Source organism: Lepisma saccharinum, chromosome 8 (assembly GCF_977018435.1).
Source record: "Lepisma saccharinum chromosome 8, izLepSacc3.1, whole genome shotgun sequence".
Classification (NCBI taxonomy): domain Eukaryota; kingdom Metazoa; phylum Arthropoda; class Insecta; order Zygentoma; family Lepismatidae; genus Lepisma; species Lepisma saccharinum.
The window spans coordinates 31265358-31337446 of NC_139236.1; the positions used below are offsets into that span (position 1 = coordinate 31265358).

Genomic DNA, 72089 nt, shown 5'->3' on the forward strand with positions numbered 1-72089 from the left:
ACCGTGGGGGAGTGGTTAGCACATCGCGCTACGACGCCAGGGGGCCCGGGTTCGAATTCCGGCTTGGCCGCGGATGTTTGTGAGTGTCCATTCATCAATTTCATCATATCATCACTCAGTCCCATCTTCGCAAATTGGCCAAAAGTGGCACAAAAAGCGAAGCAAAATAAAGCAAATCAATCAACTTTCTGGATATACGACAAATAACACTATTTCTGTATAAGGAATTTTAGGCGTGCTCAGATCCTCCGATTATGGGGAGCAAAGGCCTTGATAAAAGTTTAGCTGACGAAATAAAGCCCTCATTCCATCTCACTGTTTTTATTACATTGATGGGAACAAAACAGGGTCGTGTGTGTCCCGACCCAATTAAAATCACTTTATTAGATGAATTTCAACTTCAGTGGCACCATTGTTCACTGCTGGCGCTTTATTTTCCATCTCTGTCGTTCAAAGACTAATTTACGTATAAACGTGGTTTAGTACCGCAAATTCAAAAGAACTACACATAATTTATTCATGTGCAATATATGGGCAATTTATTCTGCAGACACATACAGATAATACAACTAAAGAATAAAATATGTGGAAGTGTTAATAAGAAATTTGCTAGTGTGAGAGTCCAATTACATAGGAAGTAATACACTACCCTTTCCTTACGTAGTTACTTGGAACTTTCGTAGGTTTGAAAATAGTATTAACTTTTATTTCTATTAAAGCATAATGTTGTTTAAGAACGGTTATTAGATTCCTCTGCACTAAATTTCTAAGTGAAACTATTAAGGGGCAACTTCTCCCTTCCCCCCCATTTACTCACAGTATGCAAAGAGTGTGAATACTTTTTTGCTGAAATGGGAAAATGAACCACAGCAAGAAACTAATAAAAGACGTCTGTTTTTATGAACAGCTGCAGAATTATCAACAAACTTGTTGAAATTCACAGTTTTGCTAGCTTGTACTCATTCGACGAAATACATACAGCCAGGGACGGCCAGGGGGGATGAAACCTCAACAACAGATCTAAGCTCCCTTTAGCCCCAGATTTTTATAGTACGGTAGACGCCTTGCGATCGAAAATTAAAGAAGTAGAAGCTATCTTACGTAATATTTTCCATTATAAAACTTCCCTTAGGGCAAGGCCATTGCAATGTTCAAGTATATTTCCATTTTCTGCTTTTATAAGATCGCAAGATTAATACAACGTGTTGTACGTAAAATCGTGGTTGGAGGTGACAGCTGCAGATCTGCATGGATCAAAAACGGACATTGATTATTTAATACGTACTAAGTAATTGTTAAATCACAAGTCTCCAAACTTGCCAAAAAAATTTACAGATACTCTGCTGCCTATCTGGTAGGTGGATGTGTTCAGTGGCTTTGGGATTGCTGTTTGGTTGTTGGAGGGTCAAACGATGATGATAATACGATGCCTACGAAGCTAAATGTTAACAATTATTATCCTATGTGAATCATGTCACTATTTTTGGAACGAGTGTTAAAAATTAATTTTTATAAGTTGGAGGACTTACCAATTGTATTCTGAAGGTAACACTGAGAGAACAAACATATTTTCACTGCAAATTCACCTACACTAGGAGACAAAAGCATTGACTATCAATATCATTGACATAAATCAACGGATACAGTTGCAGCTCTCGCACTGGGCACTTGTGATTAGTAGTGAAAATAACTACCAATAGTTTTATATGTGTTTCACATCTGATTCATCTCCATGGAATAGAAATTGGCCTCCGTGATGGAGTGGTTAGCACATCCGGGAGTTCGAATCCCGGCATGGATGCTCTTTGTGAGTGTCCGTTCATCAGTTTCATCATAGAATTCATCCTCAGGCGGAGCACAAAGCATGACGCCTTAGGTTGTAAGACACGTTTTTATTACGTTAAGAAAAGAAAGAACATCAAAATCATCTCATCTAGGATAATCCAAAAACTGCAGAAAACACAAAAGAATGTCTTCCGCCTGTTCTGCACATGTGTCGCAACAGGCTGAATAGCTATGCACTACTACAAAACATCGTCATTATTTCCCTAGTTTACAGCACCATACAGGAGAGATATCCTGCTACTCGATGTTATAAACGATTCCATATATGTTGGTCATAGGCGTGCGCACGTACGGGGGGGGGGGAATTGCCCCCTAATCATGGACGTTCGCAGATTTTTCCACAAAGAGACAAGAAAGGTATTTTTTTTCATGGGGCATATTACCCCGATACTAGTGCTGTTCCCTCAAAAAACACCACTTGAATTTGAAATTATCGCATTCCTGTGTCCCCATTACATAATAATTAATGTAAATTACTATGACTGAAATCTAATTATACTTGTGAAATATATCCTTTTAGGTTGACCTTCGTTTTCGAGGTGTGGTCATCCTTGCCCCCTTGCAGACGTTCCATGCCCCTATATTATTATACTTTCACCTAGAAATTTAGTGGAGAGCAATATTGTCGCTGTTATTAAACAATATTATACTCTAAAAGGAAATGGCGCAACCACAAGGGGACAGGGGGGCATATCCTTATGCCTTTTTCAACCTTGGACGCAAATCAATTATGGGGGGAGGCATACATTGAAGTAAAAGAAAGCAAGACTAGCAGAATCTACTAGTAGTAGGACAAAAGGATACCAAGACGGAATTAGTTTTCACATCATTCTTGCATTATTTCTTCCAGACGGTCAGGATTATTTGCAAGGGGTTACAGAGGGGCAATTGTCCCCTCGACTTTAAATTTTATGCGTACAAATAAAAATACATTTCGTAAAATTTTCTTTCTCGCTTCGCTCGCGGTACCTGCTTTTCTTGCAGTCTTGTCAACTTCCGAGCCGTAGCTAGGAAGTAGCGGGAGTTGGCCCTGGGCGCCGAACAATCTGATTGAGAAAAATTGTAAAAGAGAATGCCATGCCGTCCCATTAAATTTCTTGCGCCCTATTAAATCAATACTGTTTTCAACTTTCAAAAATTTGGATCGAAAAATTTTCTTGCTCGCAGTTTCTTTTCTCCAATACATTGTAAATTACCAGAGAGAAAGTAAGAACAAATAAGTAATGCAGACGATTGCTGCTATAACAGTTTGGTTTGGAGGAAAACGAGCGCTCACATTTCAGAGACAATCTATATAATTTTTGCTGTTGGTTTGTTAAGGAGCGGATGAATAGATTACGTAATGTATTTAAATAATATGTTAATACCTAGGTATATATATATTTGTATATATATATAATATACACACGCGCGCGTGCGCGCGCGCGAACACACACACATATATATATATCACATCAATGCAAAAAACTAAAACAGTGAGATAAAATGAGGTTTTTCTTTCCCGATCTGACTGAATTTTCAAGGCTTTTGCCCCCCCCCCCTATCAGAGGGTCTGCGCACGCCTATGATGTTGGTACCTTCTTCTAATAATAAAAACAAATTAAAATAACTGTAATATTAAATTAATAATTAAAATATTAATTAATATTGTTATTACATGAATGGGAAAACGACGGCATAAGAATATTCATTATCTAGCACAAGAATAGTTCAGATCGCTTCAATTTGTATAAAAACAACTGCCCTGGCAAGGTGATTGTGACACAGATAAGGAATTGAATATTTGTTGAATAACGAAAAAGGATGTTAGATCCATTTGACGAAAAGAAAAGCTCTTAATTTAATATTTAAGCATATTACTTAAGTAGTGGTGTGCATAAATCTTATTTGATACAGTCATCCAAAGTTGTTTGACCCCAATGTAATCCTTCCCTTAGAATATGTTTGACGGATATACACCTCTCTCGATTATACGACAGATGCTAAACAAAACAAGCATATTTACATTATTTAATTTTAGTACTAAGTCTCTCTAATAGCCCTTGGCTCTATTACATGTAAGTTGTATTGCGATGTTCATCAATGTGTGTTTTTCTTCTTTCAGACACTCGGAAAAAGTTTTGTCTTGTCACAGGAAACATGTCGGGGTAATAAACGGTGGGGGCTGGAAAGAAAGGTCCGTTATGGTCAGACTCTGACCTGCATGAATGGGGGAGAGTAGCGGACAGGGAACCTTGTGGTCTGCTTCGACAGAGCAACCCACCTTCCAGCAAAGTCTCCCATGCAATGGATTTGCCTTCGAAGGGGGAAATGGAATCAATATTGGCAAGACTAGGAAGAATAAATGACATCTGTCCGCTGCTTTTTTCGAGCGACGCTGATACGGGCTCTTGAGGTTCCGTTGATGGAAAATTGACTAACCAATCGTGTTCCACACAGCACGCCACACCATTAACTTACCAGCACTAACCATTCAGCTTTGATCTGTAGAAAATTAGTTATCACACAAAAAGCATCGAATATTCTGTTTACGAATTTTCTTATGAACATAAACATTCATAATGCGCAGCTATTCGTGGATGTATCTGATTAAAATCGTGTGCAATGGCATGAGAACTTCTCTCCCTAGACATCACATTGATCTCGATGCATTACCGATGAGCTAAACAAATTTTAAGGCATTTTTCTAACACCTCGAAAAGGAGCAAATTGTTTCAAGAATTCAGTCATAACTTTTTACTGGTTAAAGATACAGCGAAAAAACCTTCACCATTGCATTTCTCGTGAAATTCTAGCCTGATTTGATATATCATATCACCCCCTTCCTATTTAAAATTCTGAAGTTGAATTCAAGATGGCCGCCGACCGTGCGGGTGGCGTCAATGTGGTTCCCCCTTGGCCTGGCAACGATTGATCATCACCATTTCCATGTTGCACGCTGCAGTGGCCTTGTACCGAGGGTGTTAAGTGACTTTTTGAGCCACCCTGTATATCTGAGATTATTCCAATTTGATTAGGATTTAGTTTACCAATTTAAAGCAACGGCCACAGGCAGCCCTCACCTTTTGAAAGATTTCTTTACGCCAAGATATAATGTTCTATAAAATAGATTTCACAACTTAAAAAAAATATTTACCAGCCTACATGTATTAACATTTATCAGTAAATTATAATTAAACAGATCGACAATTAAAGATTCTATCTAATCAGTATGTTTTAGATAACATATAATCTATGTGATCAGAAGTATGATGACAGCCTTCACTCTCGCAGGCATACTTTCAATCAGGTGGCGGAAGGTATCCTGGGGAATGGCAGCCCATTCCTCGGCAAGCGCCGAAATGAGAAGAGGTATCGATGAGGTTATAGCACGAAGTTGGCGTTCCAAAACATCCCAGAGATGTTCTATGGTTTTCAAATCAGGACTCTGTGCAGGTCAGTCCATTAGTGGGACGTTGTTGTCATCAGACCACTCCTCCACAAGCCCTGCAGTATGGACAGGTGTTCGGTCTTCTTGAAAGACACAATGGTCATTCCCGAACTGGTCTTCGCCGGTAGACAGCATGAAAGCAGTAAAAATTTCAACGTAAGCTTGTGCCGTGACATTGCCACATAAAGCAACAAGGGCGGCGATCAGGAGAAACATGATCACTGCCATCCTCGAATTTCACAGTTGGCACTATACAGGCTGATAGATGTCATTCACCAGGCATTCGCCACACCCACACCCTACCATCGGATCACCACATTGTGTAATTTGATTCATCACTCCACACAACAATTTTCTACTGTTCTATGGTCGCTCCTAGCACCTCGCGAGGTGACGTTTGGCATTTGCCTGTGTGATGTTTGACTTATGAGCAGCTGCTCGGCCATGGAAACCAAGTTGTCGCACCTCATGCTGAACAGTCATGGTGCTTGGAGTAGATCCTGATGCAGTTCGGAATTTCTGTGTGATGGTGTCGATGAATGATTGCATCCCATACTGCTGTCTCGCGCTGTCTGCAGACTACTGAGATCACTGACCATGTGTTTCAAGCGGTACATGGCAAAATTGTGTCACCCTCTATGATAAACACACAGTTCGTGGTGTGTCCCGATACTTTTGATCACATAGAATATATCTTTTAAAATATGCCTAGCAAGGATAATATATATTAGATAATCCTTGTGAATAGTATCTCATCGCATTGTGAATTAATAATTTAATGTAACATTGTTTATTATAAATGATTTTCTTTGCACATTGACAGCAAGTTCCAAAATTAGTTGTGGTACTAGTCGAAGCCCCACATGATCACAATTCAACCAGCCATATTCTTTCTCCAAGCGTGTACTCAGGACAGTGGTGAAGATGAAGAACAAGGAATTACACCATTCCATCCATCTATCAAGAATGTGTTTGAGAGTTTCTTGATGAAACCTAAGTCCTATTAGAGGGAGAGGGGAGGTTACACAATTACATCAACGAAAAACATAATTTTTGTTCTCTTAATTGGAGGGTCAGTGTTGTAAAGCTAAATTTGGAATAACCCCATTTCCTGAATCATTTTCTTTCTTTTACTGTGATTCTCTGTCTCTGAAGACGAGTATGGGTGGTGAACAAATTATTGAGAAGAAACAGACATGCTTTCCGGGATTCAAATCCATGCATTTCAAATGAGCACATAGTTGGTTCTCCAACACAAGTGCAAACGGTCTTGTGCCCCTCTCCAACTGTCAAGAAAAGAGGGCCCCACAGATGGTACAGAGGTTTGGGCTTTCCACCAACATCTACCTGCACCACCTTGGTAGTTCTCCTATTTGCAGATGATAGCGCCCCCAAGTGAGGATGAAGCACTCCTAGCACAAGAACAAACGAGATGGAAGAAGTTCTCTACAGTGGTTATAAAATGGAAATAACATTTTGGGGTATAAAGGGGTGATCTTCTGAAATGTCAACTTCTCGTCCATGCTTGGAGCATTCTTGGAAGCTAACGAGGCTGAGGTGCCTGATCCAGCTGTCAGTATAATCACATGTACTTTGTAACCTATGCTTGTAATTTCCTCTTCAAAGGAGTTTATTTAAACGTAACTCAAAACAGCATTTTTGGAGTTAGGTTCCTCTTGATTGATTGATTTGCTTTATTTTACTTTGGCTAATTTGCGAAGATGGGGATGAGTGATAATATTATGAATGGACACTCACAAACATACATGTCAGGCCGGAATTCGAACCTGGCAATGCGCAATGTACTAACCACTCTGGCACGGGGGCCAGCAGTGGAACAGTTTAAGACACCATGTAATAGAAGGTAATAAGTTTTCGATACGGAATTTTCTGCATGCTCGATCTTTCAGTAAATGTAGTGTGCATTTCCTGGCAATAAAATAACTAAGTAATGTAATTCTCCTTCGAGGAGATAGCTCCTTTTAGCACTCAGTAATTTAGGAGCTACGTAAGTAGGCAACACTGGCTGCAGGTGTCAACATGGAGAAGAATAGTCCAAAGCAACACACTGCCGAAGGGCTGTTTCCTTCCAGCAGGTTTTTCAGACCATCGGGTCTTGTTGAACGCCCAGTTACCTTTTAAGCACAGAGCACCTTGAAGAGGAGGAACCCAGGTAAAGATGTAAGTCGACTTGTTGGTACAGGCAAGGCAGCAGGTAAACTTGTTCTAAGCGGAGGGTAATCAAAGAGAAAGAGCAAAGACTGTGGCTCTCTGGAGGAGACTACAGTGCCTTTCATGGCCGAGATGGCCATGGAGCGGTGGCTAGTGCGCTGTAAGGGAAATGTAGGACATGCTGTCCCAAAATGTAGGACACAAAACATTCTCAATAAATAAGACATAGAACACGTTAGAAAGTAGTTGAATAATTACACCTTTCAGTTTCAAAAAAATGAATTCTTAATGAATTTTTAAATGTAAAATTTCAAAACTTGCAATCAAACTAATCAATGCACCTCTTACTACATGATTTAAGTGGTACTTCTCAGAGAAGACAATTTTTATCAAAATTTCAGGTGTAGTCAAACTATATTTATGTTAGAGTGGACAGTCATCAAACTCTCTGAAATTATAGGGATCAGTATACCAAACATTTTACAGACTTTTATGAAAAAATAATTTCTCTCGTGAGTCTGTTGTGCTGATGGTAATGATAGTACTCTCTCAACATTTGAATTATCACCTGTAATGGCAAACAAATATTCAGCAATTACCATAATTTAAAATGGTTCCAGAAGTTTCATCTTGTGTAGTTTTTAGTTCAATAACAGGGTGTCTACCAAAATAACACATCCAGAATTCTTGACTTTTTCTGGACTTTTCTAGATCTTTTTTCAGTTTTTCTTAACATTTATTTATTCGACCCATACTTAGGTAAAATTAGAAATTAGTAGATATGCTTTCTCATATTAATGCATCCTGAACTGTGTTTGGCAGACAAGCGAGGCTTTGGCGTTGGGACTCGTAGACAGTATAATCTTATGTGGAGATTGTGTCGGTTGTCCCTATATGTTTGTGACTGTCCCTTCATCCATCTTATCTTACCACCATTAATCCTCATCCCTGCGATTAGCCAAAGGGACACAAAAAAGTGAAGTAAAATAAACTAGATGAACCAATCAGTCATTATGATAACAAAAATTCTTGACCACAAGAATAATTTATTGCCTTTTAATTGACTCCTTGTTGATTTCTTTACTTTTTCTTGACTTCCATGACTTTCTTGACTGGCAGACATCCTGAATAACTTCACTCTATATACCCCTGCTTTACAATCAAATTATATTGAATAAAATCCTAAGGCAAGAAATTCTGCTCAGGCATTGAACAGTGACGTTATCAGAAAGTGGTCCCAAAACTTTGTTCATTAATTGCTTCCGATTTCCCGTTTGTTTAATAGCAGTGACAAACTTTTTTCTTTTTGGGCAATGACTGAATCAAAATAAATTTTCCTATTGAGTTTGGAAGCGCAGTCCATAGACTGGTAACTTGCATGCTTTTTTTCTGTTACGTATTTTCCTAATTAATATTATGTGATGCTCAAAATGTAGGACATTCATAATATTTTTCAAATTCCTCCCGAACGCTGGACATAAGGTTAAAATGTAGGACATGTCCACGAAAATCCAGACATCTGGTAACCCTAGCTGTGAAGTAAGAGCGTGTCTGTCGGCAAACTGGATGCAGCATCCGCATAACTGGAACCGTTAGCTATGTAATGAAATAAGCTCATACAATCACATGGACAGTTACAATTAAAATGGAACACTTACCTTGTTACAAGAGGTGTTGGAAATGTTGTCCTCCAGCATTTTTAAGAAAATTTTCACTAACATGCATCAGTTTCTCTTCCCAAATTGCTTCAATTTCCCTGCTGATGTTTTCTTTCAATTCTTCTAATGTATGGCTTCAGGTTTTTCTTGTGCAAGGCACCAGAGGGATTTGTGAGGAGTATGTTCCAATCGTGCTCCAATGTTGTCTAGTTCCCTTCTCAGTAAGCACATGCTCATTTACCCTTTGCTTCTTATCAAGAACAGACCCTGTTTCCCTATATTTGTTTACAAGTATCAGAATACTCTCCTTGTATGGAACAGGGAGCATCTGGAAATTCTGCTGCAAAATGCCCTCTATCAGTGATTTATCCACACATACACACCCATCACCGTCCCAAATTTTGATGATCCCCCCAAGCAGAAAAGTGGACCCCCTGAGGGGGTTGTAAATATGGATTAGAATGACAATATTTCAACATTAACAGAAAGGAACCATTTGTGGCTCTACAAGAACCGTAGTCCAATGAACCTTTTGCTCAACTAAAATCAAAGTCTCAACCAAGGAGGGTGGAACGTGCAACATGGCCATTTCCTGGAAACACTAGCTCCCTTGACAAGGCTTTGGTATGCTCTAGGGAAGGGACATCTGGAAAATGTCAAACTGACCTCTCGCCCTCCTTCCAGAGAGCACATGATACCGCACACAGTGTTGACAGTTCAGGGTTTGAATCAAAGATAAAGGTTCAATTGTGCTGCTATTGTTAGCAACACTATTTTCTTTAACTTGGGTGAGATGGATGATTATTGGGAGTGGTAGAGAAGAGAACGGTCAATGCCTTAGGCCTTAGGTCAGTCCCAGTGTAGCATTTCAGTTTGAGTGTTGTCTGAAACTTCACTGCAAAACTGGCTAAAGAAGATAGAGAAAATGAAACAAGACAGAAAGAAACTGAAAGTGGTGAGTTGAAAAGCAGTCCCACTATATATAGGTATAATTTCTTCCAACAGATATTCATAAGTACTAATATAAAATTTGCAATCGATGTAAAATGGCAAGTATTTCATGAAGAACCACGTCTGTAGTTCATGCCTGTGACCATTTTCGTGGCTCTAAGAGTTCTTGCCTTTGTAAAATAAATTATATATTAGAAAGTGTGTTGTAAAAGGGAGGGGAGGGGGTCCACGTGGGGTGGTTGCCTGGGTGCTACGGACAAATGGGGTGCCGAACAAGCAAAACAGATAAAAATAGAAAAGCTTTAACGTCATAGTGCCCTGTGAAATTACTGGTACCCTATTAAATTAAAGTTATTGTCAGTTTGCATAGATATGGATTTAGTAAAAATTGTCTTCCTCTCTTTATTTAGTCGGCTCCCTAACATAATGACATATGTAATGTTTTCCAACTTTTCAGAGGAAGCAAAGGAAGTATAAGGAATTAAACATAAAAAGAAATGTAATTTACATTAAGTCCCAAATTTATATCTGACCATAGGTGCACCAGTGGGGCACGATGGCGCTTGACACTGCCTGCTGGAAAACGTGGAGAGAACTTTTGTTTGGTTCACTGTGGGCTCTTTGTGTTGGAAAGTGAAATAAATGCTATTCAATTTTTAAATAATTGCAAAAAAAGGATTACCTCAATTTAGAAGTGAAAATTCCTTGCTTCGCTTTGCAGCTAACATGCCATGTGTTTATTTGCGCATGTTATTTAGCTTTCTTTTAAGGCAAAGAGGCACATGACTCCCGTCTCTTGTTCAGAATTTGAAAGATAAAACTCGCAACAGCGCCAAGCATATTTTCCAAAGATTTGTAAGCGTATAAGACTTTAATATGAAATTCCTTGACCGATTTTGTTCAAAAGCAATACCAGGTATATAACAAACGTGCATCCCAACTTCCCACTATATTTTAAGGTCTTCATGGCCATGCTCTAAATATATAGTTTCAATACTTTATTTCAGTTTGTGAATCATTGTTTAAACAGAGATTTGACAACACCAGCAGAATTTGGAACTCACTCGTAACATAGAATCAAAATATTTTCTTACTTGATTCGCTCACAGTGTGATCATTTAGTTAAGTCATATTATATCTGTACTCATTACTACTACTTCAGACAGGCAAGCACACACACACCCATGCAAGGCATTCTCACTGATATTTCATTGATGAATTGGTCACCCCCAAAGATGAACTCCGAGTTACACCTACGACAAGAACCATACAAATACAGTTAAAAAAAAGTATTGCGCAAGTGTTTCTCACTTCTTTATAACTAACTTTATAATCATTCAGCAGCTTAAGAATTGTATGATATGATTCCTGGTAATAATGTGTTTCAATTTTGTTTTTTTCAACGTCAGCTCTTGTATTATGTCTAACGATTCATTAAATCAAGTACTGAACGTTATCGGAAAGCAAACTCGAAACGTTAGACTGAAATGTTAACATTATCACAAAAATCTATTTTCATATTTTCCTGCATTTGACATCTTTTTTCTTCAGAAATGTCTTACATGAAAAGAAGGGGAGGGGTTAATCTCTCGAAACATCTATGAACAAATTGAATTATGACAAACATTTTAAAAATGGTCCAAAATATGCACTTAACATCCCCAAACTTACAGCCCCCCCCCCCCCCCTCCTTCCTTCCCAAGGGAAATCCTGGATTAACCTCTTACCTCTATCTTCCCTACAAGAGTTCGTAAGAGTACATAAAAAACAGTTGTGTTAAATAGTGTGGATAATGTGACACTACTAGACTGCAGAAAAGTACTAGTAATATGTAAACTAAACAAAACAATCTAAAACACTTCATAAACACGTGCAAACTGGACACCAGCTCTCTAGATACTGAAGCACTGCCTCTTCCAGTACCAAGGTCAGTGTACAGCTGTGGATCTAAATGCAGGCAGATGCGCTCTTACTACTAGTGTGCTAGCTGCCGCTCCACAGCCACCTTGGCTGCGAAAAGCACTGTAGAATAATACATGCAGAGCTGCACTTGGGTATGGAAGAGTATAGAGAGAACATATATGGCATTGGCTGAAGCCAAAATTGCTTACAGCAGCTGCCATGCCTTTTGCCATTCACCTGGTACATCAGCTTGTTAACATTCAACAAGAGGTAATTTAATCTGGAAAAAATGCCATTGCTTGCTATGTTACCTTGTGTTTAAATCATCAGAAGCATAACACACATAAACTGGGTATACATATCTAGCCAGATATAAAAACATATTTTATGCCACCTCACTGGTCGTGCTCTTTGATTGATATGCCAGCATTCTCGCAACTAGATGTTCAGTTTCTATACAAGTGACCCTTCAGAAATTTAATCTAATAGTAATTCATGAAGCTGGCCCCCGTGGCAGAGTGGTTAGCACATTGCACTACGATGCCAGGGGTTCCAGATTCGAATCTCGGATTTGGTGTTTGTGATGTCTATTCATCGATTTCATTATATCATCGCTAATCCCCATCTTCGCAAATTAGCCAAAAAAAGTGGCACAAAAAGCAAAGTAAAATAAAGCAAAATCAATCAATCAAATCAATTGTAATTCAGAAAGATCAATATTAGCAAAATATGTCAGAAAAAGGATGTAGAATTAAATAAAATACAACATATTTTGCATGGGGCTTCCCCGATGGCATAGTGGTAGCGTCCTTGCCTTGTAATCAAGGGGTCCCAGATTCGATACCTGGAGGAGGCACATAATGGTTCGGATCACACTTTAAACTGTAGGTCCAATCTTGATTACTGTGCATAAAGTAGACATAAAACACCAACTTAACTTATTTTGAGTGAAATTTGAACGACCTGCCTAGATGGGAATCAATTGGAAGGTGACACTGCAGACTGCATTAAATAAAGTAAACCTTAAAATAAATACAAGAAAATTTGTAAAATCGAGATGCTTAAAAAATGGAAAATACATGTTGGAATGATAACTACTGATGCATGAAAAAATAATTTTAAAAAAACACTTTATGCACAGAGGCAAACCATTTTCTATCGGATTTGAATGTCAAAAATCTGTCAAAGGGAAATTATTATTTGGAACCTGAGGTATGTAATTTTCTTCAGGAATTAGTAAATGTGTTTCCTTTATTTATTGTAATTTTCAGTGACTGTCATTTTTTTAAGATTTCACCTTATGTCTTGCATCAACTTTTGTGCAAATAATATTCATCTCACTTACTTCAATTATAATGTACAATGATCTAAAATAAAGTCTAACATGCAGCATCCTCGTTAAAAGAATTTACTGTAATAACACACCCCACTCAAATAATTACCTTTTGGCCAAATATGAATGATTTTTGTTATTCGAATATATGTATCTCAAATTTAACCTTTCGAACATATCGATGAGTCAAAGCATAACAGAAATGTATCTATAATACATGTAAAAATGACTGATTGAGTTGTTTTTTAGTCCACTTTATGCACAGATAGGCTAATCAGGACTGGACGTACAGTTTAAAGTGGGATCCGAACCACAATATGCCTCCACCAGGTATCGAACCCGAAAATGTCAAAATGATGTAAGCATATTTACTTGGGAAATGCAATCTTTTTCGTCATCCATAATTCCTTCTATTTTTCGGATTTTCTGCCATATCTGTTCTGTTGTTGCAACGAAAAAGCTACACTTGGAGGCATGACAGGGTAGCTACGATTTTTTGATTATGAAATTCCCTGACTTTTCCAGGTTTTCCAGACCAGAAATGAAATTTTTCCAGACATATTTGTCGTCATGATTTTTGCTTTTTAACCTCATGTTTTTCAATTAAATATGCAGGCACGTTAATTATTATGAATATGAATATACACAGTTATTAGCTGAAAATTTACCAAGTGATTAATATAATGCTATTCAATGAAAAAATAAATAACTATTGTACTTCCCCATTTACTAAGTCATTACAATTAAGGTGGTGTAAAAAATCAATAAAAAATGTGGCATATATCAAAGCTTTACAATGTAACTTGTATACAAGCTCAATTATATCAATACAAATAAGAACCAACACAAAATTAGGTCATGTACCTTTAGAAAATATGAAATAAGTTTAATGATTATATTTTTTAATTTATTGAAAATAGTACATATTTCGGAAATTCAGAACGTGAATGGAGCCGGTGACCAACCATACACCTAAAAGAAATATATATGCAGGCCATACTTTGGAATCAAATATCTCCATTATTTGAGTTTTCCACATGGTGGAACCAATTTTATATTACGGGAAAATATCGAAATCTGTCTACTAAAAGGTAACAGTTGCAAATGTTTTATGTTGTTTTTTTTTTTTCAAAGTTTCCTAGCAGGAAGACTAATTATCATAGAATTTTGGCATTCATTGTGACACGAAATTTGAGCCTTCCTTAAAATAATGAGCACTATTTGGATTCGAAAAAAGTTATTTATGTTGAAAAAAACAACTTCAAAATGACCTTACGCAATCATACACGCTTCCCACGGAAAAGGTATTCTCCGGTTGACAAGCAACAGTAAGTATCGTAAACTAGTGGGATTGAATGTAGAAATAAATTGGAACCTTAGTACAGGGGCTTTATTTTAATTGTAAGACAACCAAACCTGACCTTCCTAACCTAACCACAAAAGCGTATTTGACAAAATCTTAAGTAATCGCTAAAACTCTGCAGTATGCATTAACAGACATAAATCGAAATCGAACCATGTAAAAGTTGCATTTGTAGCATGATGAAATCGTAATAAAACAAAAGGAACTTGAGCCCATTTTCACCACTTTTCAGCAAAATTTCATTCTACACGCAAAAAATACGTAAAATTACTATCGGCATCAAACCAACATTCCTAACCTAACAATGATGTGTGACCAGCGTACGTTTAATTCCTCTATTTCGCACCAGTTTCTTTTAAAAATAAATTCGATCTACATGCACAAAACACGTGCATATTCGAATAATGACGTCACTGATACTGCATAAAATCACTAATTTATCGGGTGTAACACATCTCTGCAATGTAAAAACTATGACAACGAGCAAATGAACCAGTTGATCAGGTTGCTTCTGAACGGGTCGCAAATGAAGGACTCAAATTCACAGAACAGGTTCATGGGGGGAACGAAGTACTGAGTCCCTTTGTTTTTACTCGGCGTCCGCACCCGTCCAGTGTGACGTCAACCACTGAACGGGTCGCAAACGAAGGACTCAAATTCACAGAACGGGTTCATGGGGGGAACGAAGTACTGAGTCCCTTTGTTTTTACTCGGCATCCGCACCCGTCCAGTGTGATGTCAACCACAGCCAGTTACGTGAAATTCTGCTCTTCAAGCTTTATTGCAGATCCAAAACCAATGAACTGTACGAACACCAACCTGCTCCGCTTCACGTATCAAAAGAGAACGGGTTCCGAACGGGTGTGTTCTTGAAGAAAGAAAATTTCCTCACCACACACAAAGCACACATTTTTCCTTAAGAAATTCTGAGGATGGCTGGTGCGTAGGTTTCGTCGTGAGTAGCTTGTTCTCTAAGGAAAAATCTCATGCCTCTCCAAATTCCGGTCTTGAACATGTTCAGAAGAACGAGTCGCAAAATGAACGGATCCAAGATCCGAGAGTGAATAAATATAGAATCGAAATGCGAAGGAACCATAATTTTGTACGTAACAGACTAGAAGTTATAATGACGAGAGGAACAAGTTTCTGAACTGAATCTTTTGGGGGGACTGGAATCACAACAACTGAATTCGGAACTGCAAATGAACCATTTGTTCATTTTGTAACTGGTTCTCCTGCAACTCCAAAATGCTCGTAAATTCCAGAAAATATGCAAAATTCCCTGACTATTCCCTGACTTTTCCCTGACCAACCAAATTCCCTGACTTTTCCCTGTTTTCCAGTCGCGTAGCAACCCTGCATGACCTCTTTAATTACTGTCTACCCACAATGTCAACATATTGTTCAGAATTTATACTCTTTAAACATTTCACAATCGAATCGCTAATGCCATCATTTTATCTGCAATAACTACAGTACAAATCAAGATTGCAGTATTGCCTCATCTCATTCCTCTCATAGCTTCATTCAGCTCACTAGAAAACAAGCTCAGGCCCTGTATACCTAACTAAGGGCTGCACTTCTAAGCTAAGGTCTCATGTTAGGGATCAGAAACCAACAACAGGGGATGGAATTACTTCATCTTCGAATTACTTAATGTTGATTGGCTAAATGCAGATGCCCATTCTGAAGGGATATTTTAACAGAGATGCTGTTACAGAAACCAACATCTTCCCACAAGTAATCAAACAATGCAAGTTTGAACTCAACATGGCAAAATGCCAGCTTTCTTTCTTTCTCTTTTCTTTTGGGGGGGGGGGGCAAATACGAGCTAAGAAAGCCAAGAATCCAACTAAGATAAGCTGTGAAATGTTATCTCAAGACATTTAATTTATTAATTAACTCATGATTAAAAATAATTAATTCTTGTGCTGGAGTGGTCTTCCTAAAAAAGGCTCAACTGATAAGAACATGAACTCTAATATATGGGGCCGGTTATATCAGATTGGTGCAGATATTAAAATTTATCTAACAGTGCAAAAATTTGTAATGGCATGTTTATGATTCTGATTTAATGATACACGTGATACAGAAAATACATAAACATTAAAAAACACACTTGTTATTAAAAAAAAAAGTTAATGGAAATTTCTGTAACCGAACTAAAAAAAATAATTAAAAAATTCAGGCACCAGGTGTCATGGTAACCGGGCACCTTGCATTTTTTTTTAGCCCAGCCCCTGATGTATATTGCATGCAGAACATTTAAATCCTTGTTTGAGGGGTTCATTAGTCACATTTTACTTAATTTTTAAAATGAAATTATTCATGCTACTGAAACATTGTCAGTATAATTAATTTTAGTATAAAAACTAGCCATGTAATAATAAAGAATGTTGGCAACACAAGGATGTTCTATTTTATGAGAATAACAACAATGCAAGGAACAATAAATCATATATTTAATGCTCTCTAAAGCATCTTACATATTTTTAGGTATTCGCTGTTGCCATTGTATCTAACATTTCATTAATAGCAGTGAATTAACAGTTTTCTTTGAAAGAAGTCAACAAAGTTATTTACTACTATTGACATTCTGTTACTGCACTTCTACTTATAATGTGACACATCAAGACATCACTTCACCACTTATTGCTTTCTTCTCTGGCAGTTTTAGTAACACTTTGGTAGCTGCTTTGTAACTATTAAGGCTATACAGATCTTCACCTGAAAAGAATAAGAAAAGAAAGAAATATCAGAATTCAAAGAACAACCAGTAAAATTATACACAATTTACTTGACAACATGTTTATGTATAAGGGTCAGTCAGTAAAAAACAGGCATTCATCCTGTATGTGAATGGCAGCTCTGTAGAAGGTGGATGGTAACAACCAATCACTCACTGTATCCATCCCTCACCTCAGCATCCAAGTTGAACCAGCAACATGCAGTGCCAGTTTTAGCTCACCAAAGATGGCATAATTGCACGGGAACATGTCTGAGTTATGAGGTGGGTGTTGGAGTGCTTCCCACAGAAATCTGTGTAACAGGTCCTGGTCAACATTGGCTGTATGCGGACGTGCATTGTCATGCAACACCACCATCATGGACGAAAGCAAACCTCGTCACTTGGATTTAATAGCCTGGTGCAGGCACATCAAAGTTTCTGTATGGCACACCCCAGTAACTGTTGCACCTTTCTCACAAAATTCGATAAGCAGGAGCCTCTTGTGGTTGAAGAACAAAGTGGGGAGCACGTGGCCGCGGGAACTCTGCATAGCCTTCGTTTCTTCGGGGGGTATTTCCACTGCTGACTTTGCCACTTTGTTTCCAGTTCATACAGATGGCACACAAGGATTCATCCCCCGTGACAATTCAACAGAGAATATCTCTGCCTTCCTGGTTGTATCGGAAGAGCATCTCTAGTGCCATTCCCATGGGAAACAGCTTTTGTTCTGTGGCGAGATTGTGGAGCACCCACTGTGTTCACACCTTCCGATACTGGAGTCTGTGTTTCATGATGTTAAACACCATGTCGTGACTTGCCCCTGTGGTCTGTGTAACATGTTCCACTGTACACTGTCGATCCTGTTGAATGATGTCATTCAGACGTTGGATGAGAGCATCACTTGCAACAGTGACAGATGGTCCAAGTCATGGATCATCCTACAATGACGTTCTTCCTTCGCGAAACCTGTGACTCCTCTTCTTCACCCGTGAGAGACTAATAATGTTCCCCATACACTGCTCTTATTCGAGGGTGTATGTCTTGCATACTATCGCCTTCCGCCACCAGGAAACTCACGACTGCTCTCTGCTCTTTCTTACGGGCCTCCATGATATGCTGGACGTCTGCACTTCACCCTTGCATTGCTTCACACAAGCCTGTGACGCGACTGTGTCATCTACCAGGCAACAATGGAACCCCCTTCCAGTGGAAGGAGTTTTGTGGAGCCATGGCATCTACATGTCAAAGATATACGAGGTGGACTGTTTTCCAATGACTGACCCTTTACATTACTTTTAGCACCTACAGATTCCTGCCACTTGCAGCAGTCGGTGAGGCACAAAAACATCCACACATGAATATCCATCCACATAACTTACTATGCTTCAACCAGGGATCAAATGTAGGACTTTTGCATTCTCTGCTAATTTTCTATGACTAAGCTATCGAATACAAATCCCACATTTTTTTTATCTTGGTGCAAATTTTTATGTCATTCCATGTGTTTGATTGGTGAAAATTATGACAATGGTATAGTGGCTACATGCTTTTGCCTGTTGTGCACATCACATTATTTCCATCAAAAATGGCATGGTACAGCATATGCACCAAGACTTGGTTTTGACTTTTGGAATACACTATGAGTCCGATATTCTTTGGACATAAATGTTTCTATTGCTATGTGAGTCTTGAAGTGTGTCATTAGTAAATGGTAATTGTCAGTCTCGATATGTGTGCGTGTGTGGGGGAGCAGGTTACATAAGTAGTTTTTCCCTTGATTTTTATCATCATCAATACTGTCTTTCTATTCCCTATACCAAACATGAGTTTGGAAGCGACAGATGATATTTAGCAAGTTTTTTACTCAAAGCAAACAAGGAGTAACGGAATGAGAGGGGAGAGGGGGTTGATCATTACCAAATTAGCCATCAACAATGTCACTTCTTTTCACAACCAGCTGCGTACATTTTTTTTCCCGCTCCCATTCAAAATCATTTTTTCCATCAGTCCCAATTTGGAAGAGGTGCATAATTTTTGTGCAAGATATACAACAGCATTCCACCCATCATTTTCACCCTCTCGTTCCAGCACAGCTTCCCTGGGGGACAGCCTTTGTTCTCTAGTAGCATATGCTTGTAATCTGGTCTTGACTGAACAAAATGAGATATGACTTGTAACCGTACAGTCAATAGTTTCGGACATATAATTATTTTTTTATGAATGGATTTTTTCTTTATATTTCTGGATATACAAGGCATGTTGCTTCACATTCAAAATCATTTCCTTTCTCCATAAACAATGAGCATGTAATTCTTTGTGCAATATTGAATCATAGTCAAGACTATACAGTGATATCATGTTCAACCCTTCTGTTCCAGTGTAGTCTCCATGGGGGATGGCAAAATTTCAAAATTTTGTATAAAGAAAGAATATTAAAAATCTGTACGTTGTTCTTCCAGGTGATAAGAGCAAATCTATCCTCTAGTAGCATGTGCTTGTAGTCTGGGCTATACTGAAAAAAAGGAGATATGATTCGTAACGCCGCAATTACGAGGGCCACTATTTATATTTTGAGCCTTGGCAACACTGATTGAAGTTAGGCACGATTTGACGTTTGCATGGAATCGTCTGGCATTATTAACCATAACGTACTTCAAATGTTTTGTCAATAGCTTGATTTGTGTTGTTTATGTTGCCTTGGAGATTGCGCGACAACAATAAAATGGAATTAACTCATGAACATTTTTGTGCGATGATTTTTTACGATTTTCGACGTGGATTATCAAGACAAGATTACTTCCACATTTGGCGATGAAGCCCCATCCTTTGCCATTGTGAAACACTGGTATAACGAATTTAATCGTGGCCGACATTCGCTCACCGACGAGATTCGCGAAGGTCGTCCAAGAAAACATTGATGCTGTGCAAAACCTAATACTGCAAGATCGTCATGTGACATACTGTGAGATTGAGGCAACCATAGGCATTAGTTCCACCAGCATATATAAAATATTAAATGATCATTTAGCTGTGAGAAAGGTATGTTCTCGTTGGATCCCACACAATTTGACAAAAACTCAAAAAGACGCTCGCGTCAATTGGTGCAAACAAATGCTCAATAAATACAATCGTGGTGCTTCAAAAGACGTATATAAAATTGTAACAGGTGACAAATCATGGATATATGCATATGAACCGGAACGTAAACAGCAGTCGACTGTATGGGTGTTTCAAGATGAACCCAATCCAACAAAAGTTGTTCGCGCTCGAAGCACATCGAAACGAATGGTAGCCTGTTTTTTCGGGAAAACTGGTCATGTGGCAAATGTGCCTTTAGAGGAACGTAGAACGGTCAACTCTGAATGGTACACAACAATTTGTTTGCCAGAGGTCTTCGGTCAAATACGGAAAACAAACAAACGCCGTCGGATCATTCTTCATCAAGACAATGCCAGCTGTCACACATCTTGTCTAACAACCGACTTTATGAACAGTCAAAAAATCGAATTGATGGGTCATCCACCATACAGTCCTGATTTGGCACCCAATGACTTCTTCTTGTTCCCGAATGTCAAGAATAAATTGCGTGGACAACGATTTTCGTCGGCGGAAGATGCCGTTGATGCGTTCAAAAACCATATTATGGAGGTATCTCAAGAAGATTGGAAAAACTGCTTTGACAAATGGTTCGAACGAATGCAAAAGTCTATTGACCATAAAGGAGAATACTTCGAAAAACAATAAAGCAGTTTTCAATGCCAAATTCCTGTTTTTTCATTGTTAGGCTCAAAATATAAATAGTGACCCTCGTAGTAGTTTCAGAGACATTAAATTTTGCTTTATAGAAAGAAGAGAATTTCGTCACATCAACCACAAAATACAGGAATGCTGCGAAACGATCTTTTGCACTTGCTGAATTCAAATTTTCAGCTGTTTTTTTTGGCTTGAGTGTCAGAGTCTCTTCTGATTTTTGGAATGCCTCAACCCTCCCTTGCTATGCAGCAGAGAGAAAAAACCCTCAGTTTCTTTGATCTCACTGAACTATAGACCACAGAAAGTGTGTGTGTGCATCTCCATTATTTTCTTTGTGACTAAGTAGGTTACGTTTTGAGTTATGTACGATATATTGTGTGAATGCTCGTATTTATGTGCAGATTGTACCACCATGTCCAACTGCAATGTTCATAAGATGAGAAGTAGAAGTGCCTCCAAGGAGGCTGTAAAGAAATGTCCTGTGTTGGTGAGTAAAAACATTTAAAAGAGGTGATGAGGAAGTTGAGCTATGAAGAGGTAAAGGAAACACCTCACTACAAGCCAAAGATATACAATGTAGCTATTTCAGAGAATTGAGAGCTCTGTGGGTGAAAGCTTCCCCACTTTTAGTTTCTGAAAAGCGCATCATCAAGATAAGAAGAGAATAGTCATGTGGCTCTCAAAAACCTACTGAAGTCATATAATAAAAGAAAATATGTTGATTCTTACAAAAGTTTAAAGACAATGCAAATAGCATGTTTTTCGACATAAGCTTTTGTGTGTCTGTGTGTGAATTATCAATGAAAGTTCTCCTAGAAACGCAATTTCATGAAGGATCAGAGAAGTGTGTCATGAAAAAATTTGTATTGGTCATCCTGATATCATCCACAATGCGAAGATACTCAAGAAGCAAAAGTGCTTGAACTGCTCAAGGATAGCAGAGGGTGTCAAAGAAGCAGGGAGAGATGTTGCAGTGAATGTGATGGTTGATGAAGTGTGTTTGTCAGGTACCAGTTCCAGTCAGCAAAGGTATTCCCGAACACTACAGCACTCCCTACTGTTACTTCTGTTTTGGAGACTTTGGTGGACATCAATGTAGTTACACCTTAGAACTTGTCTTACGTGGTTGACGGGCAAATAATTAGAAGGGAAAAGAGTAGGTTGACCTGCAGGTCAAGTCATGCTAATAAGAGAAGTTGACAGCACTTCAACTGAAGGAAAGATAAAAGTTTAATGCAGGAAAAATTATGGGACACTTTCCACCAGGGGTGTGCATCCCTCCCAAGGTCAATGGTGTATCCCCCCAAAATCATATCATTACAAATATATTGTAATCCCCACAAGGTATTTAATTACAACAGCATGTCTACCGAAAGTAATGTTTTTTTTCTTAGCTTTACTGAACACAATACTTGATCTGCCCCTCCTCCCCTGAAAATGTTCATCATAATTCCCCCAATATAGTTTGGATGAATACGTAATAATTTATATCTATTCAAATTAAATATCATGTTAAACTGTCCATATTTTTTAATTGTTCCAAATGATGCACCTGCTTTAAATTAAGCAGTATACCAACACCAAGCATTACATTTTAAGAAGTGGTTATTAATGAATATTGAGAGTATCACTTATGTATTGTAATGCAGCTATTGTCCACCTCAGTAAAGTGCCAAACACGCATTCTCGGAACACATCATTGCGAGTGAAGCGAGCAACAAACTTTTACATCCATTTCTTTGCAGGCTTTAAAGAATATTAATTTAATGGGGTGTCAATACTTTCTAGAGATACCGAGATATTTAGTCTTTTCCAGATTCTCTTTTGGCATGTTCAGGGTAAAAAACGCATGGACACCATATTGCTAAATACAGTCTCCAAAACTTAATGTTCAAACTCTCTCTCTACTACAGAAATCCCTTGACAATCTAAGATTTAATACTTTATCAAGAGCTTCCTATCTCCCCCTTTAAATTTAATACTCAATCCTACCACCAAAATTTCCATGCCAATTTTAGACTTATTGTTGATATTGAAGAGTGGATATTGCCTCCTCCAAAAAATTAATTCTCAGAATTTCTGCAAGTCTAAGACAATAGTAATACACAAGAATTGGATACCCCCTCAATTTAATGCTCAATCCACCTCTAACTAAAATATCCGCCATAATCTAAGATCTAGAGTTGGATACTGCCCCCCCCCCCCCCATGTTTAATTCAGATTCTCACGCCCATAACTAGAGCCCGGAAGTTTGGCAAAATGCCTCTTTTTATCTACTGGATATATTGATAAAATTTTTCCAGATATACGTTTTTTATGTTGTTTCGAATGTTTTAGAAACCTTTTCATTTTGCCTATTTTGGACCCCACTGCTTATTTTTAATTATAATGCCTTTTTTTGCCTCTTTCAATGAAATTGGACCATTTTTTTAAAAAAATTATTTTTCTCCCAAAAAACGTTGTTGGCATTTATTTTTCTTCAGTTTATTATGTGAATAATTTTTGCCTTATTTAAGTAATATTGAACTCACGCCATGTTTCAACATTGCTGAAGGAGAAAAGTGTGAGAAAAAAGTATTTCATGCTGAGTTAGGATATTGCCTTTCAGTTAACATTTCCTTGTGCATGATTGACTGCTGAAAACCTGTTGCAGAACATCTGCACAATTACGTCATCACGTCCAGCGTCCGTGTCAGGATGTTATTGACAAGAAACAACACTAATGCCCAAGGGCCTTTGCATGGATTCCAAAATCAAGTTCTCTATCTTTAGTTTAGTTCTGCACTTTGGAGGGAAAGGATCGTGTAGTTGTGATCATGCCAAAATTTAGTGTGCCATTAAGTTACATATTTACATGAATTTTATATAATTTCAAAGGAAAAAAATCCCCCAAAAAATCTCGATGGTGTAGCCTGTGCCATAATCAGAGCTGTGGGCACCCCTGCTTTCCACCAGCACATCATGGTGCAACAACCACATCACACCACAGCAAGGTTGTCCAACAAACTGAAGAACAATACTTTGGCCATAAAACCACACCTACAGGCCATTCTGAAAGTATCTGTAGTTGTATATCATGTATCTGGATGAAAGGGGTGTAGACAGTGATCAGAACTCTACATTTTAAAAGTAGCTTCGCTACAACTACAGCTACATTTCCAACATGTAGTTTTGCTACAGCTACATTTACCTAAAAGTAGCTCGCTACGCTATTCCTGTTCGCTACTTACTACTTTGCTACTTTTGCATAGAAAACTTAAAACAACCACATGGATATTCAAGAGAAGCCCCTAGTATAATAGTTGTACTTACTGGAAAATAGATTCATTGATTTATTATTTTGATTTCAGTCATTTGATAATTTTGATAGCAGTGTTATCTCAGTTACTTATTTTCACTATGTGTTTGAGAATAATATAACTATGTGAGTGACAAATCAATTCAATTTTGATATATGAGTATTGCAATTAGGTGGTTACCCAAATTAATAATTATAACTATATACAAATAAAATTTGGTAGGATTATTTATGTTTACATATCAACATATTTTTTCTTGAGAATAAATATTTCATTGTTTAATAGACTGATATGAAGGCAGTATTTTGAACGAAAAATATATCGCACTGACTCTCTCAAGGATGCTAATTGTTGTGAACATGATGGATAACCAGATTTTCTGATTACCTACATAATTATGACTGATATCCATAATTAAGATAAAACAATTCTTCTATAACTGACATTTCCACTAAACGTTTATGTACACCAATTTTTAAAACTACAGCATAGAAACATGACCCCTGTGAGTTTTTGTATTTCTGTCCGTTCAATTGACAGTAAAAAAGGAGACATCCAAAGTTGCGAGGCCAGTGCGGTACTCAAAACACGATCCACCATGTTGATACATTACTGGTCCTTGGCTGTTTTGTCGTCTGCTCTTTGAGAGCTCATTTTACTATGGAGAGAAAATGTGTGGGTCAGTTTTACCATTTGTGCAGGTTTAAATAACGAAATAATGGAAGAAGGAGCAATAATTGGAGGGTTAACTATGCTATGTAATGATAATCTTTCTTATTAAATATTCCTGCTGCCCACGTGGAAGATTAATGAAATGAGGTCTTACATGTGTACGTGTTCTCAAAAGTGTTTGTCACTGATTACTTTTTAAAAATTAATTGGAATTTATCAATATGTATTGAAATTTACTATAAAGGGGAATAACAAAAAAATGTGATATTTATCAATTTTATCTTCTTAGCCCTTAAACTCACGACCGGATCAAGAAAGTGTGGTGCGTTATCCCCACACCCCCTATACGCCTTCATGGCGTGGTGCTAAGCTCAGGGGAGCACTTTTCCTTTTTTTTTTTTCCCCCTTAAACGGAGAGGTTGGATGTTTGCTCAGACATTGAGGATAGCTGGGGGATGCTTCTATGGTACAAATGGAGCCATGCTTTAAGTAAGTTTTCCTGTTGGGAATGCTTCCCTGAAGACACAGTGGAATTTTTGTCACCTTGTATTCAAAGGGGCCCAGGTTCGATACCCAGCAGAGGCACATAGTGATTCAAATCCAGTCTCGATTAGCTTATTTACAATTAGTCAAAAGTGGCAATAAGCGACTCCAGATAAGAGAATTAGTAAATTAACCATTCATCCTCCTTGTCATGATTAGCGAAAGTTACAGAAAAGGGACGTAAAAGTACAAAAAATATGTAAATTTGGAATAACAAAAGAAAATTGTAATTTCTGCAGGGAAGTCAATAACTCGTACATACTTTTTACGATATCATAAAATATATTGAGGAAACTGACGTGTAAATCTGAGCGTTCTAAACATATTGTAATTTTTAAATTTGTGAACAAATATGATGAAAATAATTGTAATTCCAGAATGTGTATGTCTATCGTTCATGTAACAATAATTTCATGTGGGTGAGGTCCTATATACTGACAATGATCAATGCTGTTAACGTACTGAGCCATTGATTGATTGCACTATTGCTTTGTCACTGTAGTGGAAAATGGATCACTCTCTTTTAAACTGCAACTTGTGTTTTACACAGTAATTAATGACATTATCCTGTCTCTTGCACCATGGATATCCACAGGATTTGTTCCGGGGGTGGCACAAACGAGGTATTTTTTTTTTCAGAGGTTCCGCAAACAAGGCATGTTTCTTCCCCAAAATAGTGATGTAGCTAAAAAACGTAGATGTTAGCCGGAATATATTAATACCTATATGTCAGTTAGTTATCTGGATATTAGTATTATTCAGATACTAATGAAATTAATTACGTGGATATCTATAATCTGTGATATCAAGATATTTATAATCTAGATTATCCATATTTCCATGAAATATGTAGACTTTGTCTCTGTGAACCTCCTGCAAAAGTATGCATTACTGTCGATTTCTTTTTACATTGTTTCCACATTAAAAATTTACCTCAAAATGCCGAGAAGAAATGTAGCTGTAGCGAAAATTTCGCTACAACTACAGGATTATTGTAGCTTTGCTAAAGCTATAATTTTCAAAATATAGTGCCTCTACAACTACAGCTACAAATTTTGTAGCTAGCTACAGTAGCGACACTACAAGTAGCATGTTACTTCCGACCACTGTAGATTAGTATTGCCTATGTGACGAGACTTGTCTGTCTTGTCTCATGCTGTGAAAATGCCATCTCGTCTCCAAAATATTGTAGAGAAGTCGGTGATTCAAGTTTTGGGTTGTCATGGAATAAATGTAAATACAGGGCATAGGACTGGATCATATATCTGTTAGAAAATTGCCACAAAAGACCACCACAGTGTAACATTTGTTTTTGTTTGCTTCTTGCAAAAGTCATCTAGTCAAGTTCAGCACCTGGATGGGTGCACTATAGGCCCCTATTTCTTCTCCACACCTGAATTTTCCTGCCACATGCAAGGACTTGAGAAATGTGTTCACCTTGCGACAGAAGCTGCATATGTGTTGTGAGCAAGACAAAAGAGAAGCACAAATAAGTGCTACACTGATGTCTAGGGACGAATTGCAAAAGTCTGGAACAAAATAGAACTGTAAAACTGGGCAGCAGTAAACTGCCTAGGAAGGATGATGGGAGAGCAAGGGCAGGACTCAACTCATCTCCTTGTGGTGGTATAACGCATAAAAGTCCCATTGGTTGTGAACTATTGCAGTTATACAGTAGTTCGGTATATCTTTTGGAAGTAGGTCAACAGAGGAGTGCTTGTTTTGCGTTCCTGTTTGAGGTTAGCAACATAAAACGAACATGCAACGAATAAATATCATAGATAGTACACTTTCACACCATAGACACCTCTGTACATAAGTTGTATATCGTGGGTGTCATGTACATTCAAAGAAATGATGTTACCTTACTTAATGAATTAGCATACACTAAGCTAGGGATTCAATATTAAATTTTTAATTTAAGAAATAACCCAACAATTGGTAATAAAAAACTGCAATAATTTAATGATGAAAAAAAAAGAATTTCAGTGATAAAACTCTTTCTCCTTGAACTCAATCTACACAACTCTTTCCTCCTTGAACTCAATCTACACTCAGTTTACATGAAGCTGGATATTACAAGTTGTACAAAAAGGATACTCAAAACTAAACCATTTGAAGCATTACTGCCATAAAACCACAAGATTTCCCCTATTACAGATACTGACTTAAGTTTGTCTTATAATGATCAGAATGGGTTAAATTCAGAACTTCCCAATGTCAAAGTACTTGTAATAACTAGTGAATCTTGTTTCCCAACGATCCTCTTCAAGTGTCCACGTTCTCTCAAGGACTTCTTTAAGTATCCAGCGATGTTCGCAAGGAGATCACATACTCCCTCCAATGAAGTAAAAGTGTGTTCCCAAAGATCAGACAAAAGTAAAGTCGAAGATCTTACCTCGGTGATGTGATGTTTCACAATGGTAAAGGTGGTGTCCCAGACTTACTCAAGGCGATCTGCCGTTACAAAATCGATTGGAGCTCTCCTCTGCTGTCTGCAGCTTTGTTTCCTTTATTGCATAGCACCATCAAGACAGAAGATCACTCCTTCAAAGAGCATGTGCAAGATTAACGCATAGCGAAATAAGGCAGTCATGGGGTATATCTCGAACAAAGCGTAAGGTGAGTTGCAAAACAACTATCACTCAACCACCAATTTAGTATGGTCATTTTAGAGCATGTTTTTCTGTACCCAAAAAGTCATATTCCACCACGTTTCATGCTCTCTCACTAGCAACTGATGTTTCAATCACTTTCTTCAACTAAGCTCCCACTCTCCTGTCTTCAACCAAAATCCATTTTGTTCTTCATCACAACAATGGTGTTTATGCCTTCGATGTTACGGCAACTTGTTCGCCGATTCCGTCGGCAAACACAAGTGATTGTTGTAAAGCAGCAGTTGTTTACCATAACTTTGATAAAACGTTCGCGTGACAAACACCAGTAAAGAACATTAGAGGAACAACAATACCTTTGTTTCTTATGCTCATACTCAAATGGAGAACGAGCCAGATTGCAAGAAAAAATAACACAAGTGAAAGGGATTGGGATTGCATTAAAAATAAATCGAAAACCAGCACATATCACAATTTGTTTTGATTCATTGATTTGGTGTTTTAAGTCCACTTTATGCACAGTAAGGCTAATCAGGACTGGACCTACAGTTTAAAGAGGGATCTGAACCATTATGTGCCTCCACCAGGTTCAAACTCGGTACTTCTTGATTACAAGGCAACAACACTAATATCACAATTTGTGATAATGGGATTTGTGTAATGCTAACAGTTGCACATTTTTGCTTCAATTAACATGCATTCTCGAGTTTTCAAACGGGAAACAATCAAATATGAGTGAAACGGCCTAAAAAGCACATAGAGATTGGGAAAGTGGCTTGTACGTATCGTCTTTGCCCTGCATCCATGCTCGCAGTAGGAAGAAATAGCTTAAAAGTGGTATGCATTGCATAGTTGCATAACCACAACATTACAAAGCCATTGAGGGCAAGCCTTAGAATCGAGATATTGATGTGAAATTTTAAACTCATCTTTTTGAAGCAAAAAGTCCACAATTTTGCTATTACAAGTCAAATTTTGAAAATTTCCACTTTTCACTCCACCCTAATATACATTACAGAAACTTGGGAAAATATGATTCTGACTTACCATTATTTATTACATTCGTAACTGCTTTACTGTATGTAGTAACTTCTTCCTTGTTAAGAGTGTCCCTACTAAAGTTCTCTTTGGCATCTGCTGATTCTATACAATTGTCGTCCCAATTTATCAAGGCTAGAGTTGATTTCTGAGATTGGCTGTTCTCCCAGTCATAATATTCCATGTCCTCTCGAGATTTTGTACTCTCCCATGGTTCAACTTTCTAAACAATTGAAATACAACATACAGATTAATTACAAGGCATAAGATGTCAGGCAAATAAAGTGTTACATTACTTCATTTTTCAAAAATGTCATACGTAACTATACATTCTACACAACATCTAAACACGCACACAATGATTGTGTCATGAATTGAGATCAATGCCATAGGACTTCATATTGAATAACAAACAATATCAATTCAAGCTGTAAACTTTGCAAGGTAACCAGAATGTGCAATATCAAATTACTTTGGCATAAAAATGGTGTACAAAAAGTGGATTTCCTGATTGAATGCCAGATGCCCTAATACCCTGATTGTCTCACAAGTGAAATTTAAAACATATTATTGATAAAACTCCTAGTTTCCTTAGTTTGCGTTCTTGAACATTTTAAATCCTTATGCAAAACAGTCCATAAAGAGCTCTGTAACCAATAAAAAAATAAAAAGTCTATTCTTACCCATGATTCATGGAACAGTGCAGTGAGCAAGTAAATGCCATAATCATAGTTCTGCTTTCTCATTGGACATCTTTCATTCACCATCGTGACAACACCAGATTGAGCATTGTAACGGCTCCCAACTAAACGTAAGAACTTGTCCTTTGCATGGTAGTCTAAAGGAAGGTTCTTCAACTTCACCTGAAAAGTAAAGCAAATCTCCTGTATTACATATGTGTTTAGGTATTGTACTATATATAGACATGCCCAGCAGTGCCTATAGTCTCTAAGGTCTGTCGAGGATTTGCAGAGGGCAAGAAATTAAACATGCCCATCAGTAATTTGAAACATACTAAAAGTAGGACTGCACGCAACTTTTACCCCCCCCCCCCCTTTGCTGCAATATGAAAATGAAGGAAAAAGTATCTTCAGACTTGTACATGGCAATTAAAATTTGTTCTCTCTGTTTTCTCTCCCACAGTAAGATCTGCATTTGGTAGTTATCATTCTTGTGAAGTTTGGAAAGAGCAATCAAGCTAGCAAAAAACTTGTGTAAGAAAAAAATCTATTTGTTATGAGGAAATTACACTGGGAAGAAAAACATGAGATTTTGAGGTCATTCCTTACACAATCCCTATTCCCAGGCACTTATGTCCTTTTACAATTTTGGACAGTAGCATTCCCCAGAGTTTCGTTTTGGTGGGCATGGCTATTAATGTGACACCACTCTGTGCTTGCAGTTGCATTGTAAATGCTTAATAATCTTGTTACAGTATTTACTGTCCTCTAAAAAGTTATTATGTAGACTACTTGAGTGAATAATCTTCTCTGGTAGTGACTTCTGTAAAATAATTACAGAAACTGTTGTGCGCTTGCTTCATTGACACTCTATGACGTCAACAAATGGCAGCGAGTATTTAAATAATAACATACTGATGTCAAAACATGAATACAAAATAATGAATTCTCACTTCCATTTCATAAACACTATAATAAAACATGCGTTCTTTATGTGAACTTCATATATTGCTTCGTAAGAGGTAAAATATTAAGTCTTCAAAATTGAGATGCAGATGTAAATTCAATGACTAACCTTAAAAGAAACAATCCTTGCATTAAAGTCTCTAATGGTAGGTGCAGAATGTAAGTAATCAGAAGTGATAACTTCCAGAGGGAAATGTTTTTCACAGTCTTCCTCTGTTTTCAAGGCAGATGGCCACGCAGTGCAGTATCCTATTAGGGAAGAACAAAAAAAAAGTTGCATGTAGAAAAACTTAGTACAGAGACGTGAAATGTCAGTTGTATGCTGTTACTTTTCCAATATCTTATTTCATCATTTAATAGGTATCATTATCTATGTATTTATATATTTACTTAATATATTATTAATTATTATTATTATTACATGATATAATTAGTTAGCCTGCACATAATGCTTCCAGAATTTCTAGATGTGTGCCTGCTTGAATCACATTTTTCAGATATTTATGCTATGGTTAGTATTAAGCAGTAAAGTTTCAGGATCAATTTTTCAAATTTCAAGACAACATTTTGTTTAAGTTGTTAACAATTCCTTCACCTTACTTCTGATACTATATCTGGCAAAAATATTTTTGTGAGATCCAAATCACTGGAACTAAATTTTTACCACACCTCTTAATACTGTGTAGAATAAAGTCTCAGCATGGATATTTTTTCAAAACTCACCACACATGCACAGCTAATTAATGGTGCCATTAATTTCTGTATGATTTCTGGAATTGTCAGTCAGTGGTGGTTTTCTTGTCACAAAACTTTCCATGGTAGCCATGACAAAATTCACCACTTTAAACCTGTTAAATTCATGAGAGATAGCTATCACATAACAGTAGCTGAGAGTTATGGAACTTACTTTTGAGGACTTCGCAGTGTCTTTTGATTGCTGGAGGTGTCAAATGTAAAAAATTTGGGATCTTCATGAGTTCAGCATTTGCAAATTTCCCAGGTGGAGCCCCACGCTTGGTGTATCCCTGTCGAAGTGGGAGAGGAACAGTAGCTGGGTGGAAACTCCGAGGACCTGGCCATACACTAGGCCAATCTTGGTCTACAGCCATTTGTTTGAACCTGAAATTCAAATATAATAATACTTGAGACACACGAGATGCAAACAAAGCATGATAATGAGAAAATAATCTCACAAACAAGCCCATCCATCGTATCAAGTGACTGCTATGGAATTTTCTCATTACTTATTTAAAATCATTGACAGTGGTGTTACACTTGTGTGGGGATCGTTGTCTGCCTTCGAATGCTGACATATCATAGTAACCATGAATGAAAGTCACAGTCTACAGCAGTGTTTGCTAATCCATACCTTCTCAACTGAAACTAAAATACAAATTGTTGCTTTCAATATCAAGTGAACTATGCCCAGAACTTGACAGCCAAGATCACCAGAGTTATTGAATCATTCTGCGCTGCGACAGATTTTGTGATATACTTTGCACATAAAATTCAATTACCAAGGTGGCTACCCTAGGACCATGATAAAATTCAAGTATAATTCCCGGTTTTCCAGGCGAACTTTCCAAAAATTCAAGGGTACAAATAGATGTTTCTCCATTTCAACTTTACGATATTACCGCCTCTCACCACACACATACACACAAATATATTAACAATATAAAGGGTCTGTGTGATAATGTACCAAAAAATTTAGTTCTATTCAATTAAACTGTGTGTATATATAAATATAATTTAAGGCAAGGAGTTCACATTTGCCATTTCACATACTCAGAGTCGAAATACATCTACAAACACAAGTCACAAATGTTACACGATATAGTAATCTACGAAAAATTGTTAATTATGTAAGAACTTCAAATTCAAATTTACCTAATCAAATCCTTGCAATAATCTTCTGTCTGTCACATATGTTCTTTTGCAAAGGATACTTACAAAGTAAACGGATTGAGACAATTCAGTTTTATTTTCTACGCAGCTTTCTTTTTCTTCTTCGATAATAATAGTATAAGCTGAACTACGCAAAAAACTTGCCTCAGGGCATTTTTAAATATGTATATAATCATTGGGTTTTGGATTAATAGAAGTTGCAATTTTTCACGTCTGTGGAGGAAAATTCACGCAGAAATCACGCATAATTCCCGGAGCCAATAATTCACCCATAATTCCCAGAACTAAATGAATTCCTAATGAGTAGCCACCCTGATTACTGAAAATTCTTTTTAAAGATCCCATGCACATACATGTGCATTCTTCTTCAATTTTTTACATCAGTTTTATTCGTCAGAAGGTGCAAAATGTTACGATTTTTAAAGCAGTAAGGTTAAAAGCAGTTAATGCATTGATATTTTTCCTAATTTACATAACTTTTTTGCCTCTTTAAATTAACCTTGATCCAGAAGAAGCTTCAACGAGCTAAGTTAGTCAATGTATGATAGATTTTTATTACTATTTTCTTCCAATTTTGAAAAAAAAAAATATCAATAATTTTAAGTGAATTTGGGCATAAAAGAAACACACACTGTTGGTTGAACAATTGTAATTGTGGAGCACAGGTAGCAACTCTAGTTAGTACATTTTTTTTATTTTTATTGCCATAGAATATTGATGTGTTTCAATTAATTTATGTATTCTCTTAACTTATAAGTGAAATATTTCTTTGCACAAATTTCATATAGATTAGCAATATATGGTTCAGTAATTGAGAAGTTTGCATGGCATTTTAGAAAACAAGGATCCTTGATTCAAATCCCACTGAGGTATGAATGTTTGTAATCATTCTCTCATTGCCATTCAACCATACACCATTGTGGCTAACGAAAATGAATAAATGGCAAATAACAAAATCCACATCCATGATGGTCCAGAAAAAGGAGGGGGAAGGGGGGGTTTCACAACCACCCTTGGAAAATTTCCTAAATTTAATTTGCCACAGGAATGAATGTTATTTACTACAAGGGTTTGGGAGGAACATGATAATTTCAAACTGAACGAATGTTTTTGAGGAGGTAATGCTACTATGGGCGAAAATATGGCTAATTTGCCTCTGGCAGAAAAAAATACCTTGCTTTACCCTTCATGGATCTCATGGATATTCATGTCCACATCATATTTTTTCTGATTTAAAGGAAGGGTGCTTGTTACTAGTAGTTATGGAAACACTATGTATGTATGTCAGGAGGTGATTCCTGACAGGTAAAGGAACAAAAAAGTTCATAACATATGTCCAGAAATGCATATTTGCCAAGGTAGATGGCACTGAAGAACGACATCATCCTCTCATAACAACATTCACAGTGTGCTCTCTTGAGTTGCAGCCATGTCGAAACACCATGGTCCATTATTCATATCAGGAACAAGCTGAGATGGTCTTCGTATACGGTCAAGAGGTCGCACGGATTTATCGAGCCACGTACCCGGACAGACAGCACCACCCAAACCACAAAACCTTTGCAGCCATTTATGGGTGTTTGTGTGAGCTTGGGTCCTTTCATACAGGCGAACATGGAGGGCGGCTGCAGCATGTGCGTACCCCAAATCTGGAGGAACATGTGCTACACGATATTGAGAACAACCCCAGTAGAAGCTCCAGGCAAGTGGCCCGCCAGCATCGTGTAAGCCAAGCGACGATGTATATCCTGCATGAAAACCGCTACTATCCCTATCACCTGCAACGTGTGCAGGGATTATCACCAGCGGATTTGTTGCTGGTTTTTGCATTTATATACTCACAATCAAATATCAACTAAAGGTTAAAAGATTAAAAATCAGTAACTTACGTGTGTGAGCATGAGATTTGTCGAACTACGTTTCAAAGGTTATACTACATCCTTCTTCAGGTTGAAGCGATGTTTTCAGACACCTGACATGGAGCCTCGTCGAGAAAGTGTTGGTTGAGGATTTAGGTCAAAAGGTACAGGAAAAGACACTTACTAAAAAGATGATGTAAAATACACATACTAAAACTGTGCAATACTCTATTAAAACAAAAGAACGTTCAAAGCTGCTCAAGGCGAACTGCCAATCAGTGCTCGGGGTAGGCGAATGCAGGGTGTCAGCTCGCTCATGCTTGGAGAAGGAAAATTCCTCGCCTCCGGCCTTTCCCCAACTGGGGCTCGAGTCACCAATCCAAGGTGAATTCAACTTCCACCTTCATCATTCTCTTTATCATTTTGTGATAGTTCTTGCCTAACTATCTTCTTTGCTTTCCTAGCTACTTTTTTCATGTCACGGATCGTATACCTATTCTTTATACCACCTTCCTTATCCATTCTTCTTCTTTTTCTTTCTCTTTTTCGTCATTGCACAGCCTTTCGGCACGAATGAAAAAGTTAAGAAAGACGTTTAACTTAGTTCTATTTGAATGTTGGGATCTCTTATGGAGGTACAGCTCGCCAGCCAACGGTTTATGAAAGACCCCGGTTACAAACCGTTGTCCGGTTTTAGTAAGGCACAAGTCTAGAAAGTGAATCTTTCCGTTAACCAGATCTTCTCTGGTAAAACCAATTCTGGGGTCTTGCTTGTCCAATTGGTTGAAAATGCTATCAAGTTTAGTTTCATTCCCTATGATGAGGATGTCAATACGTATCTCCCATAGTATTTTACTCCTTCCCCCCACATGCTCCATGGTGGCTTTTTCGACATAGTGCATGAAGATGTTGGCCACAAGGCCGGAAATGGGGTTACCCATGGCCAACCCTTCTTTTTGTCGGAAGATTTTATCGTTAACATAGAAATAATAATGTAGGTGAATGCACTGTGCATTAGCCTACCCCGAGCACTGATCGGCAGTTCGTCTCATCAGCACACGGTTCAGCATCAATGTTTGGACAGGGATTATTGGCAACCACCTACTTGGACCATTTGTTCTTCCACAACGCCTTAACGGACAGATGTATCAGTAATGCCTGAAGAGCACTCTGCCTCCTTTGCTTCAGAATGTGCCTTTGCCAATACAACAGGAAATGTGGCTGATGCATGATGGAGCGCATGCCCACTTTCACATTATTGTTCGTCAACGCCTCAACAACACCTTCCCCAGAAGATGGATCGGACAAGAAGGCCCTGTGGCATGACCCACTCGATCACCAGACATAAACCCCCTTGATTTTTACTTGTGGGGATCTCTGAAAAGCGTTGTGTATGCTGAGCCAGTTCCTGATGTGCAGACCCTTGAACAGCATCCTGTGTAGCCTGTGAAGCTATTCGGGTACAGGCTGGAACATTCGAATGAGTGAGGCAATCCATGATGCGACATGTCGATGCTTGCATTGCATCCCAAGGAGGCCACTTTGAAAACTTGTTGTAACATGGATGAAAATCATGCTATGTAATGTGTACTGGTACTACTTGCTTTATTGCACACACACCGTCCATTTCCGGACATATGTTGATATGAACTTTTTTGTTCCTTTACGTGTTAGGAATCACCTTGTAGTTTGTCCCTATAGTTTTTGTTCACCCTGTATATATATATACACATACACATACATAGATAGATATTTCATGAACACTGTTCTTACCTTGGAGGGAGGGCTATTGTTTTTCTAGGTCTTCGTCTAGGAGGTGGTTTTACCCTTGTTTGCTTCAGATCCAAAACTCTGAACTCACCTGTAAGAGAGATAATATAGAACATGTGCATGAGAATAAGTGATTATGAAAAACTGACAGTGTTAAAATAAAAATGAATAAATACATCCATGGTGCAAAAGCCCTTTGGAAGCAAAGGTCTGCCAAGTGGCTCTTTGATAGGTGATTGATTTAGTTTTCATATCAATTCTCATCCTGGTGGCTATGAAGTCTGACAATTACGTTCATGAACACATCCTAGAAAAAATGCTACATACCTCACTGCTGAATATCACTACTGTCACAAGCAATTTTGGAACTCTTTTTTTCTGGAATGGCCATCAGAACTGTCATCGTATTTTCCTTGATGTCATAAAAATATCTTCCTGAATGTTTAATGATTTTTTGCAAGTTTTATACAAATATTAGGTAGTGCTTGAGAATGATGAAAACAAATTTAAAGCTTGGGAAAGTAATTACCAGTGGTGTAGCGTTATACAGGGAGGTTATTTCAGTCGTTCACCGCCAGCGTGACGGCCGTTCGTCGGAGTCTTCATGCAACAGGTCCCGGCAAATTGCGTTCAGGAAGTCCGTAACAGAAACCGCTTGTTTTCTAATGTTTCCACTTTTCACAATTACAGTTACAATTACAATTGAAATAAGCATGTACCTTGTCGCAAGGATGCTGGAAAAGGTGCCCTCCCAAATACAAATATTTCTGGCACCTTATTTCTGACATCTAATCTTAGATTAGACATCGCTACTTTATCCTCAGTTGTCGCGACAGCGCCGGCAACTTATCGGAGGTTGGGGGAGTTGTCAGCCGCGAGAGGGCGCTTCAAACTGCACGTATCGGCAGTGATGCCAACCGTAGGGACATGTCCCTACGCATAGGGACTTTTCACTAAATTTCGCCCGCGTAGGGACGTAGGGACAGATTTTGCCAAATGAGGGAAATCGTAGGTACTTTTTTCAATCTTGGAAAATTACATTTTATGTATTAGTTTATCTGGATACTTTAGCGAGGAGGAAAAAAAAGAACTAACTGACAAGTCTCCATCAGAATTTTGGAACATGTTATCGGTTACCAAAAACTTTCAAGGCACGTTCTTTTTTTAAAACATTTCCACTCTCGCGAAAATAGTGCTAACATTGCCCCATTCTAACGTGGAAACGGAAAGAATATTTTCAATGTTAAGTGATACAAAAACAACAAAGGGAAATAAAATGGGACCAAAATTGTTAAAGACTGCAGGAAATACAGCATATATCACCAACCAACATCTATCTCTTCACAGCAACACCATGTATGACTTCAAATAACATAATCAATAGTAAACGACTCAACGTTATTCATTAGGGGTGTGCGGGATCCCGAAAAGTCAGGACCGGGATCGGGAAAAAAAATTACCGTCCCAATCCCGACTTCGGGAAATGACTTCCCGACTTTTCGGGATCCCGAGCAGTCGGGAAATACCGAATGGTCACTTTAAAAAGTCGTTAATTCTCGACGCTTTCTGCATTGTAAGTTTTTGGAACTTATCGAAAATTGTAAATTTTTATTCTAGAAATGCAAAAACAATCACTTAAAGTGAAAATGACTTAAATTTCCAGTGCTTCGGAAAATTTCGAACATTTCCCGTCCCGAAAATTTTCCGACTTGGTCGGGAAATTGCAAATTTTTCAGTCCCGAATGTCGGGATTTAAAAAAATTACCGTCCCGATCCCGTCCCGACCCAAAAAATTCTGTCCCGCACACCCCTATTATTCATTAAGGCAAGAATTTACAATACCGGACCCTTCTGTAATTTCTATGCTACGTCTTATACTCACGAAATAATTAGTCGTGATGATTTATCTCAAGTTAACATGTTGGGGTGAGGTGAAAAAATTGTTCATTAACGTGTAGAAATTGTAAAATAAGCTTTTCAATTCTCGCAATGATTCTCCGTATACAAGTATGGTAGCCATATTTGTTGATATGAACAATTGACGTTTGCAATTAGTTACGCTTTCTACAGCGTTGCCACACTGTTGATTTCATACTTGGAGAGCATGAATTGTGTAATAATGGCGGAAGAGAACAGTAAAAAGTTGTTAATGTTGTACAGATTGTTAGGTTGAGTGTGCAGGAGGATGGCTGTGGGCTAATTAATAAACTTATGGATTTCAGTATATTGCCCAAAGAACGTCCTTACATGTGACAGCGACAATCACGATGTAGAAGAACTAATTTGATTACAGGTAAATTTGGCAACAGTACATCAATCATAAAATTGCAGGATACGAAAATGGCGTCTTCGATGATGAACGTTTGCCGTTAAAGTGCTACGGTAAGGTTAGGTTAAGTTAGGTTAGGCAAGGCAACCATAGTTAAAATTTGGGCTCGAAAAAAACATGCACGGGTAGCCCAACAAACCATTGACGGATAGCCCCACGAACCATTCAGGTACGGTTAGGTTAGGATAAGCAAACATAGTTAAAATTTGGGGTCGTAGTAATATCATGAATGTATATTTCGTTTTTTAAGTATTGGAAACACAAAATCTTCCGGTAAATAATGAGCAATCGTGCCGATCGCGGACCACTCAATTTAACTTATTTTGCAATTTCTACACGTGACCCACAAATTTTAACTTCAAATTCGTGATTAGGAGGCCTCAATTAGTGAGTATGCCAAATATTACAAAAATCGGGGAGGGGTCCTGTACTGTAAATTCGCTCCTTCATTAATTGTGGAAGCACCGAGCAGAAAGATTTGGTAAGTAAATGTGTATATTTTATCTTCTGTCTTGCATGCTCATGAGGTGTTTTTTTTTTTTAGTCGCTTTACGTGGAGCAGGAACATTTGGTCAGTTGTAGGGACATTTTGACTACGTCTGTAGGGACATTGCCGAAAAATGGTTAGCAACACTGTCAGCTACCAGACGTAGTCACTGTACGTTCATGTTCACTTCTGTTTGCGTTTATCAGTACGCGTGTTGTTTATACTGTGTTATTGTAATGTGCAACTCATGGCCAGTGTTTATTGTGTGTTAATTGTTATTCATTCATTACTTATGCCGTTAAACAAATATACTCTTGAACAGAGAGTTTTTATGTACGATAATTACGTGAAAACGAATTCTTGCAGAAAAGTGGTCAGGGAATTACGAGAGACAGGATCTCTTGAACCTAAGAAGGTTCAAGGAGGTCATTTTCAACATCTCTTATAACACAGGAGGTTAGTGATCATCATTATTATTACTTTTAAATATCATTTTACGCTTTCGGTTTGCTTTATGCGCCGGGATGCTGTCTTCCCTTAATGTCAACTGAGGATAAAGTAGTGATGTCTAATCTAAGATTAGATGTCAGGAATAAGGTGCCAGAAATATTTGTATTTGCGAGGACACCTTTTCCAGCATCCTTGCGACAAGGTATGTGCTTATTTCAATTGTAATTGTAACTGTAATTGTGAAAAGTGGAAACATTAGAAAACAAGCGGTTTCTGTTACGGACTTCCTGAATGCAATTTGCCGGGACCTGTTGCATGAAGACTCCGACGAACGGCCGTCACGCTGGCGGTGAACGACTGAAATAACCTCCCTGTAGTATGCCCATATGGCCGGCGTTCCCAAATTTAAAATTTCAAAAATGCCTAAATGCTGTGATTATAAAGTAAAACGTGACTAATTTCATATATGTTTGACCTTCATGGCATTATAATAGCTATTTTTCAAGATCCGCTTGCAACGCTCCATTCTCAACACTCGTTCTAGCATCTCTTTCCAATGCCTTTCCCGGCCGGACGCCGAGCAGGTTCGGCGTACAGGACTCCTATATTCCTTGCTGACTTTCTGGAGGGAAAGCTTCGATTTCTACAGCATGCGCGTAAATGCTCTCCCTTACGCCAGCGTACAGAGCAGAGAGGTCTACCGTGATTGGTTCATGTGACCCTTTCTGCCTTCTGAAGCAGACGACAGCGGTAGAATTCCTACCCGGTTCTTCGCTCCTCGCGCTCATGCAACTCGTGCTATGTGATGCTACAATACGCAATATTGACTGACATAACTTTACCAATCTCAAATATACTGCTTCTTAATGGCCACTTCATCATATAATTTATCTCGCGAACAGCGATGTGCATTAGAAACTAAAAGATCAACAGTTTTTGTCCAATAAGTTGGTGAAGTCCTCGTGGTAGAAATTCAGCCTGTGGCTGCTCTACCACTTAACAAGCGAAACTATTATTTTTTTTATTGTATTTTTTCGTTTATTATCTAACTAATTAATATTGTGTCAATGGAAAGGTTTAGCATTCATTTGAAAACTCTAAACATCGTATGGTCTCTGGACAAAATTATTTTAAAATGTTTATCAGCATTCTCAAGATGTAATAAACGTTCACTGCGGGACGGCTTAGGTTCGAATCCGGCTGTGGTCGGAATTTATTCGGCCTACGTATAGGACCGGTGGCAATCCACCATCGTGGGGAAATTGGGGAGCTTCGAATGAGTAAGCGTAATCCGGCCCCCCGACTATTCCAATCCTGGTTGAAGATCTCCATGCTTAGAGGTGACGAAGGAAAGCATGGGAGGGAGACCCGTAGTCGGTAGATACGCCAAGGCCCTTCATGGGCTGTTGCGCAAAGGATTATTATTATTAATAAACAGTGGTCTGAATTACTAATCGGCATTGTTATGTCAGTAGAGTGTATGATATTTGGATCATCCACTCTGCTTTGCACAGTGCGCCAAGACGACAGAGGTCCCTGGTGAATCCCGGCGTGAGCACGGGTGTTCTTTGTCAGTGTCCCTTCATCAATATCATCACTCATATTCATATTCGCAATTAACCAAAAGTGGTAGAAAAGCGAAATAAAATAAACCAAATCAATCAGTAGTTGGATCATCCACAACAATGACGTCTGTTGTGCAGAGGCGCTTGTGATTCAGGTAGGTTTTTAATGACTTTGCATCAAGTAAAAAGGTATAAAAAAGGTATAAAACACCAGAGTTCAAAACATTTGTGGCATAGTGAGGCATCTAATTTTCTAGCTAAAACATGCATGGATGATGTTTTATTGAAAACCCAGCTGACTTCAAGCAAATAAACAATACCTGTGGCGACTAATACCATAAGTAAATTATTAAGCAAGAAAGGGCCGACCCTTCCTTCGGACTTGGAGTTCCCACCCGAAATGTCCATGCTACGCCACTGGAAATTACCACAGTTAAAAGTGTCACTAAATTCTACTGGAGCAAATTATGATTTGAGAAGTATCTGATATGAGCATCTGCATTTTGCAGCCAGCAGCCATTGTTTAGTTTACGATAATCTCGCATGCAGTTCGGGCTGACTTTTGTGTGAACCGATATTATGTAATTAGATGTTAAGTCATTTATTGGTGTTATTTTATTGCTAAGGGCTCTAAACTTGATGCACCTAACCTAACAAAAAACGCATTTAGAAATGTTTTAACCCTTTCCCTACCACAGTTGTGTATACACGATCTTGTCTCTTGATTGCTAAATACCAAGATCGTGTTTACATGTTCGTACTGCACTATGCTGTCTTTAGAATAGTTTCGTTAGCACGTTTCATTTTTTTCTCTCTTTTCCACAGGCAGTTGCTGTTGAAATGTGTAACTCGTGAAACTGATTCTACTTTGTGTTGTAATGTGGAAGTGACGAAACTAAAGTACTTGTGTGGGAATAGCTTCTAGTTTCTTCAAATATGGCAGACAGTGAACAACCTAGTACATAAGGCAAGAGACTTCAGGATCCAAAAAGGGAAGGAAAGCATATATATACGTGCAGGGAATGTTGTGTTGGACTTTGTGAGGATGAATGCTTCCGGAAATATCACATCTCACTAAGTACTAAAGTTCAAGCATTCCAGGAAAAAGAAAAGTTTATTCATCACTACTACTTCACTATCAATAGGATTATACCTAGATGTGTAGAAGTATACTTGAGCAACCGGAAGTATATCAGATGTTTTAATTAATTAATGTTCTGTATTTTTTTTATATATATACTTTAAGATAAATAAATAGATTTTTACATCAAAACATTTTTCCCTGACATAGTAATGACAGCGTAGTAAGTGCACAAGTGAGTTGGCTAATTGTTCCGATTGTTTATGACTTTTTTCCAAATTCTCCTAGCAGGAAGACTAATTATCGTAAAATTTTGGCAATCATAATCACACGAAATTTGAACCTTGCTTAAAGTAATGAGCACTGTTTGAATTTCGTAAAAAGTTATGTTGAAAAAAAAAAAACCACTGACAAGTGACTGTAAGTTTCATAGACTAGTGGGAATTAAATAAGAAGTAAATCGGAACCTTAGTAGAATGCATTTAGGGACTTTATTTTAGTGAGAACCAAACCTAACTACAAAATCATGTATTTTTCGACATGTATGTGTCTCCGATGCACAAAGCTCTTGCCACCATTACGTTTGACTACGTGAACCAAATGTTCTGTGCGTTCTATGACGTAACCCCTGGTCAGTGTTTCCAAACTTGCCATTATTTTGCCAGAACATGACAATTTTAACTATGTTTGCCTAACCTAACCTTGTGTGCATGGTTCGTGGGGTTTTCGAACCCGGAAAAAAATACAAAATGAGTAACACAAAAGTAGGTATTTTTCGATAAACAAGGTTGCAACAGTGCAAACCCACTGATCATCGACAACGCCAGTCAAGATTTCTCCACCATATTGTGTGTGAGAGGAACAAACAATAATTACTCGATATCTGGAAAATTGAAGCTATTTTCGTGAAAGAAGCGAAATCCCACCTTAAACAATGTTTCGCAATGCATAATAGGTAAATACGAATGTAAAAAATTACGGAATGAACAAGTGAAATGTGTTTTCCCTATACCATACTGTTACATTAAAATTTATATTCATAAATAAACTATAAAGTTTCGGTCTATTAAGACAGCTAACATGTCCACGGACACATCTGCCATATAGAGTAAATAAAACTCGCTGGCCGAAGTCACACTTTTTTAAAGCACTTTGCAGGGTGAAGTTACTGTTTTTTAGGCAGGTGAATTTCAATTTGTTTGCTTCAAAAACTTTAGTGTTGGCATTGTTTACTGTTCAATATTTAGTACGGAAAGAACTACATGGTGCCAAAGTGGATTTGTCAATGTGTGAAAATCTTGAAAATTGTTTCAATCATCCGCGATCATCTTCTTCCTTACAGACATTAAGGAAACAGGGAGAGAATTTACAATACCGGAAGTATCTCCAATTTGTTTGAAATTCGGCATACTCACTAATTTTAGCCTCCTAATCACGAATATTCAGTCACGGTCATGTATAGAAATTGCAAAATAAGACTAAGTAAGTGGGTCCGTCAACGGAGTCAACACCTTTGATTTATGAAGAAAACAACTATTTTTTGCAATGATAAGCATCTCAAAACTATGTTTATGATGACCCTTAATTTTTACTATGCTTGCCTCATCTAACATTACCATGAATGGTTTGTGGGGCAAACATGTTTTCCACCTTACAACAATCATAGCGTTAATATGTTCACGTAATTTCGGAATTTCTGGAAGTGACTGCCAATTTTTAACTACAGATTCTTGATTATGGGGCCGAAATTAGTGAGTATGCATAATTTCAAAGCAATCTGAGGTAAAACTACCAAAGCCGGGAATCCTATTTCTACAAATTTACAGGAGAAAGTACTTACGGAATTGAGTTTCTGTGTAATTTCGGAAGTTCGTAGAAGTGTTTTCTCGCATTTTTGAATGTATTTGGCTGCTAATTCATATTTTTTTCTATAATAATGTAAGTCTGATGCACGAAAGCTGTTGCTTACACTTCCATTCATGTACTTCATCCGGATGTTGCGAGCATCTGATGACGTAATCCCCGGTAAGTGTTTCCAAACACACAGTTCTTTCACTATATTGCCCAACGTAAAGCAACCTAACCTAACCGTGATGGTGCGTGGGGCTATCGTGAATGGTTTTTGGAGCTACTCGTGGATGGTCATACTATCCCGAATGGTTTCGGGGCTATGCAGGAATTTTTCTGTTAAGAAGGTTGAAACACTGCTTTGCTGTTTGAAACACAACGCTAATCAAGATTTGCCTGCAATTTTGCATTTTCAGGAAGCGAGAAAAGAGCAAACAATAATTACTCGATATGTCGACAATAGATACTAATTTCATTAAAAAAGTGAAATCCCTTGTTAAACAATCTTTTCAAATGTTGAATAAGTAAGTACGAATGTAAACAATTACAGAATAAACGAGTTACAGAGGATTCCCGGCTTTGATAGTTTTACCGCAATCTGAGATACTTTCGGTATTGTAAATTTATACCTTTTCCTCCTCCATTCATCCACGATCTATGATCTCCAAGTAACAAAGTAACAGTGTGGCAATGCTGTAGACAGCTAACGAATAGTGAACTTCACTTGTTCACATCATCAAACATGACTACGATAATAGTGTATTAACAATCAAAGCGTTAATATGTGCACGTAATTTCTGGAAGTGACCGCCAATTTTTAACTGCAGATTCTTGATTATGAGGCCGAAATTAGTGAGTATGCGTAATTTGAAAGCAATCGGCAGCAACAGCGGCACCAACCCCAGTTTCTGCATTGGTTCACTCTTCTACTTAGGTTACTGTTGGGGTTTACTTGTTGATTCGTTTAGATACTTCCGGTATAGTAAATTTATACCGTAAACAGTATCAGGTAGAGTGCTCATTTTTTCAGTATAACGTACCATGTAGAAGCACTGAATTATTGGTTTCCTTCATTTTTCGGTATTTGCTTCCCCAATGGAAAATGTCACCGCATTCCACTGTTCCCAGTCATGTGAAGGGTAAAACTATCAAAGCCGGGAAATGTCTGTAACTCACTTATTCTGTAATTGTTGACATTTGTACTTACCTATTCTTAATTACGAAAGATTGTTTAACAAGGGATTTCGCTTTTTTTTTTAACGAAATTAGTATCTATTGTCAACATATCGAGTAATTATTGTTCATTCTTTTCTCACTTCTTGAACATGCAAAATGGCGGGCAAATCATGATTAGAGCTGTGTTTCAAACGGCAAAGCAGTGTTTCAACCTTCTTAACAGAAAAATTCCTGCATAGCTCCGAAAACTATTCCCGCATAGCCTTAAAAACCATTCGGGATAGTATGACCATCCATGAATATCTCCAAAAACCATTGTGGATCGTATAACCATCCACGAATAGCCCAAAATCCATTTACGATAGCCCCACACACCATCACGGTAAGGTTAGGTTAGGTTGCTTTAGGTTGGGCAATATAGTGAAAGAACTGTGTTTTTGGAAACACTTACCGGGGATTACGTCATCAGATGCTCGCAACATCCGGTTCAAGTACATGGATGGAAATGCAAGCAACAGCTTTCGTGCATCGGACGGACATTATAGAAAAATACATGGTAACAGTAGTATAAGTCGGAGACGGATTTCTTAAAATTTACAGGAGAAAAGACGAGAAAGTACTTACGGAATTGTGTTCTTGAGGACTTTCTGAAGCCGGAGATATTTTCTTTTATAATCGTGCTACGTATTTTGCCTGTAAATAAGGTATTTTTCGTCAATCATGCATCTCAGTTGTGCGATAGCTCGTGCCGCCATTACCGTCGACTACGTGAATCAAATGTTCCGTGCGTTTGGTTATGTAACTCCCTCACAGTGTAGCAACCACGCGGAAGTTTGACAAGATGACGTGTGAGAGTTTTTTTTTTCTAATTTAAGGTAAGACTAGTTTACGTCCTTTTCGTAAGGAATATGTGTCATATATCGTTGGAAAGCTTATTTTATAAGGAATTCAACAACATAAATCCCAAAGCGAGCAAAAATTTCCTGAAGGAGTAAATCGAGAAAAACCAATGTTGTCCGGATATGCACAATTGAACGTACTGAGGTATTTTTTAGATGATGAAGCACATATTTAGGGGTGAAATGAGTGATAATGGAACCTAACCTAACAGGCCTAACCTAACCTCGTAGGCATACCTCGACCCCGTGAATGGATAGTGGGGCTATCGTGAACAGAAAGTGTAAAAAGAAAAAGGTACTTACCCGCACCGCGAACGCAAAGAAGCAATCACCATGCAGATAAGGACGTAAAGTAGAGTCTAGCCTCAATTTTCGCTTAAAAACCTTTTGTGAATAGTTTGTGCGGCATTTATTGGTTCATAAGTTTGGAAACACTGCACATCAGCTGACGATAGACAACGTGAGTCAAGATTTTACCGCCGAATTAGCAACGACCAATAAATGATTATAATGTTAAAAGTAACGTGTTTTTCATGGAAAAAAAGTTATGGCCAGCTTGAAAAATCTTCCGCTACGCATATGAGGTAAGTAGCAATGATTTTTATTTGAAAACAACCGAGTTTTATGTGTCTCCGGATTATACTACTGTTACCAAATACATGATTTAGCGGCCAAATACATTGAAAAATGCGAGAAAACACTTCTACGATCTTCCGAAATAAACAGAAACTCAATTCCGTAAGTACTTTCATTAAAATTTCGGTAACCACCAAACGTCTCTAATTCCCTTATTTTCGTATTTTTCACATTGATACTTACATATTCTGCATTCGTAAGGATTCTTCTATTTCGCGTTTCGTTTTTTGCAGGAAAATAATTTCAATTTTCGAAATATCGAGTATTTTTATTTTGTTCGCTTTTGCTTGCGTTACACGCGATATGGCGGAGAAATCTTGACTAGCGTAGTCCATGATCAGTGGTTATGCAGTGTTGCACCCTTCTTCATAGAAAAATACCTACTTTCGTGTTACTGATTTTGTATTTTTTCCAGGTTCGAAAACTCCACGAACCATGCACGGCAAGGTTAGGAAGGTTCTGTTAGGTTAGGAAACATAGTTAAATTTGTTTTTCAAAATTAGATTTTTTTTTTTCGGGTTCGAAACCCCCACGAACCATTCATAAATAGCCCCACAAACCATTCACGGATAGCCCCACGAACCATTCACGGATAGCCCCACGAACCATTCACGGATAGCCCCACGAACCATTCATAAATAGCCCCACGAACCATGCACGGCAAGGTTAGGTTAGGTTCTGTTAGGTTAGGAAACATAGTGAAATTTGTTTTTCAAAATTAGATTTTTTTTTCGGGTTCGAAAACCCCATGAACCATTCACGGATAGCCCCACGAACCATTCATAAATAGCCCCACAAACCTTTCACGGATAGCCCCACGAACCATTCATAAATAGCCCCACGAACCATTCACGGATAGCCCCACGAACCATTCATAAATTGCCCCACGAACCATTTACGGATAGCCCCACGAACCATTTACGGATAGCCCTACGAACCATTCATAAATACCCCCACGAACCATTCATAAATAGCCCCACGAACCATTCATAAATAGCCTTAGAGATACTGGGCGAAAGGGGGGGTTATAACCCCCATCAACCTCACATTGAGCACGCCACTGATCCTGTGCACGTCATGTTGTCGCAAGTTCGTAATCAGAAATGATGAACAGTAACTCACGTTTATTTACGTTCTAGAACTGTTACACAGTTACAAAACCGCGTATTTGGAAACACTGATCGGTTGTTACGTCATGAAACGCTCGCAAATATTTGGTTCACGTAGTAGACGGACATCAAGGGAACAGCTTTCGTGCATCGGAGTGACATTAATATCGAAAATTACATGATTTACCGGCAAAAAAATTTCAATGAGGTGAAAACAAACTTCCAAGACCTTCCTAAAGTATAAATAAAGCCATTTCGGTAAGTACCAGGTGGTTATAATTAAAGTGACGGTGTTCAGAGTGGTACAGCACGGGCTGTAATGAGAGTAGCAGTCTGAAACTTCGTAGATATGCTAATGAAGCAATGCGCTCGCGAATTATGCCAAAAAAAAAAATAGTTCCAATTCTCGCCACCAGGGTAAAAACGGCGCTGTAAGCAGTCAAAACGTGGAATTTTCCATAACTCTGACGTCAAAGTCGGTGAAATTGCCTAACCATTGTGTGAGCTCCCTGGTTGTTGTTGGTGACGCTTGTTGCTTTTTCCTTTAGTAATGTTCATGTAATTCGAATAGTGAAATTGTAGCGATATTTTATTACAAAGAGTATTGTTTTCTGCGATTTATAGTGTTTTTCCTGTAACTATACCAAGTTTTGACTGCTTACAGCGCCATTTTTTACCCTGGTGGCGAGAATTGGTATTTTTTTTTTCTTTTTTTCATAATTCGCGAGCGCATTGCTTCATTAGCATATCTACGAAGTTTCAGACTGCTACTCTCATTACAGCCCGTGCTGTACCACTCTGAACACCGTCACTTTAATTATAACCACCTGATACTTTCTCCTGTAAAAATGAAGAAATACGTTTTGGGGATACGACAATTTTACCCTCGGAATTAAACAACCGTAACTTGATTCAGAAACTGTGCTTCCCCGTACAGCACAAACAACCTTTGTTCTTCGAAATATATTCAAACGCATGCGTAAAAAAAGGGTGGACAGTATTACATTGGGCATATTTCTCCACACAAATCTTACCGGTTTCTTCCTTTGCCTTTGGAGCCTGTGACATTTTGCAAGCTGCAATACGCAAGCACACATTATCACTTTCCAAACACAGTCTATATACTTGTGAACTACATATCCTTGTAAATGCTGCCATCGTTTTTAAATAAAAAAAATTAATTTGACGATGGCATGAATTTTACCACTAACTACAAAGGCGCTGTACCACTTCACTAACAAACATTAGCTGCTGCTGTTATAGGTTTGATTAACTGCCCATTACCGAAGTATAACAACATGAATAAAATCGTTGCAGGAAATGAGATATACTTGTTCTGACTAAAGCTTACAAACTAGCCAGAATTGTATGTAATATAGACTAAAGTAATGCAATTTAATGAGAAATGTGTAATTTAAAAAGTGTTGATATTACAGTCAACTGACGTCCAATTTTTAACAATTTGTAACACCCACTCTGTTATTGCACTCGAAAGCAATGATCAATTCTACAGATCACGGAAAAGCACGAATAATCACAGGCAGGCACGTATCCAGAGGGGGGGCTTAGGGGGCTCAAGCCCCCCCCCCGAAAGTTTTAGGTTTACACTAGATAAAATTAGGTTTTTGGTTTCTTGTGGTGTGAAATAAAATAATGTGACAATAATTTAAGGAGAGAAATAATTATCGAGGCAAGACGGAGAATGTTCTGTAACCCTGTTATTGATAATAGCACGTATCCAAGATGGGCCACAGGGAGCTCGACCCTCTACCCAGGAAATTTTTCAGTTCACGTTAGATAAAATTAGGTTTTTGGCTTCTTGAAAAATGTGAAAATAATGTAAGGAGTGAGATAATTATCGAGGCAAGATGGAAAATGTTTTATACCTCTGTTATTGTTAATAGCACGTATCCAAGGTGGGGATGAGATGGCTCGAGCCCCCTCCCCCTTCAGGAAATTTCAATTTACACTAGATAAAATTAGATTTTTGGCGTCTTGAATAATGTGAAGATAATAAATTTATAAATCTGAGAGAAATAATTATCGAGACAAGACGGAGAGTGTTCTATAACCTTATTATTGTCAATAGCACATATCCAAGGTGGGAATCAGGAGGATCGAGCCCCCTTCAGGAATGTTTTCTGTTTACACTAGATAAAATTAGGATTTTGGCTTCTTGAATGATGTGATGATAATTTGGGAGAATAATTATCGAGACAAGACGGAGAATGTTCTATAACCCTGTTATTGTTAATAGCACGTATCCAAAGTGGGGTTGAGGTGGCTCGCCCCCCCCCCCCGCAGAAATTGTTTTTATTTTACACTAGATAAAATTAGGTTTATGGCTTTTTGAATAATGTGACGATGATTTAAGGAGATAGACAATTATCGAGGCAAGACAGAGAATGTTCTATAACCCTGTTGTTGATAATATTGCACGTAAACTTTTCTTGCGCTTTCGGTGTTGTCGCAGCGCACTTGAGCACTATGTAGAGACTTGTCAGCATTTGGAAGCTGCACAACAAAGGTAGCGCCACACGTAGGGCGATCGTTGTAATTTCTAATCTCTGGAAGGCGGGAGAGGGTACGTTCTTGAATGAGAGAAGGAGTCAACTACTGGCAATATTAACGAATCATTTTATCTGCGGAACGTTCTAGAATTTTTTTCTTCTGTGGTCAACAAGAGCTACTACTTCGAGGTGACAATGACAGTGGCCTAATAAGGGAGATTTCACACCATGTCGCCTGAGAATTTCACAAGTCGAAATTAATTTTGTGCGGCCTTTTGTGTCGCTACGATGTGAAACGTTGCTGTTGATTGGCCCATTCCAATCGACATGTATCGCGTGTCCCTTCGGTTTGAAACCTTCCTAAGTCTTGAAAATCCAAGTCACAAGGATGGAAAGTTAGGGCCTTGTTAAGGTTAGGTGTGAAGGCAGACGACAGCACCCTAAAGGATCATATTCAAACCTGCAGGAAGAACGCATCTTGCTTCAATCTCCAATACGGAATGATAAAAACTTCTGGTGAGTTGATTTTAAAAAATGTGTCCGAGATAAAGAGAGGCGTGCCCAGGATTTTCGGAAGAGAGAGGGGTTACGCATATTATTTTTTGGTGGTCATTCCTGATTTAGCCATTTTTTCCCTGTCTTTGACGTTCCTCTTTTTTTTTTTTAAAAAAAAAAGGAATACTGGGTCAAATGGGGTTATGACCTCACCAACCCTTCCTTGGGCACGTGACTGGAGATAAATAAGTAAGCACTTGATCATACCGGGAGACGAAACATTAGATGTGTTGCGAACGGAAGGGTTTTCACTGTGCATTAATTGTTTCGTGATCCACCTGTATTCGAATAGACTTCCTTTGTTTCGTGCCGCTATATGACAAGACAGCGGAAGCTGTGACAGGCATTTTTGAACACTTGTGAGTGCTAAGGTCTGAATCGGAACAATTTGGTGTGTTTCGGCTTTTATAAGAGCTGCAAACATGGGAAGACAAGACACATTAGTGGTGTTCAGGCTCGAATCAGAGAGCTGTCTGCGTCCAGTTCGGGGTTCAACGGGTCCCCCCCGCTTTGGTTCAGTAAAATTGCCAGAGTTACTTCTTCATCCGCTTGTTAATAAAAAAAATCTTCGGACTTCTTTTATTTATTTATGTAGTGCAAAATAAGAATTTTCACATTCTTCACTTTATTTATAAAGCCTAGTTTACTTTATTTTCCATAAAGCAATTTCAGTTTGTGTTTCATTTCTGTTGCGCAAGCAAATATTCTTGGGCAATTAAGAGAAAATACACTGAGAAGATTACATCAGTTGCACAGTACATATTAATACTTAGTTTATGTATAATTATTACAAGGCAATAATGTGCATAACCAAGGGTGTTTATTAAGGGGGGGTTCAACGGCCCCCCCCCCCGCTTTGGTTCAGTAAAATTGCCAGTTACTTCTTCATCCGGTTGTTCATAAGAAATTCTTCGGACTTATTTTATTCTCTTAAATCAGAGACGTAAGATGGGATACGGATGGGAAGGAAATTACGTAATTCCACACACCAGATGGGGAACTGCAGACCAAATGTCTGTAATTTCCTAATAGTTTCGGAATTTCTGCGATAAGAAACTGCATTGAGACTGTCAAATCAGTTATCCCCCCCCCCCCTGGAGTCATCTTAAAGATATTTGGTTTTTAAAAACGCAGTGACACAAGATGAACAGAAAAGTATCAATACTAGCGTGACTACTACACACAACTTTGTCGGGTCCAGCACCCCCTCCCCCCCTGCTCCCCAACAAGCTTCCGGCCAGCAGTGTCCTGGATTTTCACTTAGGATATAAAGCAACTCTAATCATACCAAAAGTTGATCCATCCGTAACCCCCCCCCCCACGTGAACTATATATACGCCCATGTGCATAACAGTATCCCACGATATATTTTGAATTTTGTACTACGAAAAAAGCCGCCTCATCTCGTTACCCCGAACGCATTAATTGGTTGGTTCACAACTTCACCACTAAGGATCCTATCGAGACGAGACATGGCAACCTTGGTCTCGTTCTCGTTGAGAGTTGTAAATGTCTGTCTCGTTCTCGTTGAGAGTTGTAAATGTCTGTCTCGTGCTTATTTGTAAATGTCTCATTGACAGTCTCGTCTCGATTTATAAACATCCGCCTCGGTTTGGGAGGGCAATTCTCGTACTCGTCTCAAGTCCCGAAAAATATAGAATTAACAACGTATGCAAAGGCTTATCATTATAAATACTAAAAAAAAAACTTTCTTAATATATTTTTTGACTCCTCGTTTTAACGGTACGAACCCTCGAAAACTGAATATTATCCTGCTTATATATGCAAACCAAACCGCAGATTCAGAATTTCCAGGAATGAACTGGCGTTGTAATTATTATACACAAAATCCATGATGTATCTGAGGAAGTCGCATGTTCCAGGTTTGACTCTCGACCTGGGCATGACTGTTCCCTCGTGAGTGACATTTCATTGAACTGGAAATTGTTACATGGGAGGATGTTTGCTCGAGACTTTGGGGACAGCTATGGGGATGCTTCTATTGTTAATGTTAGTGTTGCTCACGAGACGAGACATTTTCCGTCTCGTCCCATAAAAGGAGATGGGACAAGTGAATGTTTTCGAAATGAGATGGGAGAGAAGAAAAAGTTCGTCTCGTATCGTGGCAGGTTGGGTGATACTTAGATTGTGCTTGTTGGTGGTGGTGGTAGTGTATGTGTGGGGGGGTGTCCTCCTGCACCCCGACTTCGAATACTGCTTGTAATCATTCATCTTCATTGTAGCGATTAGCCAAAAGTGGGAAGAAATGTGATGTTAGAGAAGATACATACTAAATTAACCATGCGTTCTCATCGTTGCGGTTAAACAAAGTGACGGAAAAGTAGGCTAAATACAAAAATTTGCAATATATATATATTAACTGAAGAACACTGTCATTTACTGCAGGAAATTTAAAAACTCCCCGTACCTTTTTATACCGTATCACCTCTTATATTGCAGAAATTGGCGTGTAAACCAGTGTGTTCTAAACGTATTATCTTAAAATTTGCGAAGAAAATATTATGACGAAAATAATTGTAATTCCAGAAAAGGCATTCCTATAACATTAAGTTCTTGCCAGTCAGAACCAACCTATGTATTCGCAATGAACAAGGCTGTTCACGTGTTCAACCATTGACTGTTACAAGTTTTGCTTTGTCACCCTAATGGGAAAACCCTCTACCGAGTGGTTGAATTATAGTAAATACTGCTATACTGCTAGGGCATAATTCATCTCCAAGAAATGGAGCACAGATTCTTGCACTGGAAGTTACAAGATACTTGTTTTACACAGTAACAAGTGACCTTGCTGTCGTTTCCGCGGTTCATGCTAAGTTGACGGGACGAGCAGAAGACATGCCTGCACGCATTTCTAAGTGATAACGTCAGAGGACCTCCTGTCTGTGAAGAGGACGTTTTCAAATCCGTGACGTAGGAGGTGAATTTCAGCGGTGTTTGAAGGCGAGTTTCTCGAGAAGCAAAACAAATATCGCCCAGATATTTTGCTCATCTCATCTTTGTGTCATTATCTGTAAAATGAATGGATTTAAAACGTTTTTCATGTCAAAGTGGAAATGTCCATTGATTCTTGGAGAAAATAATATATATATGAAATTATGAATAATCGAACGATTTTGTGGAAATGAGTGATTTTGAAGCTAGTTATGGAATATGAATGATTTTAAAGCAATTATGGATGATGAATGAAGGGGTGTGCGGGATCCCGAAAAGTCGGGACCGGGATCGGGAAAGAAATTTTACGTCCCGATCCCGACTTCGGGAAATTACTTCCCGACTCTTCGGGATCCCGACCAGTCGGGAAATACCGAACGGACATTTTAAAAAGTCGTTAATTCTCGACGATTTGTGCATTGTATGTGTCCGGAACTTGTCGGAAATTGTTGACGTGTAGAATTCGAGATTTCCAGAGGTTTGGGAAATTTCGAACATTTCCCGTCCCCGAAAATTTCCCGACTTTGTCGGAAAAAAGTGAAATTTTCCGGTCCCGAATGTCGGGATTTAAAAAATGTCCCGTCCCGACCAAAAAAATTCTGTCCCGCACACCCCTAGATGAATGATTTTTAGATGATTATGGAATATAAGTAATTTTGAACTGAATGAAACGATTGTGCTTGCGCATGCCCAGTGATCGAAACTATAAGGAGCGGGTGGGTCTTTCTTGTCGCTCAACAGTTTTGCTACCTTGTGTTCTGACGTCAGATGAGGAAGGCTTACAAGGTTAGGTTAGGCATGTTAGGTTAGGTTCCATTAGCATAAATACAATGAATAATTATTATTTAGGTTAAGAGAAATAAACCTAGCTAGCCTAACCTAACAACGTAGGCAGCCTAAAATTAAAAAGCTTTCTCCCGTGACGTCAGAACACTAAGGTTGCCAAAGTGTTGTGCGATAAGTGAGACCCAGGAGCAGATTGTTAAGCCTGAATCACACGGAACTGGATTTCCGGTAGGTATGCCCTAGTTGGCGCTGGACTGGCTACCTCACACGATACTTATCAGCTTACTTGTCGATAGACTTTTGTTCCCATACGAGGGAAGTTGTAATGGCGGCCGCGTGAGATGTAAACAATGTATCACTTCACATTTTTAAAAGCCGAACAGAATTTGGAGAGCTGATGCTAGATTCAAAGGATCTCGATGTATCAACCTGTCTATGGGGGTTAACAATCAATATCTTTTTAACTTTTGACATCTTGGCAGTAGCGGCGATTAGGGGGAGGGGGTGAGGGGGGCAGTTGCCCCCCACCCCACGTTTTGCCTTATTTGCTATCACACTATGCTAAACCTTAAGTATTAAGAAAGTAAACTGTTCTTGTCCCCCACCCAGTTTTGGCACCTTGCCCCTCCAGTTTTCGAACCCAATCGCCGCCACTGCATCTTGGGATATTTTAAAGATAGAAACGTGATTATTTGGGGCACTGAAATACATGGTAACTTCATTTGACAACATGTTCTTGATCCACACGTTCATTTGTAAATTTCATTCAACAATCGACCCTGTTGATTGTTCATTGTTCAGGAATAATTACAAACACAAAATCAAATTTCCTCGATTGAAATAACTATAACTTCTATTAAAATGAGACATTCAATATCTCGATCGATCTGTCTGTGTGGCCTGGCAAAGAATTTTCTCTGATAATAATGGGTCTTGTTAGGACCTCTCGGAATCAACAAGATATATGGATGCCCTCCTCCCCCTCCTCCTTGCCCTTATGTTGCGTCGCCTATGGTTGTAGCCCGCTGTGCTAACCACTCAGTCACGTAGTGAGGTCCAGAGGTCGGCTGAACAGGAGTGAAGCAAGATTAGCAGAGTGAAATGTAACGAAATATACAAAAAGAGCCAGAGAGAGAGAGAGAGAGAGAGAGAGAGAGAGAGAGAGAAAGAGCATATGATGGAACTTGGAGAAGAGATATAAACACGATAAAATAAAACAGAAAGAAGAAATGGAAAACAGAGAATCAAAGCGGAAAAGCTAAAGAAACAGAAAGAAAGAAATAAAGAAAGAAAGAGATTTGAATGAGAAAGAGAGAGAAGAGGAATGCGAGAGAAACGCACACAAAAGGGCAGGGTGCAAAATCACTACAGATTGGTGGGGGAAAGGAGCAGACCCACAGACACACACACAATACTTATATATGTGTGTGTATATATATATGTCATTAAATATATGCAATTATCAAATAATTCAATTATATTATAAAATATACAATATATTAAATCGATCGTCCTTCTTTCAAAATTCGATTGCAAATTTAAGATATTGCTACACTGCCAATGCTGTGAACAATGATTTATGTGAGTAGGGGGAGTGGCCAAAATGAAGACACACAAGATAATAGTTGCCAACATAAAAATCTAAAAGTTTTTTATTTTATTTATATATTTATATACTTTTTGGTATCTGACGAAATGCGATGAGAAATGGAGAAGAAATAACAAATCGGACTAATTTCTGTGTTCTGGGGATTGCTGGGTTGAGTTTTCTTAGAGACGAGGCTCTGTTGTTCGTTTTTTGTGTGTGTTTTCGATATTATTCCCGTGAAGTATATTCGACTTCAAACTAATTGTTTATCTTTTGTTGTTATAACAAAAAAAATTCTCCCCCCTGGAAAAGTTTCGTGGAGGGAAATTATAGGACAGGATCGTTGGTGGGGTGGAATTTTCCACTGTCACCCCGGGATTTCGCACCCTGCAAGAGGAAGATAAAGATAGAGGGTTGAAAAAGGCGACAGAAGATGTTGGTAAAGGTAAGCTTGATAGATTGATTGAATATTGTTGTTTTAAGTTCACTTCATGCACAGTAAGGCTAATCGGGACTGGACCTACAGTTTAAAGTGAGATCCGAACCACTATGTGCCTCCACCGGGTATCGAACCCGGGACCCCTTGATTACAACGTTACCTTAAAGGTAAGCAAATGGAGAGATGGTTTAGAAAGAAAGAGAGATGAGATAAACATAGATATGAGATGGGGCAGATAGCAAAGTCTGGTTTGTTTATATTAATATAAAATCAATCCTCGGTTTGATACAGCGCAGAATAACTTTTATGCAACAGAAACGCTGAACGCGGTCAACATGACACAGGGTAGTTACCATGTCATCTCATTTTTTTTTTAAAAAAAAAAAAAAAGATTGATGCAGTAGAATAGAGTACGTGCATGGGCGTCCGGAAGGGGTGCAAGGGGGGGTGCCCCCTGGAAAATGAAAGTCAACCAAAAATTATGTATTTGTCACATATAATTTCATTTCAGCCACAATAATATGTGTTAATTATTGCATGAATATGATAAATTCAAATTTATGCAATTTTTTTGAGGGAATAACACTATTATTGGGGAAAATGTACCTTGCTTGCCCTCCCCCTGGAAAAAATGCCTTCCTTGCCCCTCCCTGGAAAAAATCCGCGGACGTCCATGGGTACGTGAATCATCAGAATCCTTTTGCACCATAGTTCTTGCACGCAGAGACGACCTTACTCACTAAAGCTCGTCCCGAGAGGAATGCAGAAGATGAATGTCCGGCGGTTGCACTTCGTCAAATTTCTCCTCACATCTGCAGAGCGTGCGGATTGGCGCCTAGAGATGCCAGCAGCGCCCGATTGGCGCCTACGAAGCCTTCTTCCTGCCACGTGCTGACCCAAGGTCGGCGCGTAAAGAGGTTAGCGTCTTCGCTTGTAGAATGGGACTGGTCGCTGCTATCGCTGGAATTGCCAGGACATAAAATTTTCACGCTTATTCTTTGGTTTATGAGCGTGACCAGAATTTTTTTCGGGGAAGGGGTGTTTGTCTTTGTAGCAGAAAAAATGTAAAACTTGGTGTCAAATTACTTGCAAGTGTTGTGAATAATCCGAGCCTATTCAAAGTGTTCATCTCATATTTTCCCCAGGGTGATGTGTGCGATGTTCAGGGAGAACAGTTCCATCAGGCAGCAATTGAAGTGAAAAATGTTACGTAGCTAGGGCGGCGAATGGGTTCTACAACTGGGGGGGGGGGGGGGGGGGCAAGGACACTTTACTTTCCGTTGGTACACTGGCGTACGCAGGATTTTGTTTCGGAGGGGTCTGGAATTGTAAAGACAGTTTTTTGGGGGGGAGGAATGGGGCGAAATACACAATAAAATATTTCATACTTATTAGGGATGAGTCGATACCACTTTCAGCCTACATGCACGCCGATACCGATTCTCACCTGTACTGTTGCCTCCCCGATAGCATAGTGGTAATGTCATCGTCTTGTAATCAAAGGGTCCCGCTTTCGATACCCGTGGAGGCACATAGTGGTTGAGATCCCACTTTCAACTGTAGATCCAGTCCCGATTAGCCTTCTGTGCATAAAATGAACTTCAAAACTCAAATCAAATCATCGATTGTTGCTTGAAAATTGTAATAATTAAAAGTTGTTCAAAATATTGACTAATATAGGCAAGTATGTACTTCCAATTATATCCATCAATTTATCAAAGATTTGCTTTAAAACATGCAAAAAATACACAAGATTATTAAAGTACCTCATATGCAATCGCAAAATAAGTTTTCCCACACAATACTGGTGCATAATTAAAGGAAACTTGGAATTTTGCATAATTTCCAGGAAAATTAGACTCTGTGAAAGTGCCGCACTGCATTTTTGCAGAACCCGCAAAAGAGTAAAATATCGGAGAGTATCGGCCGGTATCGGTAAATAAAATCCGACCAATACCACCGGTTAATCTTTACATTCACCTCAGTAAGGCGCCAAGCATGCATTCTCGCAACACAACATTGTGAGCGAATCGAGCAAGAAATTTCTATATTTCTATATTACGCCGCTTTTCTACCTCTTAGGTTAAATGCGACGATGAGGATGAATGATGAGCCGAAGGAATGGCGATGGGACAGACATGATACAACCATACCTATCTATTGTCCGAACCTTGGACTTCTGGTTTCGTAGCGTGTTATAACTCAGTGGAATTCTTAGGAAGATAAACTGTAAAGGTAGGGTGAAAAGAAGCAAAGTTGTACGAAGCATAAAAAGCCATGTTTAGTTCTTCTAAAACCTTCCAATTATCGAGTTCGTGTTTTAAGTACACTGTATACACAATGAGGCTAATCGGGGATGCGAACCACTATGTGCCTCCACCGGGTATCGAACCCGGGACCCCTTGATTGTAAGGCGGCGACGCTACCACTGCGTCATCGAGGAGGCCGAAAAAAACTTACAATTAGTCAATAAAATTAATATTGGGGGACAAGGCCTGCGAAGAGTTCTTTCATTCGGTTGCGCGTGGTCATCACAGCGAGTCCCATAGTTTCGAGAGCAGAATTTACTTCCATATCGCTTTCAAGTACTTCCCAAATTCTCCTCACGATGTTGGAACAGCACAGAAATTTTGGAACTAATACAAGCAGGCACATACCCAGTGAAGGGGCTCGGGAGCTGCAGTCCTTTCCCGAAATCCTACAAATATCTGATTTTAATAATGTGTAGTAGTAATTAAATTTACTTCATTAACAGGATTAAACAATATGGTAAGTTGCAATATACCAAGAAATTCATCATCAGCGCATTTACTCCTCCCCCCAACCTTTTCGTCTTTAGATGGCGGCTGCCGATAAGGGATAAGCCCCTTTCGAAATCAAATTCTGCCTACCGGCCTGACCACCAGCGATCGAACCTTGAACCTTTCGATTGATTGATTAATTGAACTGGTGTTTTAAGTCCACTTTATGCACAGTAAGGCTAATCGGGACTGGACCTACAGTTTGAAGTGAGATCCGAACAACTATGTGCCTCCATCGGTTATCGAATCCAGGCAGGTTGTTGAACCTGCCGAACCAAAGACGAGAGCGTAATTATTTGAGCGTGTGGGAACTTTGTTTTATCCAGTGCCATCATATATTCAGTTTTCTACACACAAATAAGATTAATTTTTAAAAATTAGACGTGTGCATATAATTTCTTATCGTCATCATTTCCCAAGTGAACAATCAGATGCCATAGAAGACTCGGGCTCGCCCTTGAACTAAGAGATACCGGATTCGATTCCGGTATGAACTGTATACATGAGATGCCTATCTTGAACTTATTACGCACACATTTCATATTTGCACTGTTGCCAATAGCTACTTGTAAACCTGGTTCCAGCACTTTATATCTAAAACCACGGAAAAGGATTTTATCTACTTCTCAATGTTTTCTAGCAAATTTACAAATCTAAAGACTAATAACATTGTTCTTGGAGTATCAGCCATTAAGCTAATGACTTCATTCTGCATTTAGTTTCCCGAATAATGGCTGTGTATTTCGCGAGAGTATATCCGTAGACTGTTGGGGGCTACAGAAGAAAATTATGTTCCTTTCCAATTTATTGATTGATTGAGTTGGTGTTGTAAGTCCACTTTATACACAGTAAGGCTAATCGGGACTGATTCTACAGTGTAAAGTGGGAACCACTATGAGCATCCACCGGGTATCGAACCCGAAACCCCTTGATTACAAGGCGACTATGCTACCATGCGCCCACCGAGGAGACCCTTGATCCTTTTCTTTATATATATATATACACACACACACATACATATATATTGTATGTATACAGCATAGGCCTATATGATGTAAGTTATAAATAGTTTGTTAATTTATAATAGTTTGATAGAAAAATCTTACGTTTGGGCCCCCCCAAACGGATCAACCTAGCTACGTCCCTGGAAAAAAGTATCTTATATGTTTCTCTTCGGCACAGTAGCAAAGTAACGTTGGTCCACAGCCGGCATCCACTTCATCATATAAGTGAGATCTGACACGTTTTCTTTACTTAATGCTTCCTCTCTACGTTGGAGGTTCCAACAGATGGATACATAGGAGATGAACGTTGTGCCATTTGTCTGCTAGTCACAAAGACCGGAAACAAAGCAGATATAACTTTTTTACCCCAACTTAAAACCTCATTTGCAGATAGTACTTTTTTACCCCGTTGATTTCTTCGAAACTAATATACTTCGAAGCATGATCTTTATAGAGTACAAACAATGTAAACCAATGGTCTGCTTAAGGTCACAAACTCATTTTCGTACAAAAGTGCAGATAGAACCTTTTTACTTTAAGGTCGCGAATAGTTGGCCGCATCTTTTCAGAACCTTAAGAGATCTAGTTTGCCCAGTAGCGTACGCAAGGGGAGGTTACGGGGTTTAAACCCCCCCTTGAGCTTTTCAAATATTATAAAAAATTCTGTGGACAAAAATTAAAAATGGCCGATTTATCACAGTCAAAGATCTGCGACAATACTACTACTACTACCTACTACTACTAATAAAAATAATAATAAAAATAATAATAATTTGGATTATTATTGGCATGCAGCACTGAGAAAAGCACAGCATTCCAATCACACGCGTCTTTCAGAGTGAATGCCTTGAAAATAAACACAATTCTTGAAAATAAAATATGACGGCAACTATGATTTAAAAGAGAAAAAAGTTGTTTTGTATCTAATCTGCAACAATGTTCAATGAACATGTATTTTTTTGTGTGAAGAATGAGCATTAACTAAAGAAAGTTCTTTGTTCGTTGTAAGTGGCTAATGTATAGACAAAGGCTAGGCAGACAAGAATAGCTACACTGTAACCAGTCCATCTTCCCATTGTTTACAGCGGCACGTTTCAATTTCTGAATTCAATTTACAACAATTTTAACTCTTGTAAAATGTTTTGTTTGTAAGAACAGCGAGAAAATCCAGATGTGAATTATCGGGGACATTTATGCGGGGACAAAGCCGGAAAAATTACAACCAATTCCAGGAATCGATCACGGATCTCCTGAGTGGTTGTCAGACATCCTACCGACCAGACTACCGCTGCTCCTTGGATGAGTTCCATACTTTGATTATTTCAATTTATTTAAATATATGTTCTTGTTTTTATGGATTTCCTTCACACTTAAAATGTCTCACCTCGTTAAGTAGACAATTATTTCGTAACAAAGAAACAAAAAAAAACTAGAATTTGTCAAAAATTGAATGACTAGAAACTAATTTCGGTCTATTGCTTTCATAAATACTATATATATATATATATATACTACTTAATAGTGGTAGTGGTACTAGTAGTGTTATTAGTAGTAATTCAACTAATTAATTATAAGTATTATTAATCAATTATGAGTATTATTATTTAATTAAAGTGTAATAAAACAATGCTAATGTGAATTTGGAGAAAGTTTTAGAAATAACCCCTCCCTTGATGAAATCCTGCGTACGCTACTGAGTTTGCCCAGGAACCATCTGTAGAATTATGGAGAGCTGCTGCACCGACAGGAAAGCATATCAGATGTCCTAACTTCATGGCCTCATAATCAACAACACAAGGATGTTCACAGGAATTTCAATTCGTTCTACAATGTATGTCCCAAATTGTGGAATCTAAACTTAGAACCAGCTCTCGAAAAATTAGGAAATATTTTGGACATCAACAGCACAATAAACTATGCAGATGACCTAAAAATTGTAACAGAAGGTAATTCAAGAGCAGAGTTGAATAGATAATCCAGTGTTGCCGTAAACTCTCTCGAGAAGTTGTGTGTTACGTTACAATTGACCATTTCCACCCGAAAACCCACTTTATAATCATAAAGGGTAAGCTTTGTAATCCTAAAGTGCAACCACTCACAAATAGAAATCGGAGGTAAAATCGTAGAAGAGTAAAGGAATCTAGGTGTAAAATTACAAGAAATGCAACGATGAAATTGATTACGTAACTTCAAAAGCTGAGTCTGTAATAAATAAATTGGCAGCAATAGCTACCATTGTGGAATTAAACTCCCAGATCATCCAGGAGTGGCAGGAAGAATGGACTATAATAGCCCTCAGGGCAGGAGACTGTCCCACACTTCTTCTCATGTATAAGAGAGAGACTGATGACTGAGTGCCGTCGTTAACCTCCCCAACGGCAAATGGATTAAGGTTAATCGTCGACCAGATTCACGGTTTCGAAATTACTCAGCCCACAAAATAACTTTATGTTTAAATGTTACATCATGTGAATGATGCTTCTGTTTCTCTATTTTCAATGCACCTTTACAAAATCTGGTTTACTGATTTTACTGCAAAGATCATAAAGTTAACTAAAGCCGTGAATAATTTTCAAACATGTTAAATGTAATTCCTTCTATCTTGTGCTCACTTAAATGCAGAGTTGCATTCTGAAACTTCGCTAAGACAAACAAGGCATTCTCTGTAAATTCCTGTATCTGGATTTGCAGTGTCAATCAGGTGAAGGAGACTTACTAAGGGACTCATAATTGTTTGACGTTAATTAGTAGTTGTGTAATAAAAAAATGTAAAAGGTATCTTTTTCATTTTTACAGTTAATAAGGTTTTGAGAAAAAATGAAAATCCTGCTTGTTGCTTGAACGAAAGCAGGAAAATAATTATTCAGTGAATCAGTTTTTTATGTTACACATGTACACCTTACTTGATGCTTATAATATCAGAAACACAAGTGCATGTATGGTGTTAGGTGAAACCAATAATTCCAGAATTCTCATTGACTGTAAAAATACAATTTTGCTCTGACGGCCATAGAAAAATGTAGGGGCTCTGCGGCCTCATCTTTGGGTGAAAAGGAATAACAGTGAAACGAATTAATCGCGAAACCAAAATTTATCACCGGAAAAAGCGCGAAAGGAATAACCGCGAAACGGATTAACAGTTTTCACTTTCGCGCTTATTCTGGCGACCCAAAAGGACTCAACTGTTTGAAAAGTTTGACAGCCGCTGCTCTAGAACTTTTACCTCATTGGATTCAACACAACGTAGTTCAGCATAAAGTCCATAGGTGGTAGCAGTGAGGCTGTTTTAAGAACGAATCTTCCTTTGCATTGCACCCACCGGCATGAGCTTAGAAATGAGAAACGAAGGGATCTCTCTACCCCTAGAAGACAACCTTTATTAGTGATGATCAGTGTTTCATCCAAACATTCACAACATCCCCCAAACTCTGCTTGAAAATATAACATTGTTATAAACTACGTATTACACAATATTCTAAGCAAAATTGTGACATCTATTTTCATGTGATGACCCCCCAAAGGTCTAGGGGTCACTTCAATACTTGAAAATTTTCGAAGGGAACAAGGGTCGAGTAACACCTTGTATGTTTTCCTTCTCCCCTTACCTCTTACAAGCGTAATTTTTTCCGTCGTATGTTGTGACTTAAAAAAAAAAAAAAAAAAGCTTCGAGTGGTGCTCTAGTATTCAGCCTTTCTACCCTATCCCTCGCTACGGGCATGTTATTTCACGACATGAAAAAATGTGATTTGTACATTTTATGCACTTATATGCAATTTCGGGCAATGATTAAAGTTTTGAATCAAACTTATTTTGAATAAAATAGGGACCATGCTACAAAAGTCGAATATTTCTTTCTTCTGATCACTAAAATTATAGAGAGCGCACACAAACAAAAATTTTGGGTATTTGTGTGAGTCCCTGCATTATTTCATTAATTATTTACTACTCCTCATCGTCCCGGTTAACTCACAGGTCGAAAACGACGTTTGATTACAAAAAATACAGCAATTACCCCGACAAGTTTTGTGACAAAATAAATACACTTAGAAGTGGTAGATTTGTAGTTCATTATCTATTATAGCCAATCTCCGTGGCGCAGTGGTTAGCACGGTGCACTATGAGGCCAGGGGTCCCCGGTTCGAATCCTGGCCTTGACATGGGTGTTCTTGTGAGTGTGCCTTCATCAATTTCATCATATCATCACCCATTCTCATCGTTGCGATTAGCCAAAGTGGCAGAGAAACTACGCTAAGTAAAAAATAATAATAATAAATCCCATATTATTTATTATGTTATCACCTTAAAAAAACGTTGCTATGACTATCGTTCAGTGCGTGCTTGTGACGAGATCTCTGAATCTCAAAATCGTTGAAAAACATATGGATCTGTGGTCAGATTAATGCATTGTATTTGCCAAAGGAATGGAAAGGATATGTTTTAGCCAAGTCCCTCTCCGGATAAATCACGAGCACCAGCTCCCTGGCATCGCTGACGTAGTTAAGTTGGATACAGCCTACATGTGGATGTCAGGTACCACAAGGGTGGAATGTCAGGTTGTGTCTTCCTCTGTAAAGTGGACCATGTGAGCTTTCGACTTGGGAGGTTTGTCCTTCGTGTCCATCGGAATGTGACGTTCCTTTCTGATTCGCGAACTGTGACGTAAATGAAATTCCGATAAGTCTTCATTTCGTGGTTGTATGAAAGTTCGAGGTCGTTTTCCTGTCTCTGGTGCGAACTAAGTGACCAACATAACTGAAATATGACTGTCTTTAGTGTATATGGTGTTACAGATGTCACGGGGTACTGAATAAAGCAATTTTATACAAAGTTAGAGCTGCGATAATGGTACCAAGTGTTTTTCTTGTTTTACGTAGTTTCTCCGGCTGATTGCGATGATGAGATGAAATTTTTGAAGGGACACCCACATTTAGAATCGAACCTGGAACCTTCGATGGGGAGATCGTTAGTTGAACTCTCAACGTGCTTTGTTAAGTACTTTTCGACCGCGGAAGACGGGTGTAGCTCAAGTTGAAGAATCCAAATTCGAGGGGGGGGAGCATGCATGAAACTGCGCCATAGGTTTCAGAACAATATTTCATATTTTACTCGAAAACAGCTTTCTGATTTTTAAAACTTTATACATTAATTAATATGTATCCTTGAAATTTAATATTAATTATAAATTATGACATTCGCTAATTCCACAGAAATGTACTCCAAAGTCAGTTTTAAAAATATTTTTTACCATCTCACTGAAATACAAATGATGTTGGTAAATGTTCGAAAAACAAGAATCCACAACTGACATCAACATATGAACAACAATCTGGCAACACTGTTGGATGGAGTGTGAGAGTGTTAACCTATTTTTTGGATATTGAAAAGGAAAAGTAGCGTGAGTCACATGATTAATTTCTGATTATTATTTAATTGTTTACTTTATCAACATTTTAGCTGTTGGAGTTTCTCCTCTATTATATGTAAAGTCAGATGGTAGTATCAAATTGTATTTTTTGTGTGAAATTGGAACTAACTAACTAACTCTCTAGCCTTCTTAAACCCGAAGGTTCATGGCTGCAGCAACACAGGCCTTCCATCTTTCCCTATCTTGAGCAAGTTCTATATACTCTTTTCCATCCCTACCGATTTCACTTAGGTCCATCTCAACGTTGTCCCTCCATCTTCGTCTTGGCCTTCCTACAGGTCTCTTACCATCAGGTTTCCCAACAAGAATCCTGTAAACTACTCTTTTCTCTCCCATTCGTGCCACATAAGTCTTCTTGATTTAATTATTCTAATAATATCTGGACATGAATAAAAATTATGTAGTTCTAAATTATGTAACCTTCTCCACTCACCTGTCTCCTCATCCCTTTTAGGTCCAAAGATTTTCCTGAGGATCGTATTTTCAAATACTCTCAATTTATGTTCCTCTTTCAATGTAAGGGACCAAGTTTCACATCCATATAATACTACAGGCAAAATTACTGTTTTGTATATTTTAACTTTTAGTTTCTTAGGTATTAAACGCGAAGACAAAAGTTTATGAAGAGAGAAGTAACATGCATTTCCTGAATTAAGCCTACTTTTTATTTCCTCTTTAATATAATTTTCATTTGTTAATATTACTCCTAAGTATTTGAATTTGGAAACTAGTTCAAACGAGTTGTTATCAATAATTAGATTTTGATTATTACCTAACACTTGGTTTCGGCCTGTAAACATATATTTAGTTTTCTCTTTGTTAACTTCCAAACCTATCTCTTTAGCAGTTTTGAAAAATATTTTAGCATTATTCTTAATTGTATTCACATCATCCCCCAGTAAGTCTACATCATCTGCATATGCTAATAACTGAGTCACACCATTTAATTTTAGTCCTTCTTTAGTTTCTTTTACCTTCCTAACAGCATATTCTAAGGCAAAATTAAAGAGTAATGGAGATAATGCATCTCCTTGTTTTAACCCATCATGAATTGTAAATTTGTCAGACATATTAATACCCACACGAATTTTACTTTCTGTTTCACTGGTGCATATTTTTATCATACTAACAAGCTTCTTAGGTATTCCAAACTCTACTAATATACTATATAATTTATCTCTTTTGACCGAATCATATGCTTTTTTGAAATCAATGAATAGCTGATGTACATTTTGATTATATTCCAACTTTTTTTCAAGTGTCTGTCTGTGAAATTGGAAGAAAAGGCAAAATATTAAACTGCATTAAAAAAAACTGTTCCATTCATTCATTACTAATTGAATCGTAAATGATAAATGTTAATGCAGTATCATATTTTTTGTACGAAAGTATAGTTCAATACTTCTATTTGAAAATGCAATAAGAAAAATATCTGTTGCCTATGGAACATAAGATACACAATGCCTAACAAGAACAGAAAGGTGTCACATGTAGTGTGAGTCACGCATGGAATTAACCCATAATCATAGAGAGTATTAGTTCGATTATGCCTAGGTTTGTTGTCAAATATAAAATGTGGTTGTTTAAATTAGTTGACAACTATTGGATCTAATGGAATCATTTAGTTTTCTCTGCCCAATATCATAAAATGAATTTGGTAAGTGCTGATTTTCATTGACATGTACCATTTCGGACCCCAAAAAATTCCAATTAATCAGAATATTTTCACTTCAATATATTTGTTAATGAAAATTGCTGAGCACACTACTTTGACAGTGATATCCGCCCGACAACCTCCAAATTTGAAAGCTGTTAGATCGTTTGATCGCTCACTGCCCGCCACTGTCGCGAAAGCACTCGAAAATCCTAACGAGGTTGCCCGATCGGGCTGAAAGCCGCTTCACCCTTCCGGCCCCAATTCGAGAACGGCCTTACGGTTGTAATTCAAATTTGGTGGCTGCACGGGTGACAGTTCCCCTATCAGCGACTTTGATTATCACAACCCCTATCAGGAAAGTATTCTATGTTGTCTCGGTGGCAACTCGAACGAAATGCCCGGGCGCGGTCCGGCGATTGTGAAACAGTGGCATAGGATATTCAAGGGGTCTGCTTCCCCGTCTTTGTTCCACTTGTATGCGACTCCCCTTCGTTATCACTGGACTCGTCTAGTTAGCGCATGCGCAGTTGCGTCGATGGTCTCGAATAACGCAGATGGGCCGTGTGAAATGGCTTTATTCTTCATTGGTGTGACGGTGCTATGCGCCTTTACAAGACTACAATTGGTATTTATTATTCTCGTGAACAAATAAACAGAAAATGGTTAAAATTGCTTAACAAATCGGCTCCCTCAATGTTTGATGGCACAATCTGCAGATTTAAACACATCTATGATATTATTATTATTTTACTTACGGTGCCATTAAGCTGGGTACGTACCCTACAAGAGAATAAAATAATTCATTTCTTGAAAATCATATTGAGGAGACTGATGATATTAACATAGTTATCCACTTTGAAATTTGTAGACACTTGTTCACAAGTAGAATGTAACTTTAGTGTTCAAGCACTACTATTTCGTGTGGGGAGATTGATTTTCAGCAAAACTTAAAATACATGTAAGTTAGAATAATAGCAATGTGGAGGAGCTAAAATCTATTCTCATCTCGACTCAGAAATATCTAGCTACGGTTCAGGCACACACACACACAAGTCCGGATTTAGAGAGCCTTGGGTGGTTGGTTACAGGCCCGGAGCCTACATCTGCAGTGGAGAAAAAAATTATTTGAAAATGGTCACAACATAAGAAAAGAAAGTAGATACTTAAAACGTGTTAAAATTATAACAATCTGACATAACTTAGCCTGACAGTTGTAACTAAATTGTATAAATTTACTGTCTCTAGTACAGCCTCACGATGCTGATAGATCTGCTCCTCCACATATTTAAAAACACACACACAAGCGCGAAATGATGCTACAGAGTGTCCCAAAATAATGTTTACACTCTTTAAACGTTAATAACAGGGTAACTATTAAAGATTACTTGACTGGACTTTTTGCATTTGAAGCTGCAAGCAATAACTACGTCGAGTGTATGTGAACGCTGTTCTTTCTAGTTCCGTCACAGTCCGCCAGACGGTAGAAATTAGTGAACACAAAATGGCAGAGCTGAACAATTTTTCTTCGAGCAACGTAAGAAGTGTTGAATATCCATCCAGATCTCCCGATTTAACATCTTTAGATTTCTTTCTGTGGGAAACTGTAAAGAACGACGTGTACGCCACAAAGACACGGACACTGGATGACATGAGACATGCGATTGAGACTACCTGTGCTTCTCTTCACGTCGAGTCCATGTCTGCTTGTCGATCTGTTCAACGCTGCAGACAACGTATTGCTGCCAGTGGTGATCAATTTGAACATCTGTAACTTTAAGGTATGGAGGGGGAGGTTCATACTTGCTGTTATGTTCAAAGAGTGCAAACATTATTTGGGGGACACTCTGTAAGTTTCAAATTATGATGGACGGAAATAGTTTAACCATGAGAAACACGACGGTGAACTTAGCTACATAAAGGCAAATTCCAGTTCTTAATTGCATTGCTTTAAGCTCTTCTGAAGTAAATTGTGTCGATTGTCACTAGACTGGAGTGATTCTAAGAAACAGTAAAAGGAAATGGCAAACAGTAAATCTGGCCAAAGAAAGAAAGAAGTGGAATGTCGGGCAGAGCAACCTCCGGAAACCATCCAGATAAAAGTTGTGCAATGTGCATTCAACTAATGCACCCAATTTCAGTACATCAGTGCCACGCCAGGAAGTTGCGATGGTGTATCGTCGGAGTGAAGAATGCGAATAAAGATCCCGATGACGTACAAATCTAGTACAAGATAATATCACAGATAAACGTGTATTCTAAGCATTAAGCCTTCGCTGTGAAATATTGTCCGTAAGAGGTTTTACAATTGTCCGTTAAGAGGTGCCACTTGCACTTTATCTGTGATAATATCTGTATTGTTCTTCAAAATTGATATTCTATAAAAATGTATGTATGTGTGTTTGTGTGTGTTTGCTCAGCATAACTCTCGAACGCCTGGAGCGATTTCAACCAAACTTGGTACACGTATCACTTGCAATCTCGAAATAAATACTGTGGGAGTAAGACACCCCTAGGGGTGGGGGTGGGAAGGGGGTGACATGTAAAAATAATAGAAAATGACCGATGTTAGTGTGGAATTCATAGTTTTCGTGGTCGCTAAGATGAATAGTGACACTCCCAATGCCGTTCAGCTCCAAGTTCATTATATTCCTGTCTAATAGAAAATTGGGATAAATAAATACCCGGGCAACGCCGGGCAATCAGCTAGTTGAAAATTAAATTCATCAGTCGATATGGTTAGGTACACCGAAAATTAGACTTCCGGTTTTGAAAACAATAACATTGAATTCAAAGGTGTAAAGGCAGTGTCTTCGGAAAAGGCGACAATATTTGTGTGGCTTTTGGTTTGAACATGAGATAGGAAACAAACAATTCTTCTCAGGTATCTATGCATCGTTTTCAGACAGACTTTATACGGAAAATCAATGGATTTAGGCAGTAAAGCGAAAAAATTGGATAGGTTTTTAGAATCCTGCAGGACTTTTAAAACATACTGTATATACGCATACATGTCTGTATGACACTTTATCGTTCTATTCACCTCATATTAACAAAAATATTCAGTACCGGTTTTGACATCCCCCATAGACAGGGGTTTCGTGCCCTACTCCTGGGTTTATGTACAAATAAGAGAGAGATAGGAGGAGAGATAAAATATTTACGCTAAGAATTCATAAAAACAAGACATTTATGTAGGTACTACTTCTCCTTAAAATTTCACCATTTGTTTTGTTTTATTGTTGAGCGTGCCTTACGTAATCGAATGTTTTGATTGTTTCCGTCTGCCGGAGAAATATATCAGATAACGAAAGAAAGGATAGGAGGAAACTAATTTTCTTCCGTCTGTTTACAGTTGGGCAATTCAGGCGAAGTTTCCGCTACAACAAACCTGAAATCCTGTTTTCAGCAAACTAATCAGTTAGTAGAAGAAACAAAGACTTCTGTTTACTAAAGGAGGATGTGCTGACATTATCTAACTCCTTTTAACTTCCCGGTTCCGGAACGAATGATGCAAACAATCGATCGGCACCGCAATTAATTCATTGACGGAAATTTCTTTGGAAATCTATTAATAGGCAACTTTGATGATCTTTCGTTTCCAAATAGCTTGGCGAGAAATTTACGAATGTTCAGTGGCCGAGCGCGGCTTAGTCTCGCCACAGAACGTTTCGGTTCGGATTCGAATCCTGTCCTGCGGACGTGTGTTTCTTGTGAGGATCCCTTCATTAACATTATCTGATTATATTTAATCTTCAATGTCGCGATTATCCAAAGTGGACTTTTTGGTACTTACTTCTATATTTTAACTATAAGGATTCCCGATAACTAGATAACCTGATAACTAGACCTCGGATTTCTAGGTTCTAAAAAGTGTGCTTTTAGGTTCCTAAAATAGGGTCTAAAAATCCAAAAATAGGTTCGAGAAACCCTAAAATAGGTTCTAAAAATCCTAAAATAGGTCCTAAAAATCTTAAGTTAGGCTCGAAAAATCTTGAAGTAGGTTCAAAAAAACTGAAAATAGTTCAAAATTCCTGAAAAATACTGATTAGGTATAGTCACCGGTCATGAAAATGGGACACCTATATCCTGAAATACGCACTACCTTGCATAACGTTATGTGTATTGCCTAACCCTACGGCGATAGCAGAACTTACCATTGGAAATTTGCTATTAGAATCCACTCTTCACCGTATAGTTCGGCAACAATCTTTTTTCATGTTATCCACAGTCAAACTCCGCAATTTTGTCTGTGAGTATCATCTTATACGCTGAAAATAATCGTTCAACAAAAACATAGTCAGTGGTG

The 72089-nt window shown here is 38.3% G+C and overlaps 1 protein-coding gene across 1 annotated transcript; it reads right to left on the bottom strand.

Moving 5' to 3' along the window:
* Window positions 1-17098: 17098 nt before the first annotated feature.
* mRpS35 (mitochondrial ribosomal protein S35) lies at window positions 17099-49308 on the bottom strand. Its single transcript, XM_083127390.1, has 7 exons — window positions 49100-49308; window positions 36489-36576; window positions 31856-32067; window positions 31058-31197; window positions 29986-30165; window positions 29312-29525; window positions 17099-17381 (listed from the first exon to the last, which is right to left on the bottom strand). The coding sequence occupies exons 1-7, from the start codon at window positions 49221-49223 to the stop codon at window positions 17284-17286; spliced, it is 1056 nt and encodes a 351-aa protein (XP_082983516.1). The 5' UTR covers window positions 49224-49308; the 3' UTR covers window positions 17099-17283.
* Between the last annotated feature and the right edge of the window lie 22781 nt (window positions 49309-72089).

Bases quoted from the DNA above. Each gene is read 5' to 3' on its own strand.
- mRpS35 (XM_083127390.1), bottom strand. From the start codon at position 49,223: ATGGCAGCATTTACAAGGATATGTAGTTCACAAGTATATAGACTGTGT. The intron at 32,068-36,488 runs GTAAGAACAGTG...TTTGAATTTCAG, and splicing joins ACAATAGCCCTCCCTCCAAG to GTTCAAACAAATGGCTGTAG. The intron at 17,382-29,311 runs GTAAGTCAGAAT...TATTCTTTTCAG, and splicing joins TACGAATGTAATAAATAATG to GTGAAGATCTGTATAGCCTT.